The sequence below is a fragment of the Entelurus aequoreus genome, linkage group LG28, assembly GCF_033978785.1.
Source record: "Entelurus aequoreus isolate RoL-2023_Sb linkage group LG28, RoL_Eaeq_v1.1, whole genome shotgun sequence".
Taxonomy (NCBI): Eukaryota; Metazoa; Chordata; class Actinopteri; order Syngnathiformes; family Syngnathidae; genus Entelurus; species Entelurus aequoreus.
In genome coordinates this window covers 32,836,094-32,903,593 of record NC_084758.1, presented here as the reverse complement: position 1 = coordinate 32,903,593, position 67,500 = coordinate 32,836,094, and the positions used below count along the sequence as shown (strand labels likewise).

Genomic DNA, 67,500 nt, shown 5'->3' with positions numbered 1-67,500 from the left:
AACTTGTTTTTTTTTTGTCCTGATTAAGAGGAATGTTTTGACGGTGGAACGGTTGAAATGCGTTGAAAAATGTGGAAGGAGTAGTCGCTAGAAAAAAGTGTGGAAAAAGGGCTTTGGAAAACCAGGAATTCTGGAAAATCCTGGAATTTTTTGGAACTTCAAAAAAAAATGATGCTTTGAATTTTTAGAATGGTGGAATTGTTTGAATAGATTGAACAAAGAGGACATGGGGAAAATTAGAAAAATGGCAAATTCATTTTGAATGGGAAAAATGTCCCGTAAAAACTGGAATCCTGGGAAATCTGGAAATTTGTCAAGGGAAAGCCCGTGATTCCCGAATAGGCTGAACAGTTTGAAGTTGGAACGCTTTGAATCGGGTGAAAAATGTGGAAGGTAGAGCGCGCCAAAATCTGGAGAAGAAGAAGAGTAATAAAAAGTTGAATAAATAGATGAATTTTGGTGTAGAAAACCATGTGTGTGAATGTTTTGGAGCATTGTCAAGTCAAGTCAAGTCAACTTTATTTATATAGCACATTTTCAACAACTTTTTAGATTGCACCAAAGTGCTTTACAGGTTAAAAAAGCATGGCGCAAACAAAAAACAAACAAAAAAAAACCAATGAACACAATGAACAACATTTGAATATCGCTCCTCTTTCACGTGGAATTTACAATATTAATTATGAACAATAAAACACTGAATATTAACAACATATGAACATCGCTTCTCTTTTACGTGGGATTTACAATGTTAACTATGAACAATAAAACACTGAATATTAACAACATATGAACATCGCTCCTCTATTATGTGGGATTTACAATGTAACTATGAACAATAAAACACTGAATATTAACAACATATGAACATCGCTCCTCTATTATGTGGGATTTACAATATTAACTATGAACAATAAAACACTGAATATTAACAACATATGAACATCGCTCCTCTTTCACGTGGGATTTACAATATTAACTATGAACAATAAAACACTGAATATTAACAACATATGAACATCGCTCCTTTATTATGTGGGATTTACAATATTGACTATGAACAATAAAAAACTGAATATTAACAACATATGAACATCGCTCCTCTTTTACGTGGGATTTACAATATTAATTATGAACAATAAAACACTGAATATTAACAACATATGAACATCGCTTCTCTTTTACGTGGGATTTACAATATTAACTATGAACAATAAAACACTGAATATTAACAACATATGAACATCGCTCCTCTTTTACGTGGGATTTACAATATTAACTATGAACAATAAAACACTGAATATTAACAGCATATGAACATCGCTCCTCTTTTACGTGGGATTTACAATATTAACTATGAACAATAAAACACTGAATATTAACAACATATGAACATCGCTCCTCTTTTACGTGGGATTTACAATATTAACTATGAACAATAAAAGACTGAATATTAACAACATATGAACATCGCTCCTCTATTATGTGGGATTTACAATATTGACTATGAACAATAAAACACTGAATATTAACAACATATGAACATCGCTCCTCTATTACGTGGGATTTACAATGTTAACTATGGACAATAAAACACTGAATATTAACAACATATGAACATCGCTCCTCTATTATGTGGGATTTACAATATTGACTATGAACAATAAAACACTGAATATTAACAACATATGAACATCGCTCCTCTTTTACGTGGGATTTACAATATTAACTATAAACAATAAAAGACTGAATATTAACAACATATGAACATCGTTCCTCTATTACGTGGGATTTACAATGTTAACTATGAACAATAAAACACTGACTATTAACAACATATGAACATCGCTCCTCTTTTACGTGGGATTTACAATGTTAACTATGAACAATAAAACACTGAATATTAACAACATATCACTCCTATTTATTTGTACTTATTTATTAGTTATCTATCTATTTTGATACAGATACAGGCCTAATCAGTTTCAAAATAAATAGACAATAAACAAATAAGTAAAAAAATGAAAGGAAAAAAAACAAAACAATAATACATAATTAGGCAAAAAATGAAAAAAAATAAAATAAATCATTGGTGAATAAAATAATTACAAAAATAATTACTACACAATTAAATGACAGTAAAATAAATATATTGGAGACAAATGAATAATGAATAAATACAGTAGTAATAACATATATTAATATTGTTTACTCCAGTACTCTTGTCTTGTTCTGTATATTGTACAGTATTTTGTATATTGTTTTGAATATTGTACAGGATTGCTTGTTATTTTTATTGTATAGTAGTCTGTTTATTTAAATTCTTATTTTTTATCTTTATTACTTCTTGTGTCATGTATTGTTATCCCATATTTGTTTCCACTACCACACCTTAAACTGGAGTCCTTAATCTCGTTATATGCAAATATAATGATAATAAAGTCCATTCTATTCTATTCTATTCTATTTCATCACAGAATTAAATTCAATATCAAGTTTTTTCACTCTATTCTAATTTGAGCTGTAATCTTGTGAAGCATCGTCATTTGAAACAATAACATGGTTTTACTTTGAAAGGGTGCCACTGCGCGAAACAGTGCGGATAACTACATGCAGAACCTGAGAGGGTGAATGCGTGCCACGTTGTTTTTTTTTTCCTGGAATTTTCCATCTGTCCTCCAATTCTTATCTGGTGACGAAGTTACGTTGTTCAGTTCTTTGCAAAAACATTAACTTTGACGACTCACTTCCGGGTCAAAGGTCAGCCCGCTGCTAAAACTAGCGCCCACCAGCAAATGTGAGGGTGGTGATAAGCAAACATAATATATAACGTGTCCTGTGGACCCTGCAAGGACAACAACAACCTCAGACAGTTCAAATCAATAATCCTTCATTTCATCATCAAAAACATTATTTTTCACACAAACATCACTTTTTTTTTTTTTTTTCACAAAGTAATCATTTTTATCTCAAGGTCAAACGTTCTTTTTCACACAAACATCAGACACACTTTTAAATTTTTGACAATCATTTCCAATTGCATCATATTTCAAACGGTTTTTAATGTGCACCAGAAAAGTCAACAATGAGCTGGCAAATGTTTGGATTAGCTGGAACTCATGAATATTCTTTTTTTCCCTTTGCTTTGGCTGCAAAATCTTTTTTTTTTTCCCCCACAAAACCAAAATCGAAACTGAAGACGAAAACTAAAAAAGCAATAATAACTTGTTTGCTTTATGTCAAATGTTAAGGTGGTATTATTAAATAAGTGTATAATTGTTTGGTTGTCGAATGTTAAGGTGGTATTATTAAATAAGTGTATAATTGTTTGGTTGTCGAATGTTAAGGTGGTATTATTAAATAAGCGTATAATTGTTTGGTTGTCGAATGTTAAGGTGGTATTATTAAACATGTGTATAATTGTTTTGTTGTCAAATGTTAAGGTGGTATTATTAAATAAGTGTATAATTGTTTTGTTGTCAAATGTTAAGGTGGTATTATTAAATAAGTGTATAATTGTTTTGTTGTCAAATGTTAAGGTGGTATTATTAAATAAGTGTATAATTGTTTTGTTGTCAAATGTTAAGGTGGTATTATTAAATAAGTGTATGATTGTGTTGTTGTCAAATGTTAAGGTGGTATTATTAAATAAGTGTATAATTGTTTGGTTGTCGAATGTTAAGGTGGTATTATTAAACATGTGTATAATTGTTTTGTTGTCAAATGTTAAGGTGGTATTATTAAATAAGTGTATAATTGTTTGGTTGTCGAATGTTAAGGTGGTATTATTAAACATGTGTATAATTGTTTTGTCGTCAAATGTTAAGGTGGTATTATTAAATAAGTGTATAATTGTGTTGTTGTCAAATGTTAAGGTGGTATTATTAAATAAGTGTATAATTGTGTTGTTGTCGAATGTTAAGGTGGTATTATTAAATAAGTGTATGATTGTTTTGTTGTCAAATGTTAAGGTGGTATTATTAAATAGTGTATAATTGTTTGGTTGTCGAATGTTAAGGTGGTATTATCAAATAAGTGTTTGATTGTTTTGTTGTCAAATGTTAAGGTGGTATTATTAAATAAGTGGATAATTGTTTTGTTGTCAAATGTTAAGGTAGTATTATTAAATAAGTGTATAATTGTTTGGTTGTCCAATGTTAAGGTGGTATTATTAAACATGTGTATAATTGTTTTGTTGTCAAATGTTAAGGTAGTATTATTAAATAAGTGTATAATTGTTTGGTTGTCAAATGTTAAGGTGGTATTATTAAATAAGTGTATGATTGGTTTGTTGTCAAATGTTAAGGTGGTATTATCAAATGAGTATAATTGTTTTGTTGTCAAATGTTAAGGTGGTATTATTAAATAAGTGTATAATTGTGTTGTTGTCAAATGTTAAGGTGGTATTATTAAATAAGTGTATAATTGTGTTGTTGTCAAATGTTAAGGTGGTGTTATTAAATAAGTGGATAATTGATTTGTTGTCAAATGTTAAGGTAGTATTATTAAATGAGTGTATAATTGTTTGGTTGTCCAATGTTAAGGTGGTATTATTAAACATGTGTATAATTGTTTTGTTGTCAAATGTTAAGGTGGTATTATTAAATAGTGTATAATTGTTTGGTTGTCGAATGTTAAGATGGTATTATCAAATAAGTGTATGATTGTTTTGTTGTCAAATGTTAAGGTGGTATTATTAAATAAGTGGATAATTGTTTTGTTGTCAAATGTTAAGGTAGTATTATTAAATAAGTGTATAATTGTTTGCATTGTTTTGTTGTCAAATGTTAAGGTAGTATTATTAAATAAGTGTATAATTGTTTGGTTGTCAAATGTTAAGGTGGTATTATTAAATAAGTGTATGATTGGTTTGTTGTCAAATGTTAAGGTGGTATTATCAAATGAGTATAATTGTTTTGTTGTCAAATGTTAAGGTGGCATTATTAAATAAGTGTATAATTGTGTTGTTGTCAAATGTTAAGGTGGTATTATTAAATAAGTGTATGAATGTGTTGTTGTCAAATGTTAAGGTATTATTATTAAATAAGTGTATAATTGTTTGGTTGTCGAATGTTAAGGTGGTATTATTAAACATGTGTATGATTGTTTTGTTATCAAAAGTTAAGGTGGTATTATTAAATAAGTGTATGATTGTTTTGTTGTCAAATGTTAAGGTGGTATTATCAAATGAGTATAATTGTTTTGTTGTCAAATGTTAAGGTGGTATTATTAAATAAGTGTATGAATGTGTTGTTGTCAAATGTTAAGGTGGTATTATTAAATAAGTGTATAATTGTGTTGTCGTCAAATGTTAAGGTGGTATTATCAAATGAGTATAATTTTTTGTTGTCAACTGTTAAGGTGGTATTATTAAATAAGTGTATAATTGTGTTGTTGTCAAAAGTTAAGGTGGTATTATTAAATAAGTGGATAATTGTTTTGTTGTCAAATGTTAAGGTGGTATTATTAAATAAGTGGATAATTGTTTTGTTGTCAAATGTTAAGGTGGTATTATCAAATGAGTATAATTGTTTTGTTGTCTAATGTTAAGGTGGTATTATTAAATAAGTGGATAATTGTTTTGTTATCAAATGTTAAGGTGGTATTATAAAATAGGTGTCGGTGTCTAGCAGGACCGATAATCAGAATTTCCGTTTCTTAGCGTTAAATTACAAAAAGTTAGTGGACATCCATTGTTTAATTTCATTAAGACACGCCTCCAGCTGACTACAATCCGGCGTGTTGGTCATGTTTAGGGGCATGTAGAGTTGGGTGTCATCATCATAACAGTGAAAGCTAACACGTATGATGTCACCTAGCGGCAGCATGTAGATACTGAAGAGTGCAGGGCCAAGAACCGAACCCTGGGGAACTCCACACGTTACTTTAACATAGTCCGAGGTCACATTGTTATGGGAGACGCACTGCATCCTGTCAGTAAGATAAGAATTAAACCAAGACAAGGCTAAGTCTGACATACCAATACGTGTTTTGATACGCTCTAATAAAATATTACGATCGACGGTATGGAAAGCAGCGCTAAGATCAAGTAGCAACAACATGGATGACACATCAGCATCCATAATGTTAATAGAACCCAGTTGTAGCTGGGATGCGTTGTCTTTAATCTCCTTTCTAAAGAGTTCAATTTTCTTATTAAAGAAATTCCGAAAGTCATCTGCCGAGTGGGTGGAGCTACTGGGAGGAGTCCCTTGTTGGGTTAGCGATGCTACTGTACTGAACACATATTTAGGATCGTTTTTGTTGAGGCGGATGAGATTTGAGTAGTAATTAGCTTTAGCTAAGGTAAACATGCATTTATAAGTTATTAAACTATCACTCCATGCTTGATGGAAAACCTCAAGTTTAGTCGAGCGCCATTTGCGTTCCATCTTTCTGCATGATCATTTAAGAGCTCTAGTTTCTTCTGTGAACCAGGGGGTACGCCTTTTAGGGGCCTTTTTTAGCTTTACTATCAATGGTGTCGCAAAAACACCACGGCCCCTGTAAACACCCGATAATCCCTCCGCCAAGAAAGCCTACTGCGCGGCCATTCAACACAGTCATCCAAAAAAAAACACAGCCCAGCTAAAAGACCCCAACTCGGGCACAATCCCCCCCTGAGTACACCTAACAACACCACAACCCCAATGACAACTGCGACCACAACTCCATCCCGACGCTACACCATTGCTTCGGCCACGTATATTTGAGGGTTCCTAACCCCCTCCTCAGCAGAGACAGAACCCACTTCCCCCGGCCGTGGTCTCACCCATGCGAAAACTCCACCCACAAACAGAGCCCGCCTCACCCTCATGGGATTGGTAGGCCACCAAACCGCAGCCAAAATGTTAACACTAGCTAGCAGTAGACAATATGAAGTGATTTTTGGTCCAGAACATCCATCCCATCCACCCATTTTCTACCGCTTGTCCCTTTTTGGAGTCGCGGGGGGTGCTGGAGCCTATCTCAGCTGCATTCATTTGTGTGTTTGAGTGTGTTAGTCTTCTTCCGTTTTGGTTTTTGACGTTTTGAAGTGTTTTGGTTTTTTTGGATTTGGATTGGGTGGTGGGTTGTTTCACTTCTAGTTTAGTGGTGTTGCGCGGGTTCGCTTCCTGTTAGGTGGGGTCCATGTCCGTCTGTTTCGGCTTGACGGTGTGGGGTTTGCATCAATGGTTTCGTGTGGGGGCAGCACAGCCTTTTTATTTGGTGTGGGTGCTGTGGCTCGGTTGTTTGTTTGTGTGGGTTTGGATTGGGGACTGGAGTTTTTTGGTGAGAGGTGGCATTGATATGTCTTGTTTGGATATTGGTGTTTGGGGTGGCGAGCGCAGGCTGGTCTCCATGGTTTTGTCGGCGTGTGGTTGTCAGTCGCGGTTTTCCAGTCATTTCGATGTGGTGCTGGCTGTCGGGGGTTTTGCAGTGGTTCTCTTTGCTGCCGTTTGATGGTGGTACGGGCGTACAACCCTGTTGAGTCCGGTGCGAGGGGGTGGCTGCTATTGTTGTCCGTGGTGGAACATGCGCATAGTGGTTGTTGGAGTCGGCTGACTTGCCAGCTTCGTTGGCATGTTGTTTGGCTTGTCGGTTGTCGGCTCGGTCCTACCTCTCCACTCTGCTGCGCCAACCTTCGCGCACGATGTTGTGCCGTTGTTGTCTGGGGTGGCATTGATATGTCTTGTTTGGATATTGGTGTGTGGGGTGGCGAGCGCAGGCTGGTCTCCATGGTTTTGTCGGCGTGTGGTTGTCAGTCATGGTTTTCCGGTCATTTCGATGTGGTGCAGTGGTGCTGGCTGTCGGGGGTTTTGCAGTGGTTCTCTTTGCTGCCGTTTGTTTGTGGTACGGGCGTACAACCCTGCTGAGTCCGGTGCGAGGGGGTGGCTGCTATTGTTGTCTGTGGTGGCGCATGCGCATAGTGGTTGTTGGAGTCGGCTGACTTGCCGGCTTCGTTTGTCGTCATGTTGTTTGGCTTGTCGGTTGTCGGCTCGGTCCTACCTCTCCACTCTGCCGCGCCAACCTTCGCGCACGATGTCGTGCCGTTGTTGTCTGGGGTGGCATTCATATGTCTTGTTTGGATATTGGTGTGTGGGGTGGCGAGCGCAGGCTGGTCTCCATGGTTTTGTCGGCGTGTGGTTGTCAGTCATGGTTTTCCGGTCATTTCGATGTGGTGCAGTGGTGCTGGCTGTCGGGGGTTTTGCAGTGGTTCTCTTTGCTGCCGTTTGTTTGTGGTACGGGCGTACAACCCTGCTGAGGCCGGTGCGAGGGGGTGGCTGCTATTGTTGTCTGTGGTGGCGCATGCGCGTAGTGGTTGTTGGAGTCGGCTGACTTGCCGGCTTCGTTTGTCGTCATGTTGTTTGGCTTGTCGGTTGTCGGCTCGGTCCTACCTCTCCACTCTGCCGCGCCAACCTTCGCGCATGATGTCGTGCCGTTGTTGTCTGGGGTGGCATTGATATGTCTTGTTTGGATATTGCTGTGTGGGGTGGCGAGCGCAGGCTGGTCTCCATGGTTTTGTCGGCGTGTGGTTGTCAGTCATGGTTTTCCGGTCATTTCGATGTGGTGCAGTGGTGCTGGCTGTCGGGGGTTTTGCAGTGGTTCTCTTTGCTGCCGTTTGTTTGTGGTACGGGCATACAACCCTGTTGAGTCCGGTGCGAGGGGGTGGCTGCTATTGTTGTCTGTGGTGGCGCATGCGCATCGTGGTTGTTGGAGTCGGCTGACTTGCCGGCTTTGTTTGTCGTCATGTTGTTTGGCTCGTCGGTTGTCGGCTCGGTCCTACCTCTCCACTCTGCCGCGCCAACCTTTGCGCACGATGTCGTGCCGTTGTTGTCTGGGGTGGCATTGATATGTCTTGTTTGGATATTGCTGTGTGGGGTGGCGAGCGCAGGCTGGTCTCCATGGTTTTGTCGGCGTGTGGTTGTCAGTCATGGTTTTCCGGTCATTTCGATGTGGTGCAGTGGTGCTGGCTGTCGGGGGTTTTGCAGTGGTTCTCTTTGCTGCCGTTTGTTTGTGGTACGGGCGTACAACCCTGCTGAGTCCGGTGCGAGGGGGTGGCTGCTATTGTTGTCCGTGGTGGCGCATGCGCATAGTGGTTGTTGGAGTCGGCTGACTTGCCGGCTTCGTTTGTCGTCATGTTGTTTGGCTTGTCGGTTGTCGGCTCGGTCCTACCTCTCCACTCTGCCGCGCCAACCTTCGCGCACGATGTCGTGCCGTTGTTGTCTGGGGTGGCATTGATATGCCTTGTTTGGATATTGCTATGTGGGGTGGCGAGCGCAGGCTGGTCTCCATGGTTTTGTCGGCGTGTGGTTGTCAGTCATGGTTTTCCGGTCATTTCGATGTGGTGCAGTGGTGCTGGCTGTCGGGGGTTTTGCAGTGGTTCTCTTTGCTGCCGTTTGTTTGTGGTACGGGCGTTCTACCCTGCTGAGTCCGGTGCGAGGGGGTGGTTGCTATTGTTGTCCGTGGTGGCGCATGCGCATAGTGGTTGTTGGAGTCGGCTGACTTGCCGGCTTCGTTTGTCGTCATGTTGTTTGGCTTGTCGGTTGTCGGCTCGGTCCTACCTCTCCACTCTGCCGCGCCAACCTTCGCGCACGATGTCGTGCCGTTGTCGTCTGGGTGCAGGCTTGTTGGGGGTTGTCCCTTGCGGGGGAGCGCAGCCATATCAGTGGGAGGGGGATGGATCGGCCGATTCTCGGTAGACGTTGGATTCAAGGGGCTGGATCGCTGCTCTGCCGGCTTATGTATGTATTTTTTAGATTGTATTCATATTTTATATTATTTTTGGATCGCCCTCCTAACCTGCTTGCCTCACAGGGATTGGTGTCTCATGCTGTTGCGGCCGGGCACCGTGTCTGGGTCCCCAGGGACCCGCCGTCCACTCGCTTTTGGATGCCCGGCTTGTTTGGGGCCTTCTGGGTCTAGTCCCCGTGCGGTGTCTGCTGTGGCACCTCGGTGTGGCGTGTGGCATGCCGCGGTGTTGCGGTGCGGGCAGCTGCTGGGGCGGTGGCCAGCTGCTGGGGCGGTGGCCAGCTGCAGGGGCAGCGGCCTTGTGTGTCGGCGTGTTTGTGATTTGTTGTTGTTTGTTTTCCCTTCCTCAGGGGTAGGCTCCAGCGAGGCAGTTGCTGAGTGCTCCATCTCCATCGTCTGGGTCCCTGCAGGGGGACCGCATGCTGGGCGGTCCTGCTATGGCCGACTTGAGAGGGGCGGCTCAGGGCTGGCCCCGCCGTGCTCTCCACCTCCATTGTCGATCATCATCATCAACAACATGATTTGCTGGACATGACACGTTCAAAAGTGTAATACTTAAGGTTAAACAAGAACATAAATATACATATTTAAGATTAAATAAGAACATAAAAGCGTAATATTTGTACAAAATAATAAATGATTACACCAAAAGTCTATAATCGATCATCAGATTGTGTATTTTGTTGTTCTAGCTCATTTGCATATGAGCTGTGATTGGCCCACAGAAGCTGGCCTCAGCATGTGATTGGCTGCTGGCCTGACAAGACAGCAATCAAAGATTTGTGGACAGCCTGGCAGTCGCACACTTTCATTTGAGAACAACAAAGTAAAGACTGTGTGTGTCTGCACGTGCTGCTGTGTGTGTGTGTGTGAGTGTGTTTGTCAACACACACAGATAAAGATGGCGGTCAACAACTTTCACTTGGACGACTTCATGGCTGGATGGATTGGAGGTGAGCGTGCACAACTACACTCCCAATGTGTGTGCGTGTGTGTGCAGGTGTGTGTGTGTTTGTATGGCTGTGTGTGTCTGTGCATGTGAGTGAGAGTGCGTGTGCATGTTTGGGTTTGAGTGCATGCATACTTTTGTATGGCTGTGCATGCAGGTGTGTGTATATGCAAGTGTGTGTGTGTGTGTGTGTGTGTGTGTGTGTGTGTGTGTGTGTGTGTGTGTGTGTATATATACAAGTGTGTGTATGTGTGTTTGTGGTGAGAGTGTATGTGCACTGAGGACCCCCAACGTTCTCAAAAGTTATTTGTTGATTTTTGTTTGTTAATTTATTTCTGACCACGGCATCCCCCCAGACACACACACACACACACACACACACACACACACGCACGCACGCACGCACGCACACACACACACACACACACACACACACACACACACACACACACACACACACACACACACACACACACACACACACACACACACACACACACACACACACACACGTATCCTGTTCAGAAGTGCTTCATAATTGTTGCAGACTGTAACATTTGATTGTAACTGTATTATAGAAGGAGCATTAGTTGTGTATCATTAGTTGTGTATTATTAGTTGTGTATCATTGAACATGTATCATATGTTGTGTATGATTTGTTGTGTATTGTTATTTGTGTATCATTAAATAGGTATCATTAGTTGTGTATTGTTGTGTATTGTTAGTTGTGTATCATTAAATAGGTATCATTAGTTGTGTATTGTTAGCTGTGTATTATTGTTAGTTGTGTATCATTAAATAGGTATCATTAGTTGTGTATCATGAGTTGTGTATTGTTAGTTGTGTATCATTGAACATGTATCATAAATTGTGTATCATTAGATGTTTATCATTAGTTGTGTATCCGTAGTTGTTAGTTGTCTATAAAATGTGTAAATGTTTTAAAATGTTGCTTTGACTTGTCACTGTTTTACATTTTGTTCATGGTCATGTGATGTGAATAGCATTAATAGCTTCCTTATATGGTTATGTGACATCATATAAGTATTATTAATACTACTTTCCATATATGGTCATGTGATTTGGTATGAGTATTATTATTATTATTTTCCTTATAAGGTCATGTAATGTCATATGTATATCATTATTATTTTCCTTATATGGTCATGTGATGTCACATTTATATCATTATTAGTTTCCTTATATGGTCATCTGATGTCATGTGAATATTATTTTTTAGTTCCCTTTTATGGTCATCTGATGTCATATGTATATCATTATTAGTTTGCTTATATGGTCATGTGATGTCATATGTATATCATTATTAGTTTGCTTATATGGTCATGTGATGTCATATGTATATCATTATTAGTTTGCTTATATGGTCATGTGATGTCATATGTATATCATTATTAGTTTGCTTATATGGTCATGTGATGTCATATGTATATCATTATTAGTTTGCTTATATGGTCACATGATATAAATATCATAATTAGTTTCCTTATATAGTCATGTGATATGGATAGCATTATTAGTTTCCTTATATGGTCATGTGATATGAACATCTTTATTAGTTTACTTATATGGTCATGTGATGTCATATTAAAGTTAATATTATTATTTGTTTCCTTATATGTTGATGTGATGTCATATGTATATTATTATTAGTTTCCTTATATGGTCATGTGATGTCATTAGTAATATTATTATTAGTGTCCTTATATGGTTATGTGATCTCATATTATAATAATAATAATAATAATAATAATAATAATAATAATAATAATAATAATAATAATAATAATGGATTAGATTTTAAATCGCGCTTTTCTATTATTAGATACTCAAAGCGCTCACAGAGAAGTATTATTAATACTACTTTCCATATATGGTCATGTGATCTGGTATGAGTATTATTATTATTATTTTCCTCATAAGGTCATGTGATGTCATATGTATACCATTATTAGTTTCCTTATATGGTCATGTAATGTCATGTGAATAGTATTATTAGTTTCCTTATATGGTCATGTGATGACATGTGAATATTATTATTAGTTCCCTTATATGGTCATCTGATGTCATATGTATATCATTATTAGTTTGCTTATATGGTCATGTGAAATGAATATCATTATTAGTTTCCTTATATAGTCATGTGATATGAATAGCATTATTAGTTCCCTTATATGGTCATGTGATATGAATATCATTATTAGTTTCCTTATATGGTCATGTGATATGAATATCATTATTAGTTGAATATTATTATTTGTTTCTTTATATGTTGATGTGACGTCATATGTATATTGTTATTAGTTTCCTTACATGGTCATGTGATGTCATTAGGAATATTATTATTAGTGTCCTTATATGGTTATGTGACATCATATAAGTATTATTAATACTACTTTCTCTACATGGTCATGTGATTTGGTATGAGTATTATTATTATTATTATTTTCCTTATAAGGTCACGTGATGTCATATGTATAGCATTATTAGTTTCCTTATATGGTCATGTAATGTCATGTGAATATTATTATTAGTTTCCTTATATGGTCATGTGATATGAATAGCATTATTAGTTTCCTTATATGGTCATGTGATGTCACACGTATATAATTATTAGTTTGCTTATATGGTCATGTAATGTCATATGAATATTATTATTATTATTAGTTTCCTTATATGGTCATGTGGTATGAATATCATTATTAGTTTCCTTATATGGTCATGTGATATGAATATCATTATTAGTTTCCTTATATATAGTCGTGTGATATGAATATCATTATTAGTTTCCTTATATGGTCATGTGTGCGTGTGTGTGTGTGTGCAGGGGCGTCCAGTGTGGTGGTGGGACATCCTTTGGACACGGTGAAGGTGAATAGATAAAAGTATCAATAAAAATATCAGAAAGTACATGAAATATCAGTACTGTGACGTGTTGTGGTGTTCATGCAGACACGACTTCAGGCAGGCAAAGGTTACCAGAACATGACCCACTGCATGCTCAGCATCTACAGGAAGGAGACGGTAAATATCATCTCCTCACTCACAACATGTGCGATACAAGCAGAGTGTTGACTTGTGTGTGATATCATGTGCGACACAAGCAGTCCGGCAGAGTGTTTACTTGTGTGCGATATCATGTTTGAAACAAGCAGTCCTGCAGAGTGTTTACTTGTCTGTGTGATATCATGTGCGATACAAGCAGCCCTATATAATATTTACTTGTGTTTGATATCATGTGCGATACAAGCAGTCCTACATAGTGTTTACTTGTGTGATATCATGTGCGATACAAGCAGTCCTGCAGAGTGTTAACACGTGTGTGACATCATGTGCGATACAAGCAGTCTTGCAGCGTGTTTACTTGTGTGTGATGTCATATGCGATACAAGCAGTCCTGCATAGTGTTGACTTGTGTGTGATATCATGTGCGATACAAGCAGTCCTGTATACTATTTACTTGTGTGTGATATCATGTGCGATACAAGCAGTCCGGCAGAGTGTTTACTTGTGTGTGATATCATGTGTGAAACAAGCAGTCCTGCAGAGTGTTTTACTTGTGTGTGATATCATGTGTGATACAAGCAGTCCTGCATAGTGTTGACTTGTGTGTGATATCATGTGCGATACAAGCAGTCCTGTGTAATATTTACTTGTGTTTGACATCATGTGCGATACAAGCAGTCTTGCAGCCTGTTTACTTGTGTGTGATATCATGAGCGATACAATCAGTTCTGCAGCGTGCTTACTTGTGTGATATCATGTGCGATACAAGCAGTCCTGCAGAGTGTTGACATGTGTGTGATATCATGTGCGATACAAGCAGTCTTGCAGCGTGTTTACTTGTGTGTGATATCATGTGCGATACAAGCAGTCCTGCAGCATGTTTAGTTGTGTGGTATCATGTGCGATACAAGCAGTCCTGCAGAGTGTTGACATGTGTTATATTATGTGCGATACAAGCAGTCTTGCAGCGTGTTTACTTGTGTGTGATATCATGTGCGATACAAGCAGTCCTGCAGTGTGTTTTCTTGTGTTTGATATCATGTGCGATACAAGCAGTCTTGCATAGTGTTGACTTGTGTGTGATATCGTGTGCGATACAAGCCGTCCTGTATAATATTTACTTGTGTTTTACATCATGTGCGATACAAGCAGTCTTGCAGCGTGTTTACTTGTGTGTGATATAATGTGCGATACAAGCGGTCCTGCAGCATGTTTAGTTGTGTGGTATCATGTGCGATACAAGCAGTCCTGCAGAGTGTTGACATGTGTTATATTATGTGCGATACAAGCAGTCTTGCAGCGTGTTTACTTGTGTGTGATATCATGTGCGATACAAGCAGTCCTGCAGCGTGTTTTCCTGTGTGTGATATCATGTGCGATACAAGCAGTCCTGTATAGTGTTTACTTGTGTGTGATATCATGTGCGATACAAGCAGTCCTGCAGAGTGTTTACTTGTGTGTGATATCATGTGCAATACAAGGAGTCCTGCAGAGTGTTGACATGTGTGTGATATCATGTGTGATGCAAGCCGTCTTGCAGCGTGTTTACTTGTGTGTGATATCATCTGCAATACAGGCAGAGGGTTTACTTGTGTGTGATATCATGTGCAATACAAGCAGAGTGTTCACTTGTGTGTGATATCATGTGCGATACAAGCAGAGTGTTTACTTGTACAAAGATGTCAGTTAACATCTAAATGTCCTCCAATAAACACACACTTTATTCTATTTTACTAAAGTAATTTACAAGCAGTCTACTGGGAGCAGCTACACAGCGGCTAAGCACACACTAGCACACAAGCTAGACATACAGTAGGTAATAATCATTGAACATGTGTCAATATAAACAAGTATTATATAATTATAGTTGCATATTACTCACACATACAATGTCTCCAAGGCAGAAGCGTGTCCAGTAACAAGCGTGTCCGCACATGTGTGTGTGATCCAGGTGGCGGGCTTCTTTAAAGGCATGTCATTCCCCGTGGCCACCATCGCAGCCTACAACTCTCTCGTCTTTGGCTTCTTCAGTAATGCTCAGAGGTCCATCAGCAAGTATCGCTATGGCGACGGGCGCCACGCCTCCAGCAAGCTGGACCTGACCGTGGCCAGCATGCTGACCGGACTGGTGTCGGTGGGCGTGGGCGCCCCCGTGGACCTGGTGAAAATCCGGCTGCAGATGCAGACGCAGACGCCACTGCTGACGGGTAAATGATCACGTGACCTCACCGCCCACTGTCATGGCCGACGCAGGTGTCACGGGTCAAAGGTTAATCAAGTGTCAATCGAACCCTAACCCTGATAAGTCCGATAGAGAAAGAGATGGTGCGGTATTATCTGCTCACAGATGTTTGAGCACACTGCAGTTCGTCCTGGATAGTTCCACTCCTTAATGCTTCAGTCACATGCAGGATTCTCACAGGAATGAGGCAGGTCACCATACTGCCCATAAATACCCAGGTAACCATAGTACCTATAAGTACCCAGCATAGTACCAATTAGTACCCAGATAACCATAGTACTTATAAGTACTCAGCATAGTAGCCATAAGTACCCAGGTACCCACAGTACGCACACTACCATTTAAGTACCCAGGTCACCATAGTACCCGGGTACACATAGTACCCACGAGTATCCAGTTAACAATAGTCCAAATAAGTACACAAGTAACAATAGTAACCATAGTACCTATAAATACCCATAAGTAAACGCAGGATCATACCATAGTACCCATTATTACCAAGGTACCCAGGGTACCCATAAGTAACCATTACTATCCATGAATACCCTTGTACCCATAAGTACCCATCAGTACCCATAAAAACCCATAAGTAATTATAGTACCCATGTGTCCATAGGTACCCATAATTACCCAAAGTACCCAGGTAGCCATAGTACTCATAAACACCCAGGTAACCAAAGTACCCATAAATATCCAGGTACCATGGTATCCATAAGGACCCAGGTACCCACAGTGCCCATTAGTACCCAAGTAACTGTAGTACCCATAAGTACCCAGGTAGTATATATAAGTACCCAGGTAATCATACTAAACATAAATACCTAGGTAATCATTGCCCCCAGGTAACCATAGTACCCATAAGTACCTAGGTAACTGTAGTACCCATAAGTACCCATGTAGTACATATAAGTACCCAGGTAACCATAGTACTTATAAGTACCCAAGTAACCATACCACTCATAAGTACTCAGGTATCCATGGTACCCATGAGTATCCATAAATACCCTTGTACCCATACGTACCCATAAGAACCCATCAGTACCCATTAAAACCCATAAGTAACTATAGTACCCATGTCTCTATAGGTACCCATAATTACCCAAAGTACCCATGTAGCCATAGTACTCATAAACACCCAGGTAACCAAAGTACCCATAAATATCCAGGTACCATGGTACCCATAAGTACCCAGGTGCCCACAGTGCCCATTAGTACCCAAGTAACTGTGGTACCCATAAGTACCCAGATAGTAGTTTTAATTACCCAGGTAATCATAGTAACCATAAGTAACCAGGTAGTTCATATAAGTACCCATAAGTACCCATAGTACTTATAAGTACCCAGGTAATCGTAGTAACCATTGTACTCAGGTAACCATAGCGCTCATAAGTACCCAGGTAACCATAGTACCCATAAGTGCCCAGGTAGCCGTAGTACCCATAAGTACCCAGGTCGTATATATAAGTACACAAGTAACCATAGTACTTATAAGTACCCAGGTAATCATACTAAACATAAATACCTAGGTAGCCATTGCCCCCAGGTAACCATAGTACCCATAAGTACCCAGGTAACTGTAGTACCCATAAGTACCCATGTAGTAGATATAAGTACCCAGGTAACCATAGTACCCATAAGTACCCAGGTAACTGTAGTACCCATAAGTACCCATGTAGTACATATAAGTACCCAGGTAACCATAGTACTTATAAGTACCCAGGTAACCATACCACTCATAAGTACTCGGGTATCTATGGTACCCATGAGTATCCATAAATACCCTTGTACCCATAAGTACCCATAAGAACCCATCAGTACCCATGTACCCATAAAAACCCATAAGTAACTATAGTACCCATGACTCTATAGGTACCCATAATTACCCAAAGTACCCAGGTAGCCATAGTACTCATAAACACCCAGGTAACCAAAGTACCCATAAATATCCAGGTACCATGGTACCCATAAGTACCCAGGTGCCCACAGTGCCCATTAGTACCCAAGTAACTGTGGTACCCATAAGTACCCAGATAGTAGTTTTAATTACCTAGGTAATCATAGTAACCATAAGTAACCAGGTAGTACATATAAGTACCCATAGTACTTATAAGTACCCAGGTAATCGTAGTAACCATTGTACTCAGGTAACCATAGCGCTCATAAGTACCCAGGTAACCATAGTACCCATAAGTGCCCATGTAGCCGTAGTACCCATAAGTACCCAGGTCGTATATATAAGTACACAAGTAACCATAGTACTTATAAGTACCCAGGTAATCATACTAAACATAAATACTTAGGTAACCATTGCCCCCAGGTAACCATAGTACCCATAAGTACCCAGGTAACTGTAGTACCCATAAGTACCCATGTAGTACATATAAGTACCCAGGTAACCATAGTACTTATAAGTACCCAGGTAACCATACCACTCATAAGTACTCGGGTATCCATGGTACCCATGAGTATCCATAAATACCCTTGTACCCATAAGTACCCATAAGAACCCATCAGTACCCATTAAAACCCATAAGTAACTATAGTACCCATGACTCTATAGGTACCCATAATTACCCAAAGTACCCAGGTAGCCATAGTACTCATAAACACCCAGGTAACCAAAGTACCCATACATATCCAGGTACCATGGTACCCATAAGTACCCAGGTGCCCACAGTGCCCATTAGTACCCAAGTAACTGTGGTACCCATAAGTACCCAGATAGTAGTTTTAATTACCCAGGTAATCATAGTAACCATAAGTAACCAGGTAGTTCATATAAGTACCCATAAGTACCCATAGTACTTATAAGTACCCAGGTAATCGTAGTAACCATTGTACTCAGGTAACCATAGCGCTCATAAGTACCCAGGTAACCATAGTACCCATAAGTGCCCAGGTAGCCGTAGTACCCATAAGTACCCAGGTCGTATATATAAGTACACAAGTAACCATAGTACTTATAAGTACCCAGGTAATCATACTAAACATAAATACCTAGGTAGCCATTGCCCCCAGGTAACCATAGTACCCATAAGTACCCAGGTAACTGTAGTACCCATAAGTACCCATGTAGTAGATATAAGTACCCAGGTAACCATAGTACCCATAAGTACCCAGGTAACTGTAGTACCCATAAGTACCCATGTAGTACATGTAAGTACAAAGGTAACCATAGTACTTATAAGTACCCAGGTAACCATACCACTCATAAGTACTCGGGTATCCATGGTACCCATGAGTATCCATAAATACCCTTGTACCCATAAGTACCCATAAGTACCCATAATAACCCATCAGTACCCATATACCCATAAAAACCCATAAGTAACTATAGTACCCATGTCTCTATAGGTACCCATAATTACCCAAAGTACCCATAAATATCCAGGTACCATGGTATCCATAAGTACCCAGGTGCCCACAGTGCCCATTAGTACCCAGGTAACTGTAGTACCCATAAGTACCCAGGTAGTAGCTTTAATTACCTAGGTAATCATAGTAACTATAAGTAACCAGGTAGTACATATAAGTACCCATAGTACTTATAAGTACCCAGGTAATCGTAGTACCCATAAGTGCCCAGGTAGCCGTAGTACCCATAAGTACCCAGGTCGTATATATAAGTACACAAGTAACCATAGTACTTATAAGTACCCAGGTAATCACCTAGGTAACCATTGCCCCAGGTAACCATAGTACTTATAAGTACCCAGGTAACCATACCACTCATAAGTACTCAGGTATCTATGGTACCCATGAGTATCCATAAATACCCTTGTACCCATAAGTACCCATAAGTACCCATAATAACCCATCAGTACCCATGTACCCATAAAAACCCATAAGTAACTATAGTACCCATGACTCTATAGGTACCCATAATTACCCAAACTACCCATAAATATCCAGGTACCATGGTATCCATAAGTACCCAGGTGCCCACAGTGCCCATTAGTACCCAGGTAACTGTAGTACCCATAAGTACCCAGGTAGTAGTTTTAATTACCTAGGTAATCATAGTAACCATAAGTAACCAGGTAGTACATATAAGTACCCATAGTACTTATAAGTACCCAGGTAATCGTAGTACCCATAAGTGCCCAGGTAGCCGTAGTACCCATAAGTACCCAGGTCGTGTATATAAGTACACAAGTAATCATAGTACTTATAAGTACCCAGGTAATCACCTAGGTAACCATTGCCCCAGGTAACCATAGTACTTATAAGTACCCAGGTAACCATACCACTCATAAGTACTCAGGTATCTATGGTACCCATGAGTATCCATAAATACCCTTGTACCCATAAGTACCCATAAGTACCCATAAGAACCCATCAGTACCCATGTACCCATAAGTAACTATAGTACCCATGTCTCCATAGGTACTCAAAGTACCCAGGTAGCCATAGTACTTATGTGGGCTCTGTACCGAGGATGTCGTTGTGGCTTGTGCAGCCCTTTGAGACACTTGTGATTTAGGGCTATAATAATAAACATTGATTGATTGATTGATTGATTGATTGATTGATTGATTGATTGATTGATTGTGATATTTAAGTCTCAGAAAGTTCTCAAAGTTGTGTTTTGTTATTGGCAGAGAGTTTCCAGCTGGCCGGTGGCGTCTCCGGCGAGAGCAACATGGTGGTGCGCGTCGCGCACTCGTCCAGCCGGACGCTCTACCGGGGCCCCGTGCACTGCATCAGCAGCATCCTGCAGGCCGAGGGCCTCCAGGGGCTGTACCGCGGGGGCGGGGCCATGGTGCTCAGGGACGTCCCGGGTTACGTCCTCTACTTCCTGCCTTACACCGTCTTCTGTGACCTCCTGAGGCCCGACGCCGCCTCCAACCCGCACCCTTGCGCCATTTTGTTGGCAGGCGGTCTGGCAGGTATGAAGCACGCAGACTGTACGTCGTCTCCCATGAGGGGCCGACACATGTGGACTCACTCACGTGCGCCTTCAGCTGGGATCGATTTGACCAAAACCACATGGCGGCACTTTCTCTAAACGAGAAGCAGACCGTGGCCTACTTTAGCGCTCGCCAAAGCAGACTTTGCACCGCCTAAACACACGTAGTCCACACGAGGCCACCTCAGGTCACAACGTCCGCTACGCTCTTTTAAAAAGACTTCGGACCCGGTCGTGTTCACACCAGGTGTGAAAGTGATTAATCCGGTTTACACCAAGTACACATTTAGCACCTGACAATAAGTACTACAATATTACCAATCATAAATCAAGCTGCCCTGACACACCGCCAACAAGTCCAAGTACGCTTCCATGCTAAAGTTAGCTTGCTAACAATGTTGACTACCAAGTTATATGACTCTGGGGTGTTTGGCTGCTGAAAAAACCCCCCAAAAAGGTAGCATGCTAATGTTAGTATGCTATAATACTGAATTTAACACACTAACTGTTAGCATATGTCACCAAGTTACAGTATTTGACTCTGGGGTGTTTGGCTGCAACTTTGGCAAAAAAACAAAAAAAATTAGCATGCTAATGTTAGCATGCTACAATACCAATTTTAGCATACTAACTGTTAGCATATGTCACCAAGTTACAGTATTTGACTCTGGGGTGTTTGGCTGCAGCTTCGGAAAAAAAAAATAAAAAAAATTAGCATGCTAATGTTAGCATGCTTCAATACCAATTTTAGCATACTAACTGTTAGCATATGTCACCAAGTTACAGTATTTGACTCTGGGGTGTTTGGCTGCAACTTTTGAAAAAAAAAAAAAAAATTAGCATGCTAATGTTAGCATGCTACAATACCAATTTTAGCATACTAACTGTTAGCATATGTCACCAAGTTACAGTATTTGACTCTGGGGTGTTTGGCTGCAACTTCGGCAAAAAAAAAAATAAAAATTAGCATGCTAATGTTAGCATGCTAGGATACCAATGTTAGCATACTAACTGTTAGCATATGTCACCAAGTTACAGTATTTGACTCTGGGGTGTTTGGCTGCAACTTCGGCAAAAAAAAAAAAAAAAAAAGTTAGCATGCTAATTTTAGCATGCTAGAATACCAATGTTAACATAGTAACTGTTAGCATATGTCACCAAGTTACAGTATTTGACTCTGGGGTGTTTGGCTGCAAATTAGGCAAAAACAAATAAAAAAATTTTTTAATTTTTTTTAATTTCCATGTTAATGTTAGCATGCAAGAATACCAATGTTAGCATACTAACTGTTAGCATATGTCACCAAGTTACAGTATTTGACTCTGGGGTGTTTGGCTGCAACTTAAGCAACAAAAAAAACAAAAAAAACAAAAAAAAAAGTTAGCATGCTAATGTTAGCATGCTAGAATACCAATGTTAGCATACTAACTGTTAGCATATGTCACCAAGTTACAGTATTTGACTCTGGGGTGTTTGGCTGCAACTTAAGCAACAAAAAAAAACAAAAACAAACAAAAAAAAAAGTTAGCATGCTAATGTTAGCATGCTAGAATACCAATGTTAGCATACTAACTGTTAGCATATGTCACCAAGTTATAGTATTTGACTCTGGGGTGTTTGGCTGCAACTTAAGCAACAAAAAAAAAAAAACAACAAAAAAAAAGTTAGCATGCTAATGTTAGCATGCTAGAATACCAATGTTAGCATACTAACTGTTAGCATATGTCACCAAGTTACAGTATTTGACTCTGGGGTGTTTGGCTGCAACTTAAGCAACAAAAAAAAAAAAAAAAAAAAAAAAAAGTTAGCATACTAATGTTAGCATGCTAGAATACCAATGTTAGCATACTAACTGTTAGCATATGTCACCAAGTTACAGTATTTGACTCTGGGGTGTTTGGCTGAAACTTCGGCAAAAAAAAAAAAAAAAGTTAGCATGCCAATGTTTGCATGCTAGAATACCAATGTTAGCATACTAACTGTTAGCATATGTCACCAAGTTACAGTATTTGACTCTGGGGTGTTTGGCTGCAACTTAAGCAACAAAACAAAAAAAAACAAAAAAAAAAGTTAGCATACTAATTTTAGCATGCTAGAATACCAATGTTAGCATACTAACTGTTAGCATATGTCACCAAGTTACAGTATTATACTCTGGGGTGTTTGGCTGCAACTTCGGCAAAAAAAAAAAAAAGTTAGTATGCCAATGTTTGCATGCAAGAATACCAATGTTAACATACTAACTGTTAGCACAATAAAGTTAGCATGCTAATGTAGCGTGCTAGCATGCTAAGAACATGCTCATGTCATGTGACAGGAAGTGTACAAACCGCTGTGTTGCGTCTCCAGGGTCTATTTCCTGGGTGACGGCCACACCCTCCGACGTGGTGAAGAGCCGCATGCAGGCGGACGCCGGGCCGCACAGGAAGTACAGGGGCGTGGCCAACTGCATCCTGCACAGCTACAAGACGGAGGGAGTGCAGGTGAGAGGTGGCGCCCCCTGGTGGCCACTCATCTTGTCCTCCTCTAAGCATCGTTTTCACGTCTGCTTTACCTTTGACCTGAAGGGGGGGAAAACGATGCTCGTCTCAAATTAAACATTTTTTTTGTCAATAAGGGCGCACAAAAACATCCATTATATATATATATATATATATATATATATATATATATATATATATATATATATATATATATATATATATATATATATATATATATATATATATATATATATATATATATAGATATATCGATTTATATAATATATAGTATACATGTATTTTTTTTATATATCTATATTTGTTATATAGAAGTATATAATAAATATTCAAGAAAAATATTCAAAAAAAATAAATAAATATGTACAATAATATATTATAATCTATGTAATTACACATTACATATATATATATATATATATGTGTGTATATATATATATATATATATATATATATATATATATATATATATATATATATATATATATATATATATATATATATTTAATAACAATGTACAATAATATATTATAATCTATGTAATTACATAATATATGTATATATATAGTATACATATAATTTGAAATATTTACATTATATATAATAAAAACATTGAAAAATATATATATGTATACAATAATATATTATAATCTCTGAGAATCGATTCCGAATCGGATCGTCATCCCAGGAATTAGACTCGAATCAATTCTTTAGGTGCCCAAAAATTCACACCCCTACAGTGAGTACACTTCAGTACGAATACTTAACAGGCAACCAAGAACACTCAAAAGGCAACCAGGAGTTAGCAGCTACACAACAGCTAAGCACACAAGCTAGACGTAGGCAATAATCCTTGAACAATAAAAAGGTGGCATTTGTCAATGTAAACAAGTATCATATAATTATAGTTACATATTACTTACATATACAAAGTCTCCAAGGCATTGCAGAAAGTATCCAGTAACGAACGTGTCCGCGTCATTCAACCTACTACCTAATGAATTATTGTAACTGCTAGGTGTCACCATCTTGCTTCCATGCAACATTAACGTGTGTGTGTGTGTGTGTGTGTGTGTGTGCGCGCAGGTGTTCTTCCGCGGTGCGTCAGTCAACGCCATCCGAGGCTTCCCAATGAGCGCCACCATGTTCCTGGCCTACGAGCTCTCCTTGCAGTTCCTCGGGAGCTTCTAGAACCTTCTTGGAAGAGCAGAGACTCCAAAGTGGCGCTCTCCTCCCCGTGACGCTAGGAAGCTAGCGTCGCAGGCTAACATAGCACGGCTAGCATAGCAAGCTAATGTAGCACGCTAACGTAGCTAAATTGCGGCAATGCTTCGCGCTAAAGCTAAAGCCATGCTAAGCTAACTGCTGGCTGCTTCGCTGGCTCGACTCGTTTCTCTATCGTCGATGTTGGCAGAACTTGAATTGTCGGGAGTGAAATTATTAGCAAGGTGCAAAACGTGCGGACATTTTCCACGTTTACGTATTTTGACACGCTACGCAACACTTTTTTGTTTGTGTGAGGAGGATGTCGTGTAAATATTTTCTTATATTAAGAACAATTTGACCGCCAGTTCATTCCAAAGGTGCAAAGAAGAATATTCATGTTTGTGTTGGTTTTTAAATGTCTGTCGTGCAGAAATAAAGTCGTGTTTCACAAAACAAACTGTCTAAAAATCAATATTCCTATTGATCTGAGCCTGCCTGATAGAAGCAATAGCAGCTCAAGTCCAGCAGGGGGCGGTGTAGCCCACAGTTCATGTTTTAACGACATATCTTAAAAATACTATTAAAAACATCAAGTGGAATAAAAGAGCAAACTGCTGAAATGTAACAAGAAACATTTTTCAATATTGACTCTAATAGAAAAGTACCACGCCATACCATTTTTTTTTCTTAAAAACTGTCATAACTCAAAAATAATACAACATTTAAATCAATGTTAGGAATTATTGACCTATTTAAGGTTCTAATTACTTCACATCAAATATTGTTCTGTGAAATATTACTTAATATTTCGTGTTTTTGCCATTACATTTTTTTTTCTTAAAAAAAAAAAGGAAAAAAATATATTTAAAACTTAAAATTGACATATATACGCCTCCAATTACTTCAAATCAAATATTACTCTTTTAAATATTTTTAAACTAAAATATTACTTAATATTTTGTGTCTTTGCCATTAAAAACAACATTTTCTGTGACAAAAAGGGCTTAATACAAACAAAGAAAGGAAATGAAAAAATATATAAAAACTTATAATTGACATATTTAAGGCTCCAATTACTTCACATCAAATATTACTCTTTTAAATATTTTTTAACTAACATATTACTTAATATTTTGTCTTTTTGCCATTAAAAACTAAATTTTCTGTGACATAAAGGGCTTAAAACAAACAAAAAAGGAAATAAAAAAATATATAAAAACTAATAATTGACATATTTAAGGCTCCAATTACTTCACATCAAATACTACTCTTTTAAACATTTTTAAACTAAAATATCACTTTATATTTTGTGTTTTTGCCATTAAAAACTACATTTTCTGTGACACAAAGGGCCTAAAACAAACAAAAAAAGGAAAGAAAAAATATACATAAAAACTTATAATTGACATATTTAAGGCTACAATTACTCCACATCAAATATTACTCTTTTAAATATTTTTGGAGTAAAATATTACTTAATATTTTGTGTTTCTGCCATTAAAAACAACATTTTTTGTGACAAAAAGGGCTTTGAAACAAAAAAAAGGAAATAAAAAAAGAATACAAACTAAATATTGGCAGATAGATCTGAAGATTTAAGTGTTACAAGAATATAAAAATATAGATCGTTTTAACACTTTTATACTTTTACTGATCATCCCTGGATTTTTTTTAAAACCGTCATTGCTCAAAAAATAATACAGAATTAAAATTAATGTTAGGAATTATTGACCTATTTAAGGTTCTAATTACTTCACATCAAATATTACTCTGTGAAATATTACTTAATAGTATGTGTTTTTGCCATTAAAAACATTTTATGTGACAAAAAGGGCTTAAAACAAACAAAAAAAGGAAAAAATATATATTTAAAACTTAAAATTGACATATTTAAGGCTCCAATTACTTAACATCAAATATTACTCTTTTAAATATTTTTCAACTAAAATATTACTTAATATTTTGTGTTTTTGCCATTAAAAACATTTTCTGTGACAAAAAGGGCTTAAACAAAAAAAAAAGGAAAGAACAAAAAAATTATAAAACTAATAATTGACATATTTAAGGCTCCAATTACTTCACATCAAATATTACTCTTTTAAATATTTTTAGACTAAAATATTACTTAATATTTTGTGTTTTTGCCATTAAAAACTACATTTTCTGTGACACAAAGAGCTTAAAACAAACAAAAAAAGGAAATAAAAAAATATATATAAAAACTTATAATTGACATATTTAAGGCTCCAATTACTTCACATCAAATATTACTCTTTTAAATATTTTTTAACTAAAATATTACTTAATATTTTGTCTTTTTGCCATTAAAAACTAAATTTTCTGTGACAAAAAGGGCTTAAAACAAACAAAAAAAAGGAAATAAAAAAATATATAAAAACTAATAATTGACATATTTAAGGCTCCAATTACTTCACATCAAACACTACTCTTTTAAACATTTTTAAACTAAAATATTACTTTATATTTTGTGTTTTTGCCATTAAAAACTACATTTTCTGTGACACAAAGGGCCTAAAACAAACAAAAAAAGGAAAGAAAAAACATACATAAAAACTTATAATTGACATATTTAAGCCTACAATTACTTCACATCAAATATTACTCTTTTAAATATTTTTAGACTAAAATATTACTTAATATTTTGTGTTTTTGCCATTAAAAACTACATTTTCTGTGACACAAAGAGCTTAAAACAAACAAAAAAAGGAAATTAAAAAAAATATATAAAAACTTATAATTGACATATTTAAGGCTCCAATTACTTCACATCAAATATTACTCTTTTAAATATTTTTTAACTAAAATATTACTTAATATTTTGTCTTTTTGCCATTAAAAACTAAATTTTCTGTGACAAAAAGGGCTTAAAACAAACAAAAAAAGGAAATAAAAAAATATATAAAAACTAATAATTGACATATTTAAGGCTCCAATTACTTCACATCAAACACTACTCTTTTAAACATTTTTAAACTAAAATATTACTTTATATTTTGTGTTTTTGCCATTAAAAACTACATTTTCTGTGACACAAAGGGCCTAAAACAAACAAAAAAAAGGAAAGAAAAAATATACATAAAAACTTATAATTGACATATTTAAGGCTACAATTACTTCACATCAAATATTACTCTTTTAAATATTTTTGGAGTAAAATATTACTTAATATTTTGTGTTTCTGCCATTAAAAACAATTTTTTTTCTGACAAAAAGGGCTTTGAAACCAAAAAAAGGAAAGAAAAAAAGAATACAAACTAAATATTGGCAGATAGATCTGAAGATTTAAGTGTTACAAGGATATAAAAATATAGATATTTTTAACACTTTTGTACTTTTACTGATCATCCCTGGATTTTTTTTAAAACCGTCATTGCTCAAAAATAATACAGAATTAAAATTAATGTTAGGAATTATTATTATTGAAACTTATAATTTACATATTTAAGGCTCCAATTACTTCACATCAAATATTACTCTTTTAAATATTTTTTTACTAAAATATTACTTAATATTTTGTGTTTTTGCCAGTAAAAACTAGATTTTCGGTGACAAAAAGGGCTTAAAACAAACACAAAAAGGAAATTAAAAAAATATATAAAAACTTAAAATAGACGTATTTAAGGCTCCAATTACTTCACATCAAATATTACTCTTTTAAATATTTTTAAACTAAAATGTTACTTAATATTTTGTGTTTTTGCCATTGAAAACTACATTTCTGTGACACAAAGGGCTTAAAACAAAAAAAAGGAAAGAAAAAAAGAATACAAACTTAAAATTGGCAGCTAAATTTGAAGATTTAAGTGTTACAAGTATATAAAAATATATATATTTTTAACACTTTTATACTTTTACTGATCATCCCTGGATTTTTTTAAATCAGTTATTGCTCAAAAAATAATATAGAATGAAACTCAATGTTGCTATAAATTATTGACATATTTAAGGCTCACATTACTTCACATCAAATATACTGCTTTTAATTTTTTTTAGAGTGAATATTACTTAATATTTCGTGTTTTTTCCATTGAAAACACATTTTTTTGTGACAAAAAAGGCTTAAAACAAACAATAAAAGGAAAGAAAAAAATATATAAAAATGTAAAAATTGACATATTTAAGGCTCCAATTACTTTACATCAAATATTACTCTTTTAAATGTTTTTAAACTAACATGTTACTTAATATTTTGTGTTATGCCATTAAAAACATTTTCTGTGACAAAAAGGGCTTAAAACAAACAAAAAAGGAAAGAAAAAAAGAATACAAACTTAAAATTGGCGTCTAGATCTGAAGATTTAAGTGTTAGAAGTATATATATTTAAAAAAAATATATTTATTTTAACAGTTTTATGAGTGGGAGTATTTTACAGATTATCCCTTTATTTGTATTTTTTTTGCTGAAAAAATAAAGAATTAAAATCAATTTTATGAATTATTGACCTATTTAAGGCTCCAATTACTTCACATCAAATATTACACTTTGAAATATTTTTCGAGTAAAATATGACTTCGTATTTTGTGTTTTTGCCATTAAAAACATAATTTTCTGTGACAAAAAGGGCTTAAAACAAACAAACAAAAAAGAAAGAAAGAAAATAAGAGTAAAAACCTCAAATATGCTGCTAGATATGAAGATTTAAGTGTTAGAAGTTTATAAAAAAAAAGGTTTTTACTTTTAACACTTTTATGAGTGGAACTGGTTATCCCTGGATTTTTTTTTTTTAAACCGTCATTGCTCAAAAAATAATAAAAAATTCAAATCAGTGTTGTTATAAGTTATTGACATATTTAAGGCTCCAATTAATTCACATCAAATATTACACTTTGAAATTTTGGGGGGAAATATATTATTTGTTTATGTTTACCTCGTATTGACAGATAGACCAGCAGCTGATTCAGAAGCGTTAGATAATTTCAAAGAAAATAATTAATATGACTTATAATTAACATTTTTATGACTGAGACACAACTGGGTCACTAGGACCCAACGTGAGAGGAGCCTTAAAGGTTAAAATATATATATATTATATTGGCTTTCAAAATATAATATCAAAATGTCCGCCGCATGTTTTAATTTTCCACTATTATCATTATTATTATTAGTATTGTTGTATTCGGTCATTTTTTGTTGTTGAGTTCTTTTTGTCGTTGGTCAGAGTGTAGAAAGCTAAGATGTTCACTCTTGGACCAACAGTGCCTCCCTGTGGCCATGCATTGTATTACAACAACAACATCAGCACAAGTCAATCAATATGAACACATACCGACAGTCAAAGTATGTTTTGGTCATTTTGTTTTCCTTCATTAAAAGGGAATTTATAAACAAAAAAGATTGGTTTATTTAAATTCAATTTGGACTTATAATAAAGCGTCCTTCTTTTTTTTTTTTATTGTCGAATAACCCAATATAAAAATAAAAATGTATTTTATATTTCATATAACAAAAAAAACAAAACAATAGTCGTCACGAACAAAATAAAAGATCTAAAAATGAATATATAAATATTAATAATATTCCGCCATTAGATCCGGAAGTTGCTATTTTTAAAAATAAACAAAGTTGCGGGCTGGTTTTGTAGCTACTTCCGGTTTTGTAGCTACTTCCTGTACCGAGGAAATAAAACAAAGTTCTGTTTTTGGTCCGATTTTTTAGATCTGTGATTTTTTTTTTAGAAGATATTCCAACTATTATTTGGATGTAGATTCCAAATTTACTACACGAAAAGCTTGTGTTTCCTTGCATGTTGTTGTATTTATAAATACAACTCAAATAAAGAGATGTGTTTTTTGTTCCTCAAATCCCATTCTACAAGGAAAATTCAGTGACCAAACAACACGCTGATTGTATTTGTACGATAGTTTCACCTCACTTAGAATGATCATTTCATAAATGTCATACAACAACAATTAAACTCACCAGCGGCAGCCGGCAGAAACACAATTGAGGTTTTCACGTCATCCGACACCGGAACCGGAAGTTGATATTTCAAAAAATAAGGCCGCGGACTGGCTTGGGCAGATACTTCCGGTTCTGGTATTAGAATATAAAGACACTATTGTTAGTTGGTCTTTTCGATCTGTGTGTTTTTAAAAAAAAATGCTTTATTAAAAATCCAACTGTTATTTAGATCTGGTTTAGATTCTAGACTTTTCGACACTGAGAGTCCAGGAAGTGACGTTTCTTCGCGCATGCGTGATTCCATCGGGTCTTCCGGGACCCATAGACATCTTATAAGTAGACGCAGCATTGGCTGCTGTGACGCGAGAAATTGGGCCGCCATCTTGAAGTGGTGATGAGGAGCCTAAACTGACAGTTGACAGGTAGAAAACAAAGATGCTAAACTGACAGTTGACAGGTAGAAATCAAAGATGCTAAACTGACAGTTGACAGGTAGAATACAAAGATGCTAAACTGACAGTTGACAGGTAAGAAAACAAAGATGCTAAACTGACAGTTGACAGGTAAGAAAACAAAGATGCTAAACTGACAGTTGACAGGTAGAAAAGAAAGATGCTAAACTGACAGTTGACAGGTAGAATACAAAGATGCTAAACTGACAGTCTACAGGTAAGAAAACAAAAATGCTAAACTGACAGTTGACAGGTAGAAAACAAAGATGCTAAACTGACAGTTGACAGGTAGAATACAAAGATGCTAAACTGACAGTTGACAGGTAAGAAAACAAAGATGCTAAACTGACAGTTGACAGGTAGAAAACAAAGATGCTAAACTGACAGTTGACAGGTAGAAAACAAAGATGCTAAACTGACAGTTGACAGGTAGAAAACAAAGATGCTAAACTGACAGTTGACAGGTAGAATACAAAGATGCTAAACTGACAGTTGACAGGTAAGAAAACAAAGATGCTAAACTGACAGTTGACAGGTAAGAAAACAAAGATGCTAAACTGACAGTTGACAGGTAGAATACAAAGATGCTAAACTGACAGTTGACAGGTAGAATACAAAGATGCTAAACTGACAGTTGACAGGTAAGAAAACAAAGATGCTAAACTGACAGTTGACAGGTAAGAAAACAAAGATGCTAAACTGACAGTTGACAGGTAGAATACAAAGATGCTAAACTGACAGTTGACAGGTAGAATACAAAGATGCTAAACTGACAGTCTACAGGTAAGAAAACAAAAATGCTAAACTGACAGTTGACATGTAGAAAACAAAGATGTTAAACTGACAGTTGACATGTAGAAAACAAAGATGCTAAACTGACAGTTGACAGGTAGAAAACAAAGATGCTGAACTGACAGTTGACAGGTAGAAAACAAAGATGGTGTTCAGCCTTTTCCTGCTCAAATGAGCGGACTGTTGAAAATAGGAATCGGGGGATTACTTTTCACAAGTAAGATTTAACATTAACGTACTATTGGTTATATTTTGGGATAGTACTGAAATCCTAGCCGCTAGCAAACAAGAGTATGACCATAATAGAATTGCTTGTCAATGAAATTAATTACATTTAAAAATGTCATACTTGTCATGCCTTCAATGTGCATATTGTATATAGTTCTCTGCAAACCTATGAAATGTTTTATTTTGTCTTCTTTATTTTGTCCGAATGCACCAGAATGCTTCATGTGTATGTGAAAATCACAGAGAAATCTTCTGGGGGAGGATGACCCCCCTACAGGGGTTTGGTTTACAAACTTTCAGCCCCACCTACAACAAAATTCACCAGTCGCCACTGATTATGATGCATTCTCATTTTAGGCAAAGTATAAGACAATACTTTCTAAAAAGTATAATTGTAACCAGGAATAAGTCTTCAAGTAACAATATTCAAATACTAACATTGTTGGGTAAGACAGAATTTGGTTTTATTCTGAATCCAGTGAAACAGATTGGTGGTTTTAGCTGATATAAAGTGTCAGAAAAATGGTATGTAAATGATCAAAAAGCTTTCCGTTCTGAGTTCCCACTGAATAGACAAGAGGCTGTCTTTGCTGCACCAAGCAAAGGCTTGGAAAATTCCATTGTGTACGATGGGAGGAGACGGGAGGGGGTTATCTATTGTCATCGAAGACCTGCTCAAGCTGAATCCAGGACCAGCCCAAGCCCGAGGCATCTTTTTCTTTTGTGTTCATGTGACCGAAAACAATGACTGTTTACATACTCCCCGTTCCTTTAGAAACAGATGTTGTTATGTAAACAGGGAAAATCCAAATAAAAAGAGGTGGCGTACAATCTTTCACCAGAGCATGGGTGACACTGTAAGACGGCGTCTCTCCTCAATTGAGTCCAAATTTAATTCGGTCTCTGTTTGATTCTTTGCTTCTTGTCTTGTTTAATAGATGTCATCGATGTTTGAACCTGACATAAAGACTTTCAGGTGTTTACATATGTTTATGTTTAAGCATTTGGCAGACGCTTTTATCCAAAGCGACATACATAAGGATATGGACAGCAAGTAGTGGACATAGAGAGCGAGGGAGAGAGACAGAGAGAGAGAGAGAGAGAGAGAGAGAGCGAGAGAGAGAGAGATCAGAAGGCATAAGAAAAAGTATCTGCATTTGATTGTTTACATTTGATTATTAGCAATCCGGGGAGGGTGTTAGTTTAGGGTTGTAACTGCCTGGAAGTGAACTTTTATTGCGGTTTTGAAGGAGGATAGAGATGCCCTTTCTTTTATACCTGTTGGGAGCGCATTCCACATTGATGTGGCATAGAAAGAGAATGAGTTAAGACCTTTGTTAGTTCGGAATCTGTGTTTAACGTGGTTAGTGGAGCACCCCCTGGTGTTGTGGTTATGGCGGTCATTTACGTTAAGGAAGTAGTTTGACATGTACTTCGGTATCAGGGAGGTGTAGCGGATTTTATAGACTAGGCTCAGTGCAAGTTGTTTAACTCTGTCCTCCACCTTGAGCCAGCCCACTTTAGAGAAGTGGGTAGGAGTGAGGTGGGATCTGGGGTGGAGGTCTAGAAGTAACCTGACTAGCTTGTTCTGAGATGTTTGGAGTTTAGATTTGAGGGTTTTGGAGGTGCTAGGGTACCAGGAGGTGCATGCGTAATGGAAAAAGGGTTGAACGAGAGTTCCCGCCAGAATCCTCAAGGTGCTTTTGTTGACCAGAGAGGAGATTCTGTCGAGAAATCTCGTTCGTTGGTTAACCTTTCTGATTACCTTGGTTGCCATTTTATCACAGGAAAGGTTAGCCTCTAGAATGGAACCTAGGTAGGTGACCTCGTCTTTCCTGGTGATAACAATGTCACCCACTTTTATGGTGAAGTCATTGACTTTCTTGAGGTTGATGTGGGACCCAAACAGGATGGATTCTGTTTTACCCAAGTGTATGGATAGCTTGTTGTCAGCGAGCCAGGTGCAAGTTCTACAGAGCTCAGCACTGAGGATTTTCTCCACCTGTGACTTGTCCTTGCCGGATACCAGCAGGGCAGAGTCATCCGCAAACAAAAACAATTCACAGTCACATGCCGATGACATGTCGTTTATGTATATTAGGAACAGTAAAGGTCCCAATATACTGCCTTGGGGGACTCCACAGCTCACCGAGAGGGGGGGGGGGGGGGGACCGATCGTTGAGTGACACGGACAAAAACAAACAAATTGCAAATAGTTCCACCTTCTGGTCGATCAATAATGCCAAATTGCAGGAAAAATGGTGATATTATCAGACACAATGTTGCCGCCTTGTAGTGCTCCTGTGCAGCCAGTTGAGAGCGCTGTTCGACCTGCTAATTGCTGAAAGGTAAACGAAAAGATGAATGAACAATAACACACACGTCACGCTCACGATATAGTGAGCAAAATGAAACCAAAAAATGTAGATTACTAAACAATCTTTAATGTTTGATGAGACACTTTCCCAAGAACATGACATGCAAACAAGGATTTTTTTTTGTGTGTGTGTCTGACATTTTTCTCAACCTGAAGGGGAAAAACAGTTTCAATAGCTTCAAAAACGCTTTCCTTTGTAACTTCAAAGAGAATAAACATGATGAAAATACAAGACAGTCCTTTGATTGAGAGGCGTTTCATTTTTTTGGAATAAAGATGTTTGGAATGTATGTGACGCTTTTGACACATTCTTCATTTTCCGGCTCCAAGGAAACGGAAGTGCCACTCCTTCAGAATAAAAGCATTTCAAGAGAGGGACGACGTTGCGTGCAGACAACACAAAACACAGATTAGCCCTTTTTAAAGGCAAGCGTCACACGGCGCCTCGAATACACGCACACACACACGCACACACACACACTCTTGTATTTGTTACCTTCTTGAGACCTGAGAAAAATGCCTCCCTTTTTAGGACCAGCCTTTCCAGATATCTAAAGATATGTATTTACAACATGAATAATATATACATACTATGCAAATATAAAAAAGCTTGTTGTGAAAAATGAGTTGGAATTTCACAAGAAAAACTTAGAATGTTGGCAGTATTATAATAAAAGTCGTCATTTTACTCAACGCAAGTCAAAATTTTGCAAGAAAAACTGAACATTTGTGCAATATTATGGTGAAAGTTGGAATTTTACTCAATAACAGTCGCAATTTTACTTGAAAAGCTTGAAATGTTACCAATTTTATGAAAAGAGTCGTAATTTTACTCGACAAAAGTCACAATTTTATAACAACACTTTAACATTTTGGCAATATTATAATAATAATCTGAATTTTACTTGGCAAAAAATGTCACTTTTTTTACAAGAACAACAAAAAAAGGCAATATTGTGATAAAAGTCAGAGTTTTACATGACAAAATGTCACCATTTTGCATTAAAAAGTCATAATTTTACTTAAGAGTCGTAATTTAAAAAAAAAAAAATTGCAATATTACAGAAACAGAAAGAATATGATAAATTGTTCTCGATTTTATAAGAAAAAAGTCGACACATTGTGACTTAGTTAATAAAAAAAAAAGTTTGGTTTTTAATCTTCATTAGGTATTACAGTATGTCTCATATTTATTTATTTTATTTTTTTGAATGGGACAAGTGGTAGAAAATGGATGCATGAATGGATAATTCATTTTGGCCAAAGGGGGTGCATTTCAATTTCTCACACACTTGTTATTTCATATGTTGGCCAGAGGGAGTCAAAATGGTACAAGAAAAACTGAACAATTCTGTAATAAAAGTTGGAATTGTACTCGATTACAGTCGCAATTTTACAAGAAAAGCTTAACATTTTGGCAATTTTATGAAAAGAGTCGTCATTTTACTCGACAAAAGTCACAATTTTATAAGCAAACTTTAACATTTTGGTAATATTATAATACTAATCAGAATTTTACTTGGCAAAATGATGACAAAAGTCATCGTTTTACTCCAAAAATGTCACTTTTTTACAAGAACAACAAAAAAATTGGCAATAGTGTGATAAAAGTCAGAGTTTTACATGACAAATGTCACCATTTTGCATTAAAAAGTCATAATTTTACATAAAAAACTCATAATTTTACGAGAAAATGTTGCAATATTACAGAAACAGAAAGAATATGAGAAATTGTTCTCGATTTTACAAGAAAAAAGTCGACACATTGTGAGAAAAAGACTGCTTCTAGTTAATAAAAAAAAAAGTTTGGTTTTTAATCTTCATTAGGTATTACAGTATGTCTCATATTTATTAATTTTATTTTTTTGAATGGGACAAGTGGTAGAAAATGGATGCATGAATGGATAATTAATTTTGGCCAAAGGGGGTGCATTTCAAGTTCTCACACACTTGTTATTTCATATGTTGGCCAGAGGGAGTCAAAATTTTACAAGAAAAACTGAACAATTCTGTAATAAAAGTTGGAATTGTACTCGATTACAGTCGCAATTTTACAAGAAAAACTTAACATTTTGGCAATTTTATGAAAAGAGTCGTCATTTTACTCGACAAAAGTCAGAATTTTATAAGCAAACTTTAACATTTTGGTAATATTATAATACTAATCAGAATTTTACTTGGCAAAATGATGACAAAAGTCATCGTTTTACTCCAAAAATGTCACTTTTTTACAAGAACAACAAAAAAATTGTCAACAGTGTGATAAAAGTCAGAGTTTTACATGACAAATGTCACCATTTTGCATTAAAAAGTCATAATTTTACATAAAAAACTCATAATTTTACGAGAAAATATTGCAATATTACAGAAACAGAAAGATTATGAGAAATTGTTCTCGATTTTATAAGAAAAAAGTCGACACATTGTGAGAAAAAGACTGCTTTTAGTTAATAAAAAAAAAAGTTTGGTTTTTAATCTTCATTAGGTATTACAGTATGTCTCATATTTATTTTTTTGAATGGGACAAGTGGTAGAAAATGGATGCATGAATGGATAATTAATTTTGGCCAAAGGGGGTGCATTTCAATTTCTCACACACTTGTTATTTCATATGTTGGCCAGAGGGAGTCAAAATTGTACAAGAAAAACTGAACAATTTTGTAATAAAAGTTGGAATTGTACTCGATTACAGTCGCAATTTTACAAGAAAAGCTTAACATTTTGGCAATTTTATGAAAAGAGTCGTCATTTTACTCGACAAAAGTCACAATTTTATAAGCAAACTTTAACATTTTGGTAATGTTATAATACTAATCAGAATTTTACTTGGCAAAATGATGACAAAAGTCATCGTTTTACTCCAAAAATGTCACTTTTTTACAAGAACAACAAAAAAATTGTCAACAGTGTGATAAAAGTCAGAGTTTTACATGACAAATGTCACCATTTTGCATTAAAAAGTCATAGTTATTTTTACTTTTTTAATTTTTTGGTTGCTAATTGTTTTTTAATCTTCATTATTTACTTCAAGTTATTACAGTATGTCTCTCTATACATATTTATTTTATTTTTTTTAAATACATTTTGGCCAAAGGGGGCGCATTGCAATTTCTTACACACACTTGTTATTTCATATGTTGACCAGAGGGGGAGCACTTTTAAAAGCGACACACAGTCAATGTGAACAATCCCTCCTTTTTGGTACCACACTCATGTTGATAGATGTCGCCACAAATGAGACATTGTCTATTAGATGCAATGTTATTGGGACCATGATTTATGTCATCACTTGTTCACACCTCCTCATATGGAAGATGCTTTTCCTTCTTCATGTCTCAACAAGGGTACAAATACAAGAACACACACACACACACACACACTCAGCAGCCAATAGGAGGACACAAAGACAAACATGTGACCTTAGCACACCAAACAAGTGCTGTGTGTCCGCGGGGTCACTTCTCTACTTCTCAGTGCGGAAGTGAGTGCACTCAAAATAGTAGCGCTCCATGAAGGGGCGGGGCTAACTCCAGTGGTTGCAAGTCGCCATTAAAAAAGGAGAAGAAGTAAAGGAATGTTTGACATTTTAGGACAGCACTACTTGGCACCCTTGGGAGGTAAGTACACAGTGTGCAGACTAAGTGCACTTGTTGAAGTGTACTGACGGAAGTGTTCCACGTGAGACACAGCAAGAGGCGAAAACAATGAATTGTTTTCTGAAGCATCGAAGTGGATTTTCATGATGCTAGTCTAGCCATTAGAATGAGGAGCTAATAGTTTACAGTTTGTGTTATGGACAGACGCCATTGAGACATGTTAGCATGATGCTAACCAAAAATGTAAAAAACGTTGGAGACAGACGCTATTATGACATGTTTGCGTGATGCTAACCAAAAATGTTCAAACGTTATGGACGAACGCCACTGAGACGTGTTAGCATGATGCTCACCAAAAATGTTGAAACGTAATGGATAGATGCCACTTAAACACGTTAGCATGATGCTAACGAAAAATGTAAAAAACGTTGGAGACGGACGCCATTAGGACATGTTAGCGAGATGCTAACCAAAAATGTCCAAACGTTATGGACGGGCGCCACTGAGACGTGTTAGCATGATGCTCACCAAAAATGTTGAAATGTTATGGGTACATGCCACTTAGACACGTTAGCATGATGCTCACCAAAAATGTTGAAATGTTATGGATACATGCCACTTAGACACGTTAGCATGATGCTCACCAAAAATGTTGAAACGTAATGGATAGATGCCACTTAAACACGTTAGCATGATGCTAACGAAAAATGTAAAAAACGTTGGAGACGGACGCCATTAGGACATGTTAGCGAGATGCTAACCAAAAATGTCCAAACGTTATGGACGGGCGCCACTGAGACGTGTTAGCATGATGCTCACCAAAAATGTTGAAATGTTATGGGTACATGCCACTTAGACACGTTAGCATGATGCTCACCAAAAATGTTGAAATGTTATGGATACATGCCACTTAGACACGTTAGCATGATGCTCACCAAAAATGTCCAAACGTTATGGACGGACGCCACTGAGACGTGTTCGCATGATGCTCACCAAAAATGTTGAAACGTTATGGATAGATGCCACTTAGACACGTTGGCATGATGCTCACCAAACATTTTGAAACGTTATGGATAGATGCCACTCAGACACGTTAGCATGATGCTAACAAAAAATTTAAAAAACGTTGGAGACGGACGCCATTAGGACATGTTAGTGAGATGCTAACCAAAAATGTCCAAACGTTATGGACGGACGCCACTGAGACGTGTTAGCATGATGCTCACCAAAAATGTTGAAACATTATGGACGAACGCCACTGAGACGTGTTAGCATGATGCTCACCAAAAATGTTGAAACGTTATGGATAGATGCCACTTAGACACGTTAGCATGATGCTAACCAAAAATGTAAAAAACGTTGGAGACAGACGCCATTATGACATGTTTGCGTGATGCTAACCAAAAATGTCCAAACGTTATGGACGAACGCCACTGAGACGTGTTAGCATGATGCTCACCAAAAATGTTGAAACGTTATGGATAGATGCCACTTAGACACGTTAGCATGATGCTAACCAAAAATGTAAAAAAACGTTGGAGACAGACGCTATTATGACATGTTTGCGTGATGCTAACCAAAAATGTCCAAACGTTATGGACGAACGCCACTGAGACGTGTTAGCATGATGCTCACCAAAAATGTTGAAACGTAATGGATAGATGCCACTTAAACACGTTAGCATGATGCTAACGAAAAATGTAAAAAACGTTGGAGACGGACGCCATTAGGACATGTTAGCGAGATGCTAACCAAAAATGTCCAAACGTTATGGACGGGCGCCACTGAGACGTGTTTGCATGATGCTCACCAAAAATGTTGAAATGTTATGGATACATGCCACTTAGACACGTTAGCATGATGCTCACCAAAAATGTTGAAACGTTATGGATACATGCCACTTAGACACGTTAGCATGATGCTCACCAAAAATGTCCAAACGTTATGGACGGACGCCACTGAGACGTGTTCGCATGATGCTCACCAAAAATGTTGAAACGTTATGGATAGATGCCACTTAGACACGTTGGCATGATGCTCACCAAACATTTTGAAACGTTATGGATAGATGCCACTCAGACACGTTAGCATGATGCTAACAAAAAATTTAAAAAACGTTGGAGACGGACGCCATTAGGACATGTTAGCGTGATGCTAACCAAAAATGTCCAAACGTTATGGACGGACGCCACTGAGACGTGTTAGCATGATGCTCACCAAAAATGTTGAAACATTATGGACGAACGCCACTGAGACGTGTTAGCATGATGCTCACCAAAAATGTTGAAACGTTATGGATAGATGCCACTTAGACACGTTAGCATGATGCTAACCAAAAATGTAAAAAACGTTGGAGACAGACGCCATTATGACATGTTTGCGTGATGCTAACCAAAAATGTCCAAACGTTATGGACGAACGCCACTGAGACGTGTTAGCATGATGCTCACCAAAAATGTTGAAACGTTATGGATAGATGCCACTTAGACACATTAGCATGATGCTCATGAAAAATGTAAAAAACGTTGGAGACGGACGCCATTAGGACATGTTAGCGAGATGCTAACCAAAAATGTCCAAACGTTATGGACGGACGCCACTGAGACGTGTTAGCATGATGCCCACCAAAAATGTTGAAACGTTATGGATACATGCCACTTAGACACATTAGCATGATGCTCACCAAAAATGTTGAAACGTTATGGATAGATGCCACTTAGACACGTTAGCATGATGCTAAAAAAAAATTTAAAAAACGTTGGAGACGGACGCCATTAGGACATGTTAGCGTGATGCTAACCAAAAATGTCCAAACGTTATGGACGGACGCCACTTAAACGTGTTAGCATGATGCTCACCAAAAATGTTGAAACGTTATGGATAGATGCCACTTAGACACGTTGGCATGATGCTCACCAAAAATTTTGAAATGTTATGGATAGATGCCACTCAGACACGTTAGCATGATGCTAACCAAAAATGTAAAAAACGTTGGAGACAGACGCCATTATGACATGTTTGCGTGATGCTAACCAACAATGTCCAAACGTTGTGGACGAACGCCACTGAGACGTGTTAGCATGATGCTCACCAAAAATGTTGAAACGTTATGGATACATGCCACTTAGACACGTTAGCATGATGCTCACCAAAAATGTTGAAACGTTATGGATACATGCCACTTAGACACGTTAGCATGATGCTCACCAAAAATGTTGAAACGTTATGGATACATGCCACTGAGACGTGTTAGCATGATGCTCACCAAAAATGTTGAAACGTTATGGATACATGCCACTTAGACAAGTTAGCATGATGCTCACCAAAAATGTTGAAACGTTATGGATGGATGCCACTTAGACACGTTAGCATGATGCTAACCAAAAATGCAAAAAACGTTGGAGACGGACGCCATTAGGACATGTTAGCGTGATGCTAACCAAAAATGTCCAAACGTTATGGATAGATGCCACTTAGACACGTTGGCATGATGCTCACCAAAAATTTTGAAACGTTATGGATAGATGCCACTTAGACACGTTAGCACGATGCTAACAAAAAATGTAAAATACGTTGGAGACAGACGCCATTATGACATGTTAGCATGATGCTAACCAAAAATGTTGAAACATTATGGATAGATGCCACGTAGACACATTAGCATGATGCTAACCAAAAATGTAAAAGACGTTGGAGACGGGCGCCATTATGACATGTCAGCGTGATGCTAACCAAAAATGTTGAAACGTTATGGATAGATGCCACTTAGACACGTTAGCATGATGCTAACCAAAAATGTAAAAAAACGTTGGAGACAGACGCCATTATGACAAGAAGACAAAACAAAGAAATTATTGCAAAAGTATGGCTTAGTGGTGGCGTCCACCATCTTAGTGGTGGCGTCCAACAGAACAACACAAGTAGTCTTTGGTCTCGCTGGGGACCACTTTGACCTCAAGAACCAAGACGCTAAGCCCCGCCCCCTCCATGTTTGCATTGATTGTCTACGTACTGAACGCTTTGAACTTCTGCCTAGCAACAGATGACGGCCGGCCAATCAGAAGAGAGGAATATCACGTGGTTAGTACAATAACAAAAAAAGGCAGTGTGAAGCCTCTGGACATCCATCCAGACTCCGCCCCCAAAAGTCCACTTAAGTGAAGATGCCCCACCCCCTGGTACGTGTTTACTTTTTGAACATGTCCTGCAGGGGGCCCGGCAGGAACTTGAGCACCGTGTCCAGGATGCTCTCCTCCTCGTCCTGGTCGTCGTCTCCGCAGCCGGGCGGGATGGCCTTCTTGGGCCGCGTCAGCGAGCCTGGGCACGCCTGCTCCATGGCCGCCTTCTCCTCCGCCTCCTTCTCCTCCTTCTTCTTCAGGCCGTACTGCATGGCAAACAGGAAGTGCTTGATTAGTTGATTAGATTTTGAACAGACAAAGATGGCAGCTTTGAACCGTGTCATGACCTAGTACGTTGAATGATGCGGACACGTTAGTTACTTTCTAATTCTGCCTTGGAGACTTTGTATGTGTGAGTAATATGTACCTATAATGATATAATACTTGTTTATGTCACCTTTTAATGTTCAATAATTATTACCTATGTATAGCTGGTGTGCTAGTGTGTGCTTAGCTGTTGTGTAGCTGCTCCTAGTACCCTATAGCCTAGCATGTTTACTTTTTGTAAATGACTTTAGTAAAATAGAATAAATTGTGTGCTTGTGTCGCACCTGTTATCAAACACAAGTAGACACGCTGCAGGACTGCTTGTATCGCACATGATATCACACACAAGTAAACACTCTGCAGGACTGCTTGTATCGCACAGGATATCTCACACACACACACAAGTAAACACACTGCAGGACCGCTTGTATCAAACATGATATCACACACATGTAAACACTCTGTAGGTATGCTTGCATCGCATATGATATCACACACAAGTAAACACTCTGTAGGACCGCTTGTATCGCACATGATATCACACACAAGTAAACACTCTGCAGGACTGCTTGTATCGCACAGGATATCTCACACACACACACACAAGTAAACACACTGCAGGACCGCTTGTATCAAACATGATATCACACACATGTAAACACTCTGTAGGTATGCTTGCATCGCATATGATATCACACACAAGTAAACACTCTGCAGGACTGCTTGTATCGCACATGATATCACACACAAGTAAACACGCTGCAGGACTGCTTGTATCACACAGGATATCACACACATACACAAGTAAACACACTGCAGGACCGCTTGTATCGCACATGATATCACACACACAAGTAAACACGCTGCAGGACTGCTTGTATCGCACATGATATCACACACACAAGTAAACACGCTGCAGGACCGCTTGTATCGCACATGATATCACACACACAAGTAAACACACTGCAGGACCGCTTGTATCAAACATGATATCACACACATGTAAACACTCTGTAGGTATGCTTGCATCGCATATGATATCACACACAAGTAAACACTCTGTAGGACCGCTTGTATCGCACATGATATCACACACAAGTAAACACTCTGCAGGACTGCTTGTATCGCACAGGATATCTCACACACACACACACAAGTAAACACACTGCAGGACCGCTTGTATCAAACATGATATCACACACATGTAAACACTCTGTAGGTATGCTTGCATCGCATATGATATCACACACAAGTAAACACTCTGCAGGACTGCTTGTATCGCACATGATATCACACACAAGTAAACACGCTGCAGGACTGCTTGTATCACACAGGATATCACACACATACACAAGTAAACACACTGCAGGACCGCTTGTATCGCACATGATATCACACACACAAGTAAACACGCTGCAGGACTGCTTGTATCGCACATGATATCACACACACAAGTAAAAACGCTGCAGGACTGCTTGTATCGCACATGATACCACACACAAGTAAACATGCTGCAGGACTGCTTGTATCGCACAGGATATCACACACACACACACACACACACACACACACACACACACACACACACACACACACACACACACACACACACACACACACACACACACACACACACACACACACACACACACACACAAGTAAACACACTGCAGGACCGCTTGTATCAAACATGATATCACACACATGTAAACACTCTGTAGGTATGCTTGCATCGCATATGATATCACACACAAGTAAACACTCTGCAGGACCGCTTGTATCGCACATGATATCACACACAAGTAAACACTCTGCAGGACTGCTTGTATCGCACAGGATATCTCACACACACACAAGTAAACACACTGCAGGACCGCTTGTATCGCACGTGATATCACACACACAAGTAAACAAGCTGCAGGGCCGCTTGTATCGCACGTGATATCACACACAAGTAAACACGCTGCAGGACTGCTTGTATCGCACAGGATATCACACACACACACACAGGTAAACACACTGCAGGACTGCTTGTATCACACATGATTAGGGATGATGTTCGGAACCGGTTCTCCCGGTTGTTCGATAAGAAAAGAACCGATTCCATGGACTCGAATCCCTTTGTGAGGACCGGTTCCCGTTTTCGAGGCCACTATAGTAAAGAAAAAGAGTTGGTTCTTTATTCCAATCCCTGAAAACGAATCCCTTCCCACAGGAAATGCCCTGTGGGACGGCAATGTTATGCCCATTTGATTGTAGACTCTTACTGACACCTTGTGGCGATATGAAAATACTATGCGTCATTAGTTTGGGCACTTCCGGGTTGGCGACGTCAGTTCAGTTCATGAGACAATTGAGAAGTAGACAAGTTGTGTTAGCTCTTACAAGCCTTGGAAAAGATCAGTCTGTAAGTAAACTGTTTAACTTGTTTATGTAAGTCAATATTAAGGTGGGAAGTGGTTACATTTCAAACTAAGATGTTTATTGAAAAACGATTTTTGTGCACTGTTTCAATGGATGTTTTGAGGACTTCAAATGGCTGCCAGTCGTGTATTCCCACCATCAAAATAGTTTCAACACTCAGAAGTATTTGTTTGATGATAGTACTGTATATTTGTGTGAAGCTAATATTTACATATTGTGTATTACATTTCAGTATGTTCATTGAATCACATAGCTCATTGTGTGTATTTCAGTTTTAAAAAATCCAGTGCAAGACAAAAGTAAAGATAGGAAAAGACAAAGCAAGATCAACAACAATAAAGAGCCTAAATAGATTAATCTGCTTTGGAACTTTATTAGACGTCTTGGATTGTTTGTTAGCTGTGTGCCAAGCTGTATAACCTCAACACGTATGGTGAGGGCAGAACAGGCAATATGCAATTATTGCCAGGCTTCACTCTCATGTAAGTGGGGAAGAATTGTTGATTGGTGACTGTGGTGTTCTTAGTGTCATAGTGTGTGGAGTTAGTATGTTCCAATAGCAGCAGAAGTGCACTTTTTGGAGAGCTGTATTATTTTCAGTTTTGTGCCCAAGGGACTGATTTTATTTAACATTATATTATTATCTATACACCTATAGTGATCACAGAGACAGCTTGTTTTTGTGTTACTGTATATATTTATTTTCTGAAAAATCCCACTTAATATACTTTGGGTAAAAACAGTCAATTTTTTTTAATTATTTTTTTTTAGGGGGGGGTAACAGTCAAATTTTATTTTATTTTTTTCTATAAAATAAAAGTGAGCTTTTGTTAAACCAAATATTGTTTTTTTCCATATAAAACAACCTATCTGGAATTGATAAGAGAATCGATAAGGAATCGGTTCGATAAGAGGATTCGATAATGGGCTCGAACTTGATAATTTCTTATCAAACATCATCCCTACACATGATATCACACACAAGTAAACACTCTGCAGGACTGCTTGTATCGCACATAATATCACACACATGTAAACACTCTGTGGGTATGCTTGCATCGCATATGATATCACACACAAGTAAACACTCTGCAGGACCGCTTGTATCGCACATGATATCACACACAAGTAAACACTCTGCAGGACCGCTTGTATCGCACATGATATCACACACACAGGTAATCAAGCTGCAGGGCCTCTTGTATCGCACATGATATCACACACACAAGTAAACACGCTGCAGGACTGTTTGTATCGCACATGATATCACACACACACAAGTAAACACGCTGCAGGATTGCTTGTATCGCACATTATATCACACACACACAAGTAAACACGCTGCAGAACTGCTTGTATCACACATGATATCACACACACACAAGTAAACACACTGCAGGACCGCTTGTATCACACATGATATCACACACAAGTAAACACTCTACAGGACCGCTTGTATCACACATGATATCACACACAAGTAAACACTCTTCAGGACCGCTTGTATCACACATGATATCACACACACAAGTAACCACTCTGCAGGACTGCTTGTATCACACAGGATATCACACACACAAGTAAACACACTGCAGGACCGCTTGTATCGCACATGATATCACACACACAAGTAAACACGCTGCAGGGTTGCTTGTATCGCACATGATATCACACACACAAGTAAACATGCTGCAGGACCGCTTGTATCGCACATGATATCACACACACACAAGTAAACACGCTGCAGGGTTGCTTGTATCGCACATGATATCACACACACACAAGTAAACACGCTGCAGAACTGCTTGTATCACACATGATATCACACACACACAAGTAAACACACTGCAGGACCACTTGTATCACACATGATATCACACACAAGTAAACACTCTACAGGACCGCTTGTATCACACATGATATCACACACAAGTAAACACTCTTCAGGACCGCTTGTATCACACATGATATCACACACACAAGTAACCACTCTGCAGGACTGCTTGTATCACACAGGATATCACACACACAAGTAAACACGCTGCAGGACCGCTTGTATCGCACATGATATCACACACACAAGTAAACACGCTGCAGGGTTGCTTGTATCGCACATGATATCACACACACAAGTAAACATGCTGCAGGACCGCTTGTATCGCACATGATATCACACACACACAAGTAAACACGCTGCAGGGTTGCTTGTATCGCACATGATATCACACACACACAAGTAAACACGCTGCAGAACTGCTTGTATCACACATGATATCACACACACACAAGTAAACACACTGCAGGACCACTTGTATCACACATGATATCACACACAAGTAAACACTCTACAGGACCGCTTGTATCACACATGATATCACACACAAGTAAACACTCTTCAGGACCGCTTGTATCACACATGATATCACACACACAAGTAAACACTCTGCAGGACTGCTTGTATCACACAGCATATCACACACACAAGTAAACACGTTGCAGGACCGCTTGTATCGCACATGATATCACACACACAAGCAAACACGCTGCAGGACCGCTTGTATCGCACATGATATCACACACACAAGTAGACACGCTGCAGGACTGTTTGTATCGCACATGATATCACACACACACACAAGTAAACACGCTGCAGGATTGCTTGTATCGCACATGATATCACACACACACAAGTAAACACACTGCAGGACCACTTGTATCACACATGATATCACACACAAGTAAACACTCTACATGACCGCTTGTATCACACATGATATCACACACACAAGTAAACACTCTGCAGGACTGCTTGTATCACACATGATATCACACACACAAGTAAACACGTTGCAGGACCGCTTGTATCGCACATGATATCACACACACAAGTAAACACGCTGCAGGACCGCTTGTATCGCACATGATATCACACGCACAAGTAAACATGCTGCAGGACCGCTTGTATCGCACATGATATCACACACACAAGTAAACACGCTGCAGGACCGCTTGTATCGCACATGATATCACACACACAAGTAAACACGCTGCAGGACTGCTTGTATCGCACATGATATCACACACATGCAAACACTCTGTAGGTATGCTTGTATCGCATATGATATCACATACAAGTAAACATGCTGCAAGACGGCCTGTATCGCATATAATATCACAAACAAGTACATCTGCAAGAATGCTTGTATCGCACATGATATCACACACACGTAAACACGCAAAAGGACTGCTTGTATTGCACATGATATCACACACGAGTAAACACTCTGCAGGACTGTTTGTATCGCACATGATATCACACACAAGTAAACACGCACCAGGACTGTTTTTTTTGCACATAATATCACACACACACATGTCAACACTCTGCAGGACTGCTTGTATCACACATAATATCACACACACACAAGTAAACACTATGCACGACTGCTTGTATCGTACATGATATCACACACAAGTCAACACTCTGCAGGACTGCTTGTATCACACATAATATCACACACACACAAGTAAACACTATGCACGACTGCTTGTATCGTACATGATATCACACACAAGTCAACACTCTGCAGGACTGATTGTATCGTACATGATATCGCAACAGTACCTTGTCCCTGATGGTCTGTCGGACCTTCTCCCTCTCTGCTTCCATGCGAGCGTGTTTGATCTGCCGCTCCTCCTCCTGCTGCCTCAGTGCCTCCTGACGCTCCTCCTCCTTCTTGGCAGCATCCGGGTCCTTCTTCTCCTCCTCGCCGCCCAGCATCTTGCCCATGTCCTTGGTGGCCCCTGCACACACACCCAAGACCACCACGTGACAATGGTGGCACCGGGAGAAGACTAAGTCCAGGTCTAAGGTCCAGACTATTTTCCAGCGAGGGCATCGTAAATACAAGTAGAAGTACTTGACACATGCTAACATGCTAACGTTAGCAAAAAATGACTGAGGCGTATAACTGCCAAAATAACTAAATGGTAATGTTAGCATGCTAAAATGGTAACTTCAGCATGCGTCAAGTACCAAAATTTACGACTCGGAAATGTACATTTGTAAAATTTGCTAAAATGCTAGCATGCTAACGCCAACATGCATGAAGTACCAACATATATGATCTAAAGGTGCATACCTTAATAAACTAAACTAAACTAAACCTGCAAAATAAGTTTAAAACAATTGCAATATTAGCAAATAAAATTGCAATATTAGCAAATAAAACTAGCATGCTAACATTAGAATACTAAGCAATGTGCCGTTAAAAACTAGTTAGCTCGCGTGTGTGTGTCGCTGTAGCGCACACGCACACACCGCCAGCCTTCCCGCGGTGTGGCGCCATATGGCGACAACAAATATGACAAATTATTGCTCAGCTGGTAGGAGGGGGGTGCACGGCGGGGGGCGGGGATAAGGTCAGTCAAGTGTTGCGAGGAGAGAGCGCGATGTAGCGATCAATAACAGATAAACCCACAAAACGTACAAATTGTGAAATTATATCAATTTGTTTATTTAAAAAATCCTTTTACGATTTTTTTTTATATAAAAATAAACACATACTAACACTTAATTACATTTTTTTTAAATGCAATGAATTACAAATAATTAAACATAACTAAATCATTCAAAAACAAACGCAAAATATTTATGATGTAACAATACACATTTTTATGTATTAAAAATAAAACAATTTAATTTAATCTGTTACTTGTTTCTTCTTTTCAATTAAAACAATATAATTAAATCACTCCAAAAATGAAACAAAATATATACTTTATGATAACACACATTTTTATGTATCAAATTAAATGAAGTAATTCATAAAATGCTTTCATTGTTTTTAATTTATTTTTGTAATATTTACTTTTAAAAAGTAGCACATTAAAATATATACAAGAAAATATATAAATACTTTAGTTTTTGCTGCCATTTTTCATGAGAACTTTGACTATATACACAAAAGACCTCTCAAACATCGTTGTGTCTCAATCTGTGTTAGTGAGCATTTCTTCTTTGCCAAGATAATCCATCCCATCTCACAGGTGTGGCATATCAAGCGTGCCTTAGGCTGCCACAATAAAAGGCCACTCTGAAATGTGAAGTTTTAGCACACAGCACAATGTCACAGGTGTCGCAATTTTTGAGGTAGCGTGCAGTTTGCATGCTGACTGCAGGAATGTCCATCAGAGCTGTTACCCGTGAATTCAATGTTCATTTCTCTACCATAAAGCGTTTCAGAGAATTTGGCAGTACATCCCACCGGCCTCACAACCTCAGACCACATGTAACCACACCAAGAATGTCCACCAGAGATGTTACCCGTGAACTGAATGTTCATTTATCTACCATATTCCGTCTTCCAAAGGCGTTTAGGATAATTTGGCAGTACATCCAACCGGCCTCACAACCTCAGACCACATGTAACCACACCAGGAATGTCCACCAGAGATGCTACCCGTGAACTGAATGTTCATTTATCTACCATATTCTGTCTTCCAAAGGCGTTTAGGAGAATTTGGCAGTACATCCAACCGGCCTCACAACCTCAGACCACATGTAACCACACCAGGAATGTCCACCAGAGATGCTACCCGTGAACTGAATGTTCATTTATCTACCATATTCTGTCTTCCAAAGGCGTTTAGGAGAATTTGGCAGTACATCCAACCGGCCTCACAAACTCAGACCACATGAAACCACACCAGGAATGTCCACCAGAGATGTTACCTAGAACTGAATGTTAATTTATCTACCATAATCCGTCTCCGAAGGCGTTTAGGAGAATTTGGTAGTACATCCAACCGGCCTCACAACATCAGACCAAGTGTAACCACACCAGGAATGTCCACCATAGCTGTTGCCTGTGAATCTAATGTTTATTTCTCTACCATAATTCATCTCCGAAGGCTTTTCAGAGAATTTGGCAGTACATCCAACTGGCCTCACAACCTCAGACCACATGTAACCACACCAGGAATGTCCACCAGAGATGTTACCCGTGAACTGAATGTTCATTTATTTACCATAATCCGTCTCCGAAGGCGTTTAGGAGAATTTGGCAGTACATCCAACCGGCCTCACAACCTCAGACCAAGTGTAACCGCACCAGGAATGTCCACCATAGCTGTTGCCCGTGAATCTAATGTTCATTTATCTACCATAATTCATCTCCGAAGGCGTTCCAGAGAATTTGGCAGTACATGACACCGGCCCAGGACCTCCACATTATTAAACAATTAAACGACCACAAAATAAATACTATATATTATGTTTTATGTATTAAAACAATACAAAACTATTTCATCCAACATTTGAATCTTTTATTTCATTGTATTATTATTTAAAAAATGTAATATGTTAAAAATAATAAAAACACAATATATACTCTATAATGATAGACTTTTTATGTCTTTATGGACTCAAACTATCGACTTTTGGTCTCCTTGCCTGGGACTCGTCTTCTTCCCTGGGTCCATTATTCATGTCTTATCGCCATAAAACCCATCTGCTCCAATCAGATCAGGAGGTCTGGCCTTCCTCAAACCGAGGACAGGAAATGAAAACACAAACAAATCTCACGTCTTTCATTCTTCTCATGCTCACCGCTCCTTTTCTTAGCGCCCGCACAAAGATCGCTATCTCCAGATGGACGTCTCACTCGCTACCAACACGCCCGCACGGGAAATAAACCTCCGACTCGTCTTCTGGGTCAACGTCACCTGCTGCTGATAAGCCAGGGGTGTCCAAACTACCGCCCGCCGGCCTCTTCCGAGACGTCACGAGTTTAACAAAAACATCGCAGTCCTTTCAAATGAATCTTAAAGAACATATCTGCTGCCATCTTGTGGACAATGTGAGTAAATCAGATCAATGACCCTTAAAAGAACTTGGAAGTAATGGCACAGCATTTACTTATATGACCCGATCCGAACAACCTTCCCTAGTCATGGAGCTAAAAAAAATGCAACTCACATAAAGGTCAACACACAATCAAAAAAAATAAATTATTGACATATTTACGACTCCAATTACTTCACATTAAATGTTTTTTTGGGGGAAATGCTGCATATTTTGGCTGGTGGGCAGCCTTCGACGGAGTCTGCTCTCCCGGTTGCTTTGTTGGGTCTGTTCCATCACTGCAGAGGCTGGCGCTGTTTATGTGCGTGTTGTTTTTGTTTTGTTGTGAGTCTCTGTGTGTGCACAACATGTACTCATGTACTTGTTTGTGGTCATACTTTTGTAGCTGTATGTAGAAGTGGCGCTCGGTCCTCTTTTTTATGTCTTATTGTAAGGGTTTCTTAACCATAGGGCCGGGGCCTATTCATAGCGAGTTGTTTCTCAGCCGTGCTCTGTATGGCCCTCATTTGTAATACACTTTCCCACCACTTGTCTCAGCCATGACAACATCACACAAAGAGAAGAAGTCATGGAGAAGTTTCTTAAGCGCAAAAAATACGACTAAAGTGGTGAATCTGCATTTTCATTTGCACTTTAACTTTATTGACGGTTTGGTTAAGAAACGTATTCATTATTATTGTAGTTTATTTATTTGAGAACAACATAATTGTATGTGTATTTATTGTTGGGGCCCCAGGCCCCTCTGTAGTTGAAGGTTGGGCCCTAAACTCCAAAAGGTATAATCCACATCAGCCATATTCCAACAAGTTGTTTATTGTATGTATATTTATTGTTGGGGCCCCGGGCCCCTCTGTAGTTGAAAGTTGGGCCCTAAACTCCAAAAGGTATAATCTACATCAGAGATATTCCAACAAGTTGTTTTTGTATGTATATTTTTGTTGGGGACCCAGGCCCCTTTGTAGTTGAAGGTTGGGCCCTAAACTCCAAAAGGTATAATCCACATCAACGATATTCCAACTAGTATTTTATTGTATGTATATTTATTGTTGGGGCCCCGGGCCCCTCTGTAGTTGAAGGTTGGGCCCTAAACTCCAAAAGGTATAATCTACATCAGAGATATTCCAACAAGTTGTTTATTGTATGTATATTTATTGTCGGGGCCCCGGGCCCCTCTGTAGTTGAAAGTTGGGCCTTAAACTCCAAAAGGTATAATCCACATCGAAAATATTCCAACAAGTTGTTTATTGTATGTATATTTATTGTTGGGGCCCCGGGCCCCTCTGTAGTTGAAAGTTGGGCCCTAAACTCCAAAAGGTATAATCCACATCAACAATATTCTAAGTTGTTTATTGTATGTATATTTATTGTTGGGGCCCCGGGCCCCTCTGTACTCCAGCAGTGTAAAGACAAAGAAGGCGTGTAGATGCGCCCCCTACTGGCTGGCAGGAGCATGACACCCAAACAACAGAGCTGGTGTTGAGGAGCAGACTCACCGCCCAGAGCTTGCTTCATGACAAAGTCCATGTTGTGTTCCTCCACCACGTCTGCTCAGAGGAGGAGGAGGACGATGCTTCACCTGCAGCAAGAGAAGGTGGAGTGAGACAAGTTCTTCTTCTCTGCTTTTCATTTGATCATCCCCCATGGCCATAATGTGATCAAACATCTCCTTCCTTCCCCGGGAGGAGCCAACTACAAGTCGGATGGAGGAGGAGAGGAACGAGGAGACAACCGAGGGAAAAGAAGGCGAAGAAGAAAGGAAAACAATTAGAAGGAAAAAGAGATTGAATGAGAAGAGGAAGAAGGAAAAAAAACTGTCAAGAGAAAAAGATGGAATGTGAAAATAAAGACCTCTGCTGTAGGTTTCAGTAGATGCCAGAAGAATTGATGGACCATGAAGATGAACCATGAGGATGGAAAATGATTAAAGACAATGAAGATAAATCATGTAGATGGACCATGAGTTTGAAGATGGACCATGAAGATGAAGATGGACCATGTGGATGGACCATGAGTTTGAAGATGGACCATGAAGATGAACCATGAGGATGGAAAATGATTAAAGACAATGAAGATAAATCATGTAGATGGACCATGAGTTTGAAGATGGACCATGAAGATGAAGATGGACCATGTAGATGGACCATGAGTTTGAAGATGGACCATGAAGATGAAGATGGACCATGTAGATGGACCATGAAGATGAAGATGGACCATGTAGATGGACCATGAGTTTGAAGATGGACCATGAAGATGAAGATGGACCATGTAGATGGACCATTAAGATGGACCATGTTTGAAGATGGACCATGTAGATGGACCATTAAGATGGACCATGTTTGAAGATGGACCATGTAGATGGACCATTAAGATGGACCATGTTTGAAGATGGACCATGTAGATCACATATGTCAGAGTCAAGGCCCGCGGGCCATATCCGGCCCGCGAGAAGGTTTTTTACGGCCCTTGGGATGATCTTGATTTATTATTAGAACCGGCCCGCAGACCGCAGATCTTTTACACGCACCAAGCGGATGCCGGTCCAAGGTTCCGAAAGGGGGCGAGCGGCCCGCCGGGACGCGCCTGCCGGCCGAAGGGCTGCAGCCCGGCCGTCAGTCGCGGAGCCCGCCGTGCCACGCGCGCCAAGGGGCGGGCCGAAACCAGTGGGGGGTTTCGGGCACCCAACTCGCCTCCCTCCCACGGAGGGAGGAGGGGGGTTTAATGTGAACATTACTGTGCAATCACATATTTAGAGTTTTTACTCAATTCAAGTTTAAAAGTTAAAGTTTAATATTTGTTTTCACTGCATGTTACTTCTCCTTAAACAAAGTGTTGTTTTTGATTTATAGATTTTTGCACTTTATTTTATTGTATTTCAATTTAATTATATTTTAAAAATATTTCAGTTGAGTGGATGATAGAAAATTGCTATTATTGTTTTTTTCTTTGAAGTAAATTTAGCCCACTTTTGCTAAAATAGAAAATATAGGCTACTGATGGTGCCTTGAATACCGGTTTCTTTCATTTAATGTTCATGTTATGGGGATTTTTATATAAAGGAAATTTGTCTTTTGTGTCTGTTGAAAATTAAAGATTACTGACAGAGCCATAAGAAAATATTGCTTTATTTATCTGATCATATTGGAATATATTTGTTAGGTTTTCAGTAGGTTCAATTAGGTTCACTAGACTATATGCGTCATTTAAAAATTTTTCAATGAACATTCGAACAGTCCGGCCCTCGGCTTGTAGCTAAATTTTTTATTTGGCCCTCCGTCCATTTGACTTTGACACCCCTGATCTACATGGTCCAAATTCATCTTCATGGTCCATCTTCAAACATGGTCCATCTTCATCTTCATGGTCCATCTTCAAACATGGTCCATCTTCATCTTCATGGTCCATCTTCAAACATGGTCCATCTTAATGGTCCATCTACGTGGTCCATCTTCATCTTCATGGTCCATCTTCAAACATGGTCCATCTTAATGGTCCATCTAAATATGTGATTGCACAGTAATGTTCACATTAAACCCCCCTCCTCCCTCCGTGGGAGGGAGGCGAGTTGGGTGCCCGAAACCCCCCGCTGGTTTCGGCCCGCCCCTTGGCGCGCGTGGCACGGCGGGCTCCGCGACCCGACGGCTGGCCCTCGTGGCTTGACGGCGGGCGCGTCCCGACGGGCCGCGCGTAGGGGTCAAACGCAGAAGTCTCAGGGCCTCGTGGTGAGGGGGTGGCCTGCGGGTTTCGGCCCGCTTGACCCCCCCGCTCCGCTTGGCGCGCGCGGCACATGACGGGTTCCGCCACCGACGCTCGGGCTGCAGCCCGACGGTGGTGCGGGCCCGGCGGTGACGCGCGGTTTGGGGAAACAAAGCAGAAGTCTCAGGGCCTCGGGGCCGGGTTTCGGCCCGCCCCCTTGGCGCGCGTGGCACGGCGGGCTCCGCGACTGACGGCCGGGCTGCAGCCCTTCGGCCGGCAGGCGCGTCCCGGCGGGCCGCTCGCCCCCTTTCGGAACCTTGGACCGGCATCCGCTTGGTGCGTGTAAAAGATCTGCGGTCTGCGGGCCGGTTCTAATAATAAATCAAGATCATCCCAAGGGCCGTAAAAAACCTTCTCGCGGGCCGGATATGGCCCGCGGGCCTTGACTCTGACATATGTGATGTAGATGGACCATGTTTGAAGATGAACCATGAGTTTGAAGATGAACCATGAGTTTGAAGATGAACCATGTTTTAAGATGGACCATGAGTTTGAAGATGAACCATGTTTTAAGATGGACAATGAGTTTGAAGATGAACCATGTTTGAAGGTGGACCATGTTTGAAAATGGACCATGAAGATGAGGATGGACCATGTTTGAAGATGAACCATGAGTATGAAGATGAACCATCAGTTTTAAGATGGACCATGTTTGAAGATGAACCATGTTTGAAGATGAACCATGTGAATGTACCATGAATATGAAGGTGGACCATAAATATAAAGGTGTACCATGAAGATGGTCATGAATATGAATAGAGACCATGGATATGAAGATGGACCATGTAGATGAAGATGGTCATAAATATGAAGGTGGACCATGTAGATGAAGATAGAAGATGAGGCGGTCGATGGTCATGAAGAGGTTGGTTGTTTTGCTCCTAGTTTATCAAGCAAACACATTTGGTTTTTCTTATTTAGATAATAATAACAATAATAATTGTTGTTATTATTATTATTGTTATAAAAATAACAGTAATAATTATAATAATAATAACAATAATGATAAGATAATAATAATAAGTATTATTATTAATATTATTGTTATAAAAATAACAGTAATAATAATAACAACAACAATTATAATAATGACAGTAAGAACAATAATGATAAGGATAATGATATTATTATTATTATTGTTATGATAATACTAATAATTATAATAATAATAACATAACATTATTATTATAAACATAATAGTAACAATAATTACAATAACAATCATAAGAATAATGATAACAACAACAATATTAGTAATTATATAATAACAATAATAATAACTACGGACGACGTGGCGAAGTTGGTAGAGTGGCCGTGCCAGCAATCGGAGGGTTGCTGGTTACTGGGGTTCAATCCCCACCTTCTACCATCCTAGTCACGTCCGTTGTGTCCTTGGGCAAGACACTTCACCCTTGCTCCTGATGGCTGCTGGTTAGCGCCTACATGGCAGCTCCCGCCATCAGTGTGTGAATGTGTGTGTGAATGGGTGAATGTGGAAATAGTGTCAAAGCGCTTTGAGTACCTTGAAGGTAGAAAAGCGCTATACAAGTATAACCCATTTATCATTTATAACTATAATAATTACAATATTAATAAGAATACTAATTATATTGATAACAATAAGCATAACAATAATAATAACAATAATAATTCAATAACAGCAAGAGTTGCACAAACGGAGCGAGACATCTGTGTGCGCACTGCAGGCCAGCGGGACTCGAACAACGGTCCGTCACGTCTTCACACACACAGGGTTCGACACTTGGGCACTAAGCTGAGTTTTATGGCGACTGGTTGCCTTGGAAACCACACAGCAACAACATGAAGGCTGAAATAAGTTGTGGATGAATTATTGATGATTTCATCATGAGCTGCTGGCGGCGGATAATTTATTCATGTGACTGCCAGCTGATCAGCCATTGGCCGAGCCTGGAAGAGGGGGTCACATGACTTCATCTCACTACTCTTGACCTATGATGCGAACAGTATTTGTTTCGAGGTTTACTAGCGTATTGTTGACCTAACACGTAACTTATTATGTGCAACATTTGATTGTTGTTGTGATTTGTAGCTGTTAGCTTGCGGCACCGCGAGACCACACAAGCTGACCTGAGATCAGATCGACTCACTGACATTCTCACTGATATATATGTACTGTAAATAATGTATATGCAAGTAACACACATAATGTATGCAATGATATGATGTATATCATGTATATAACATATATAGTGTATAGATTGTACATAATGTATCTCACATATGTAATGTATATAACAATATAATGCATATACTGTAATGTATAGAATGTATAATATATATATATATATATATACATATACATATATATATATATATATATATATATATATATATATATATATATATATGTATATGTATATATATATATATATATACACATGTATATATATATATATATATATATATATATATATATTAGGGATGTCCGATAATGGCTTTTTGCCGATATCCGATATTCCGATATTGTCCAACTCTTTAATTACCGATACCGATATCAACCGATACCGATATCAACCGATATATGCAGTCGTGGAATTAACACATTATTATGCCTAATTTGGACAACCATGTATGGTGAAGATAAGGTACTTTTTTAAAAAAATAATAAAATAAGATAACTAAATCAAAAACATTTTCTTGAATAAAAAAGAAAGTAAAACAATATAAAAACAGTTACATAGAAACTAGTAATTAATGAAAATGAGTAAAATTAACTGTTAAAGGTTAGTACTATTAGTGGACCAGCAGCACGCACAATCATGTGTGCTTACGGACTGTATCCCTTGCAGACTGTATAGATATATATTGATATATAATGTAGGAACCAGAATATTGATAACAGAAATAAATGGGGGGAGGGAGGTTTTTTGGGTTGGTGCACTAATTGTAAGTGTATCTTGTGTTTTTTATGTTGATTTAATAAAAAAAAACAAAAAAAACAAACAAAAAAACCGATACAGATAATAAAAAAACCGATACCGATAATTTCCGATATTACATTTTAACGCATTTATCGGCCTGCCGATATTATCGGACGTCCCTAATATATATATATATATATATATATATATATATATATATATATATATATATATATATATATATATATATATATATATATATATATGTTTTTACAGTGGTAAATGCAGTGTATTCCTGCAAAAGCAATAGATGACCAAAAGTACTTTGGTTATAATACGTAGAAAACACATGGCTGTACTGTGAAAATACTCATGAAAACTAGTACCATGCATTAGCAAATACTATAAAAAGTACAATATTACTCCGTCTAAATGAAAGAAGGCCCACGCTGTGAGTTGTCCAGTCAAAGGTTGTACCAACACTGTCAAAACCTCGCTACTTCTTGCCTCTTGCCCTGTGAGGCTCCGCCCCCTCATCTTCCCTCTGGCCATACACACTCTACCATGTGTCGTTTCCTGCGCCCAAGGAGGACCGGCGGTGTGAGGGGGCGGAGGAATGAGGACGGACAAAAGAGGGAAGACAAGGGGGGAAGGTAGGAAGTAAGGAAGGAAAGTAGGACAGAGGAAGTGAACAAGTGAGAGATGAAGTGAGGATGGGGGGGTGGGCGGGTACAGGAAGAAGAATCGCCTGACTCGGCCAGCTAATGTGGGCGGGCCTAAACCACCCAGTCACTTATTTAGGCACAAAACAAAGGAACGTCTTGTTGTCGCCATGGTAACTAGCGTCCCCTTTTCATATCGGAATATTCAAACGTGAGCGTCATGTGACAGCAGCTTTCATGCGTCCTCGTTATCTGCCTTTGTGTGCGTGTGTGTGTCTGTGTGTGTGTGTGTGTGTGTGTGTGTGTGTGTGTGTGTGTGTGTCGGAGCAGGGGGTGGCGCCGTGGGTGGGTGGGCGTAGAAGATAATCAAGTTACGCTCGATATAGCTGCGCCTCCCCAGCAGAGTGCATGTGGCAGCGGGAAGAAGAGGAAGTAGGAATAGTGGGCGGGGCCTTCCAGCCAGCTCCTCGCCGCCCACTCCGAGGCGTGGCGGCGGCACAACTGGGAAAGCCAATCGGGAGAAGACAAACGAGCTGGTTCAAATAAACTAGGGATTAGCACACAAGACACCGAGTTTACCGTAAATTCCGGATTATAAGGTGCTACTTATTTCCTGCGCTTTGTACACTGTGGCTTATAAAATGGCGCGGCTAATTTACGGATTTCACTTCGATGACGGCCAGAATGCAAAATAGTTTTCACTAAACACATGCAGAGACACTGAAAAGGTGTGTTATGGTTTGTGCAAGGGCGCCGTCTTTTGGACGAGTACCCTCACTGCGGGTGCCGCCGGGTGAATGTGAATTCCCGCTATTTAAAGCTTTTAGCCGGCAAGAGAAGTTCCCTACCGTTTAGAGTTTCTACTCGTTTGGGTTCTTCATCTATCACTCCAAGCAACGTTTGTAAGTTTTACAATATAACTACAACAATTCTTACTTACTAAAGCGTCCCATGTGTGATGTCTGTAGGAGTGTTTTCATGCATATTTGTACGTGCTATCATAATGTAATCAAGCTAGCGTCGTTAGCATTAGCTAATATGCTAACAGGTGTACCAGTGTCCGTGTTAGTATTATTAACTTACAATAGCATTCTTTTTGTATTGTTTAACTTTCACAAATTCCTCAATAAATTCACGGAAACATGAGTTCTTGAGTCTGGTTATATATATATATATATATATATATATATATATATATATATATATATATATATATATATATATATATATATATATATATATATATATATATATATATACACATACAAACCCCGTTTCCATATGAGTTGGGAAATTGTGTTACATGTAAATATAAACGGAATACAATGATTTGCAAATCATTTTCAACCCATATTCAGTTGAATATGCTACAAAGACAACATATTTGATGTTCAAACTGATAAAAAAATTTTTGTCAACAAATGCGTGAGCAAATTGTTGAACAGTTTAAGAAAAACCTTTCTCTACCAGCTATCGCAAGGAATTTAGGGATTTCACCTTCTACGGTCCGTAATATCATCAAAGGGTTCAGAGAATCTGGAGAAATCACTGCACGTAAGCAGCTAAGCCCGTGACCTTCTATCCCTCAGGCTGAACTGCATCAACAAGCGACATCAGTGTGTAAAGGATATCACCACATGGGCTCAGGAACACTTCAGAAACCCCACAGTCAGTAACTACAGTTGGTCGCTACATCTGTAAGTGCAAGTTAAACTCTCCTATGCAAGGCGAAAACCGTGTATCAACAACACCCAGAAACGCCGTCGGCTTCGCTGGGCCTGAGCTCATCTAAGATGGACTGATACAAAGTGGGAAAGTGTTCTGTGGTCTGACGAGTCCACATTTCAAATTGTTTTGGAAACTGTGGACGTCGTGTCCTCCGGACCAAAGAGGAAAATAACCATCCGGATTGTTATAGGCGCAAAGTGTAAAAGGCAGCATGTGTGATGGTATGGGGGTGTATTAGTGCCCAAGGCATGGGTAACTTACACATCTGTGAAGGTGCCATTAATGCTGAAAGGTACATACAGGTTTTGTAGCAACATATGTTGCCATCCAATCAACGTTAACATGGACGCCCCTGCTTATTTCAGCAAGACAATGCCAAGCCACGTGTTACATCAACGTGGCTTCATAGTAAAAGAGTGCGGGTACTAGACTGGCCTGCTTGTAGTCCAGACCTGTCTCCCATTGAAAATGTGTGGCGCATTATGAAGCCTAAAATAGCAGAAGGGAGACCCCCGGACTGTTGAACAACTTAAGCTGTACATCAAGCAAGAATGGGAAAGAATTCCACCTGAGAAGCTTCAAAAATGTGTCTCCTCAGTTCCCAAACCTTTACTGAGTGTTGTTAAAAGGAAAGGCCATGCAACACAGTGGTGAACATGTTTCCCAACTACTTTGGCACGTGTTGCAGCCATGAAATTCTAAGTTAATTATTATTTGCAAAGAAAGAATTAAAGTTTATGAGTTTGAACATCAAATATGTTGTCTTTGTAGTGCATTCAACTGAATATGGCTTGAAAAGGATTTGCAAATCATTGTATTCCGTTTATATTTACATCTAACACAATTTCCCAACTCATATGGAAACAGGGTTTGTTTGTATATATATATATATATATATATATATATATATATATATATATATATATATATGTATATATATATATGTATATACATATATGTATATATATACATAAATATATATATATATATATATATATATATATATATATATATATATATATATATATATATATATATATATATATATATATATATATATATATATATATATAGGAATCAATAAAGTACTATCTTATATATATATATATATATATATATATATATATATATATATATATATATATATATATATATATATATATATATATATATATATATATATATACAAACCCCTGCAAATGAGGATGATGATGATGCCTCACCTTCACCTGCGGCCACGCGCTCGCGCACGCGCAGTCGGCGTCCAAAAGGACCAATTTGGGGGGTCCGAATCGCGCGCGTGTGAAGCGTGCAGCGCGCACGGAGCCTCGGCGCGGCAGAGCCCAAATGACAGCGTGGCCGCGCGCTGTGCGTGCGTGTGATGGTACTGACCTGCCGCCAAAAAGGATACCGCCAGTGAAGCCAAGTTCCCGGATGACAGCCCGCCTTTTTTATCCCCGCGCACTGCCCCGCCCTCTTCTCTCTCTCTCTCTCTCTCTCACTCTCTCTGTCTCTCTCTATTCTCTATTCTACGTGCACGCCGCCGACACACACACCACGCAGAGCGTGCACACGCACGTACACACGCGCACACAATGAATCATGAAACAGTAGTATAATAATACTGTAAGAAGTAGTAGCAGGCCCGGCCCTAACCAATCTGGCGCCTTAGGCAAGATTTTAGGTGGCGCCCCCCCCCCCCCCCCCCACATCGGCAGTGAAGTGTATATACTCACAAGAAACCAAATAGCTTTGTCTTTTACCTTTTTTTTTTACTTAAAGAAAGCAAATTAACAATCAGAATAGTTAACAAGATACAAACAAAAATGAATAAATAAATGAATACAAAAAATAAAAAATGAATATCTAACAATCAATGTATTGTCATCATTACAGTGAAATGCTGAATAACAGAATGCAAAGTAACAGTATAATATATTATATGAGAATGTTATGTTATGATTATCTTTAACCCAATCACAGCAGTGCTCAAATTAAAAAAACAGCATTCCCTCTCATGTGATATTGCTTAATTAACATTAATGATGTGCACTTTAACAACTAGGCTTACAACTATACCTAATATATAAAGGGGTGGAAAAGTGACTATTACCTGCAGGGCAAACATTAGCTAACCAGAAGGCAATAACAATGTAAACAAAAAACACCTGCTTAAAAGATCTAATACAAATGTCTCTGAGGAATGTAAGGTGGGAGTACTGTAATTACCTAACGTTACATTATTATTTTCCATAACAATTTAGCCCCCTCCACAATATTAACCCGACGTTAAAACAGATACTAGCTATTTATTGATTAGCAATTGCTGAGTCATGTAACATGCTAAAAAGCCAGGTTACTATCACATTCTGTAACAGACAAATAATTCCATGTAGGCTAACGTTACCTACGTGCTACCTCTGTCTTTTTCTCGTTTCTCCTCCTCTTCTTTTCTATTTTTTCTTCCCTGGGCACCTGACAGTTTTGGCCGTTTTGACATCCTGTGTTGATTTTTTGATGTGGTGACGTCCAAAAAGAGTCATGATACGGGAAGGGAGGGGGCGCACCGTGCGGGGGGAGCGGGGGGGGGGGGGGGGGGGGGTGTAATGTTATAACAAATAATATTTCTATTAAATAGGCTTTATTTTGCATTTTAATTAACTTGGGATTATTTTTTGTATTTAGAAATAAGAGTACCAACAATCATAAAACGACTGCGAAGACGCACTGGCTGAGGCTCGCAGTAATCCCGCCTCATGGTGGTAGAGGGCGCTAGTGATCCCAGGGATCATTTTTGCGACTACTCGGCTGCAGAATAAGTGACAACAAGCAGCAACAGTTAGCGATCGTTTATTTTTTCCTCTCGCCTGGACTTTTAACATGGAGGATTACATATCTAAAATAAAACAGTTTTCTAAACTGGACTTTCAATCGAAGCAGGAGGTAATAATTAAAGGAAGATCTCCATCGAGACAGAGAGATTTTTAAAACTGAAGAAAGATAAGGAAGACTTCTATAAACAAGTTATCGATGCTTTTGTTCAGAAGGAGCGGCGCATGGACTTCATTTATAAGTCAAGGTAAGACCATAATAACGTTTTTTTAAATTAAATGTGCTTTTTTGTGTGCTACAGTTTGTATGTGTAAAGTTAAAGTTAAGTTAAAGTACCAATGATTGTCACACACACACTAGGTATGGTGAAAGTTGTCCTCTGCATTTGACCCATCCCCTTGTTCACCCCCTGGGAGGTAAGGGGAGCAGTGGGCAGCAGCGGCGCCGCGCCCGGGAATCATTTTTGGTGATTTAACCCCCAATTCCAACCCTTGATGCTGAGTGCCAAGCAGGGAAGAATGCTGGTATGAGCTTTTAAACATAACCCGTTAACTGCTGCCAATCAAATGGTGAATAAGATACTCTTTAGGGTTCATATGTTTGTAAATCTGACTGTGATGAAGTCAGTGCCTCACCTGCAATGAACCTCACCACACGTCACTGAAACAGTAGTATAATAATACTGTAAGAAGTAGTAGTGTAGTACAAACAGTAGTATAATAATACTGTAAGAAGTAGTAGTGTAGTACAAACAGTAGTATAATAATACTGTAAGAAGTAGTAGTGTAGTATAAACAGTAGTATAATAATACTGTAAGAAGTAGTAGTGTAGTACAAACAGTAGTATAATAATACTGTAAGTAGTAGTGTAGTACAAACAGTAGTGTGATAATACTGTAAGAAGTAGTAGTGTAGTACAAACAGTAGTATAATAATACTGTAAGTAGTAGTGTAGTACAAACAGTAGTATACTAATACTGTAAGAGGTAGTAGTGTAGTACAAACAGTACTATAATAATACTGTAAGTAGTAGTGTAGTACAAACAGTAGTATAATAATACTGTAAGAAGTAGTAGTGTAGTACAAACAGTAGTATAATAATACTGTAAGAAGTAGTAGTGTAGTATAAACAGTAGTATAATAATACTGTAAGAAGTAGTAGTGTAGTACAAACAGTAGTATAATAATACTGTAAGTAGTAGTGTAGTACAAACAGTAGTATGATAATACTGTAAGAAGTAGTAGTGTAGTACAAACAGTAGTATAATAATACTGTAAGAAGTAGTAGTGTAGTACAAACAGTAGTATAATAATACTGTAAGTAGTAGTGTAGTACAAACAGTAGTGTGATAATACTGTAAGAAGTAGTAGTGTAGTACAAACAGTAGTATAATAATACTGTAAGTAGTAGTGTAGTACAAACAGTAGTATACTAATACTGTAAGAGGTAGTAGTGTAGTACAAACAGTACTATAATAATACTGTAAGTAGTAGTGTAGTACAAACAGTAGTATAATAATACTGTAAGAAGTAGTAGTGTAGTACAAACAGTAGTATAATAATACTGTAAGAGGTAGTAGTGTAGTACAAACAGTAGTATAATAATACTGTAAGTAGTAGTGTAGTACAAACAGTAGTATAATAATACTGTAAGTAGTAGTGTAGTACAAACAGTAGTATAATAATACTGTAAGTAGTAGTGTAGTACAAACAGTAGTATACTAATACTGTAAGAGGTAGTAGTGTAGTACAAACAGTACTATAATAATACTGTAAGTAGTAGTGTAGTACAAACAGTAGTATAATAATACTGTAAGAAGTAGTAGTGTAGTACAAACAGTAGTATAATAATACTGTAAGAGGTAGTAGTGTAGTACAAACAGTAGTATAATAATACTGTAAGTAGTAGTGTAGTACAAACAGTAGTATAATAATACTGTAAGTAGTAGTGTAGTACAAACAGTAGTATAATAATACTGTAAGTAGTAGTGTAGTACAAACAGTAGTATACTAGTACTGTAAGAAGTAGTAGTGTAGTATAAACAGTACTATAATAATACTGTAAGTAGTAGTGTAGTACAAACAGTAGTATAATAATACTGTAAGAAGTAGTAGTGTAGTACAAACAGTAGTATAATAATACTGTAAGAAGTAGTAGTGTAGTACAAACAGTACTATAATAATACTGTAAGAAGTAGTAGTGATGTGTGAGTGTAAAAGTGTGTTGTGTTCAGGTGTTGCGGTTCATGAGAGCTTCAGCGTGTTTTAGCAGCTGTCAGCAACTCGAGTTCATTTTGAGACAATACACACACAAGAAGGGACAAGTGGTAGTAAATGGATGGATGGACACACACACACACACACACACACACACACACACACACACACACACACACACACACACACACACACACACACACACACACACACACACACACACACACACACACACACACACACACACACACACACACACACACACAGGACAGCTGCTCTTTGTGTGTGGTCAACAACATGTCAGCTGAGCAAACACTTAAAACACTAAAGTACACGTTCACGAACACGCTTTCGCATGCACGCACACACACACACAAACACACACACACACACACACACACACACACACACACACACACACACACACACACACACACACACACACACACACACACACACACACACACGACAACATTATGATGAAGCAGTTGTTTACTAGTTTGTGTAATTGTTGACAGTCTGCTAATTAGTGCTAATGAAGTGCACTCAGTATTTGCACACAAAGAGGGCACATGACCTGCACAAGTACACGTAGTATTCATGTAGTATTTAAGTAGCATTCATGCAGTATTCACATAGTGTTCATGTAGTAGTCACATAGTATTCACGTATCATTCATGTAGTATTCAGGTCGTATTCACATAGTATTCACGTAGTATTCACGTTGTATTCATGTAGTAGTCACATAGTATTCACGTATCATTCATGTAGTATTCAGGTCGTATTCACGTAGTATTCACGTAGTAGTCACATAGTATTCACGTAGTATTCACGTCATATTCATGTAGTGTTTCAAGTACAGTAGACCCTCATTATTCAAAGGCACTGAGAGTCAATTGATGATTGTGATTGATGAACACTTAAAAAAAAAAACAATTTCATTAATCTACTTTTGAAGAAATATCAGTATAGTACAGTAGAGTAGAGTACAGTACAATAAAGTACAGTACCGTACAGTACAGTACAATACAGTGCCATAAACTAAAGCAAAGTACAGAAGAGTACAGTAAAGTAAGGTACAGTAGAATACCGTACAATAAAGAACAGTAGAATACAGTACAGTAGAGTTAAATGCCATACAGAAAAGTACAGTACAGTAAAGTGCCATACAGTAGAGTACAGTAAAGTACAGTACAATACAGTGCCGTACAGTACAGTACAGTACAGTACAATAAAATGCCATACAGTACAGTTAAGTACAGTACAATAAATAACAGTAGTGTAAAGTACAGTAAAGTACAGTTAAGTAGAGTACAGTACAATGGAGTAAAGTGCCATACAATACAGTAAAGTACAGGACAGTAAAGTACTAAACAGTAGAGTAAAGTATAGCACAGTTCCATACAGTACAGTAAAGTAGAGTACAGTAAAGTACAGTAAAGTAGAGACGGGAGTGAAAAAGGGATTCTTGTTGAAAAGCGGTTCCGAGTAGAATAGAGTACAGTAAAAGAACTATACACTAGAGTACAGTAAAGTGCCATACAGTATAGTACAGTAAAGTACAGTAGAGTAAAGAACAATCAAGTAGAATACAGTACAGTACCATACAACCAACAAGCTGTCCCACCACTCTGGTGTAGAACACATTAAAGCCTACTACAGAAAGCTAGAAGTATTCAACAACGATATCAAATTAGAAATGGTCTCAGCTGACGAGGTGCTTAAAAAATTGAGCGTGC

At 38.3% G+C, this 67,500-nt stretch overlaps 2 protein-coding genes and 1 long non-coding RNA gene across 4 annotated transcripts; 2 read left to right on the top strand and 1 right to left on the bottom strand.

Moving 5' to 3' along the window:
• The first annotated feature begins 10,507 nt into the window (after positions 1 to 10,507).
• Positions 10,508 to 25,011, top strand: slc25a48 (solute carrier family 25 member 48). The gene is made up of 7 exons (XM_062039741.1): positions 10,508 to 10,685; positions 13,528 to 13,571; positions 13,653 to 13,724; positions 15,658 to 15,913; positions 20,550 to 20,837; positions 23,207 to 23,340; positions 24,445 to 25,011. The coding sequence occupies exons 1-7, from the start codon at positions 10,634 to 10,636 to the stop codon at positions 24,547 to 24,549; spliced, it is 951 nt and encodes a 316-aa protein (XP_061895725.1). The 5' UTR covers positions 10,508 to 10,633; the 3' UTR covers positions 24,550 to 25,011.
• Positions 25,012 to 37,857: 12,846 nt separating this feature from the next.
• LOC133644836 (uncharacterized) lies at positions 37,858 to 53,519 on the top strand. Its single transcript, XR_009824842.1, has 3 exons — positions 37,858 to 37,953; positions 53,063 to 53,257; positions 53,349 to 53,519. It is a non-coding gene; the product is annotated as an uncharacterized LOC133644836 (long non-coding RNA).
• On the bottom strand, positions 41,429 to 62,119 carry LOC133644835 (complexin-2). 2 transcript variants are annotated; one of them, XM_062039577.1, is made up of 4 exons: positions 62,105 to 62,119; positions 53,160 to 53,242; positions 48,427 to 48,605; positions 41,429 to 42,316 (listed from the first exon to the last, which is right to left on the bottom strand). In XM_062039577.1, exons 2-4 carry the CDS (start codon positions 53,188 to 53,190, stop codon positions 42,119 to 42,121), a joined length of 408 nt encoding a protein of 135 aa, XP_061895561.1. In that variant the 5' UTR covers positions 53,191 to 53,242; positions 62,105 to 62,119; the 3' UTR covers positions 41,429 to 42,118. The 2 variants fall into 2 exon arrangements, with proteins under 2 accessions (XP_061895561.1, XP_061895560.1); XM_062039576.1 differs by lacking the exon at positions 62,105 to 62,119 and adding an exon at positions 61,936 to 62,021.
• Between the last annotated feature and the right edge of the window lie 5,381 nt (positions 62,120 to 67,500).

Bases quoted from the DNA above. Each gene is read 5' to 3' on its own strand.
- slc25a48 (XM_062039741.1), top strand. From the start codon at position 10,634: ATGGCGGTCAACAACTTTCACTTGGACGACTTCATGGCTGGATGGATT. The intron at 10,686-13,527 runs GTGAGCGTGCAC...GTGTGTGTGCAG, and splicing joins CATGGCTGGATGGATTGGAG to GGGCGTCCAGTGTGGTGGTG. The intron at 23,341-24,444 runs GTGAGAGGTGGC...GTGTGCGCGCAG, and splicing joins ACAAGACGGAGGGAGTGCAG to GTGTTCTTCCGCGGTGCGTC.
- LOC133644835 (XM_062039577.1), bottom strand. From the start codon at position 53,190: ATGGACTTTGTCATGAAGCAAGCTCTGGGCG. The intron at 48,606-53,159 runs GTGAGTCTGCTC...GTGTGTGTGCAG, and splicing joins CATGAAGCAAGCTCTGGGCG to GGGCCACCAAGGACATGGGC. The intron at 42,317-48,426 runs GTACTGTTGCGA...TTTGCCATGCAG, and splicing joins GACAGACCATCAGGGACAAG to TACGGCCTGAAGAAGAAGGA.